At 37.6% G+C, this 60,948-nt stretch overlaps 3 protein-coding genes and 3 pseudogenes across 4 annotated transcripts; 5 read left to right on the forward strand and 1 right to left on the reverse strand.

Annotated features, from left to right (window-relative positions):
• Positions 1–7,476: 7,476 nt before the first annotated feature.
• LOC113737379 (cellulose synthase-like protein D5) lies at positions 7,477–10,246 on the reverse strand (annotated as a pseudogene).
• Positions 10,247–19,213: 8,967 nt separating this feature from the next.
• On the forward strand, positions 19,214–20,590 carry LOC113711627 (mediator of RNA polymerase II transcription subunit 4-like; annotated as a pseudogene).
• Positions 20,591–28,284: 7,694 nt separating this feature from the next.
• On the forward strand, positions 28,285–29,661 carry LOC140008504 (mediator of RNA polymerase II transcription subunit 4-like; annotated as a pseudogene).
• An 8,293-nt stretch (positions 29,662–37,954) lies between these two features.
• On the forward strand, positions 37,955–42,566 carry LOC113711509 (mediator of RNA polymerase II transcription subunit 4-like). The gene is made up of 2 exons (XM_027234723.2): positions 37,955–38,238; positions 41,161–42,566. The coding sequence occupies exon 2, from the start codon at positions 41,190–41,192 to the stop codon at positions 42,420–42,422; it is 1,233 nt and encodes a 410-aa protein (XP_027090524.1). The 5' UTR covers positions 37,955–38,238; positions 41,161–41,189; the 3' UTR covers positions 42,423–42,566.
• Positions 42,567–48,175: 5,609 nt separating this feature from the next.
• On the forward strand, positions 48,176–50,603 carry LOC113711713 (tyrosine--tRNA ligase, chloroplastic/mitochondrial-like). Its single transcript, XM_027234923.2, has 2 exons — positions 48,176–48,307; positions 48,823–50,603. The coding sequence occupies exon 2, from the start codon at positions 48,837–48,839 to the stop codon at positions 50,412–50,414; it is 1,578 nt and encodes a 525-aa protein (XP_027090724.1). The 5' UTR covers positions 48,176–48,307; positions 48,823–48,836; the 3' UTR covers positions 50,415–50,603.
• Positions 50,604–56,783: 6,180 nt separating this feature from the next.
• On the forward strand, positions 56,784–60,650 carry LOC113711793 (thioredoxin-like fold domain-containing protein MRL7L, chloroplastic). 2 transcript variants are annotated; one of them, XM_072053110.1, is made up of 6 exons: positions 56,784–57,041; positions 57,948–58,194; positions 58,315–58,832; positions 59,877–59,958; positions 60,037–60,148; positions 60,235–60,650. In XM_072053110.1, the coding sequence occupies exons 2-6, from the start codon at positions 58,027–58,029 to the stop codon at positions 60,327–60,329; spliced, it is 975 nt and encodes a 324-aa protein (XP_071909211.1). In that variant the 5' UTR covers positions 56,784–57,041; positions 57,948–58,026; the 3' UTR covers positions 60,330–60,650. The 2 variants fall into 2 exon arrangements, with proteins under 2 accessions (XP_071909211.1, XP_027090835.1); XM_027235034.2 differs by having other exon boundaries at positions 56,785–57,048.
• The last annotated feature ends 298 nt before the right edge of the window (positions 60,651–60,948 follow it).

Here is a 60,948-nt window from a genome sequence, read left to right on the forward strand (position 1 = left end):
CGTGCACTACCCCTTTGGATGGTACAAAATGTAAACGTGCAAGTCTCCTTGGATTAAATATTCGAGACACGAGGTGGCTTATTCCTAACATGGGATCCCCTAAATGGCATTCCCTTTCTAGGGTTTATGCATGATGCCATTTTATCAAAGCGCATAAATATGCAGTACACAAATGAAACGTGACCTAAAGGGAACCTCCTTTAGTATGCCGGGGTGAGCCTAAAATAAAATGTATTCATGCTGCAAATACGAAGCATTGAATTTAAACGTGTCATACCAAATAAAGTAGGCTCCTAGAGAGTACCATGCCAGGACTCTTATTTTCTAGGGCTTATGAATGCAATAAAGACAAAAACCAAGAAAAGTTAGTTCAATAAATACACATAACACATTGTAGCAATGCAATACAAAGAGATAAAGCAATAAGAGGGGTTGGATCCCTCCCCTCGTGAATAGTGTCCCTAATAGGGTAAGGCAGACTCTACCCTAGGTAAACTATCGTGGATGCATGAGGTTGGGTTTCACTAATGCATCTAGACTCGATAGGTTTTAGGTCCCCGAGCCTTCAGATTTGGAAATCAAGGGTCATCAATCCCAAGGTTCTTTGTCGGTGGCTCGAGCGATTCCCCAGACATTGCTACGCACACATCGTGTCACGGCTACATGTCATGAGTGAATCTATCAAAAATCCTCGACTTTCGACTAAAAGTTAAAGACTATCAACCCCAAGCTTAAAATGGAAGATTGAATGACCTCTCAGATCATGCTGCGCACATATCGTGTCGCGATCACACGTCCAAGTGGGTCACCTAATCCTAATAGGGTGGAGTGACGTGACAAGCCACTAAAAGAAAAATAAAGGAGGGATAAATAATAAAGCGTATGCACGTATGCTAGTGCTCCTTTTTGGAGGGGAGGGATCGAGAACCAATGCGAGGCTCTAGGGTAATGACCCCCCATCCCAATGCAATGCAAAACGCGGGATAAAATAAACTATCCATTCATCAAATCAAACGTAGGCGAATGGGTGAGGAAATGAGTTGATACGCGCGAAATGCAAAAATCCTAAAAAGAAAAAAATGCAATGCTAAACATCCAAATGTAATATATAAGAAGGTTAAAAGAAGAAAAGAATCGACTAAATCAAATGCTCAGACTCTCTAAGTCCCCAGTGGAGTCGCCAGCTGTCGCGCCCCATTTTTTGAAAACATAAATAAATGGTTTAAAAAGTGAATTTTGATTCAATTTTTGGTTGGAAAATGAATTTTTGAAAAAACATGGGTCTAAATGGGACATGAAAATGCGACGATTTGACCCAAAATATAATTTAAAAAGCGTTTATTGAATGAAAAATGAAGTCACCACTTGGTATAGAGTTAAGGTGTACCAAGTCACCTAAAATGAAATTTTAAAGAAAAAATGGAAAAACCCTTTTTAAATGACTGCAAATCCACGTAAATCAAAGAAAAAGATTCGAGAGTCACATTTGAAGAAAGGGAAGGCAAGGATAAAAATCCGAGGCACCCTTTCGATCTAACCAAGGCTAGTTGCGTGATTTAGTTAAGGATTTTCTTATTTTAACCAAAAGATTTATCACATATGGACGTGCTATATGAATGCAACCCTAGACCTAGGAGGGTATCGGGGGGTCAAAATTTCTCTTCAAAACTCAATTGATGCTAATCACATTAATTGTGATGCCCAATGCGGATTCTTTGGAGAGGTCACGAATAATGCAGAAAATATGAGACTCTAAGAAAAGAAATAAAAAATAATTATAGAAATATGCATGTCTTAAAGAAGTGCATCATGTCGGGTACGGGGGGCTAATGTTCGTGATTCAATTTTCCCTTTTAGTAGAAGGAATACGGGCGTGTTAAGGCTAGAAGAGCCAAACTCGTCCATATCCCATATCCAAGGGGGTATTCCCTAATCTAATCAAGCAAATGCACTACCCTAATCCTAATTTTAAAATAAAATGCAATTCTAATGTTATGTTTTCATACCAAAGGGGTAAGGAATATATATATAAGGGAAAATACGTAATAAGGGATATGAGTAGAAGGGAATACGGGATAAATGATGTACATATATAAGAAAGTGTCATGCAACATGGTAAAACCCTAAAAAGTAAAAACATGCATGAGATGAAGTGATTTTATCACACGACCATGATCTAACGCTCGAGGGGCTCCTAAGGGTCTAGCGTTGGACTAACCCATGTCTACAATTTCCCCATAGCATTGGACTAGTGAGAAAAGTCGGAACAAAGGACCACAACTAGCGTTGGACTAGTGTGGATTCGAGAAATTGACCACAACTAGCATTGGACTAGTGTGGTGACGTCACACATCGGTTACAATCAAATAAATCATGTGAAACCTAATAAAAGCATGTAAACACATAAATCACACATAACACATAACACATAAGCATGATATCTAGATGCAAGACCCTAAGAAAGCGGTAACACCTAGCACATAGACATGCAAAACACACATAAGGCAAATAAAGCAAATAAAGCCCTAACTATTACATTCGGGGGAAGCCTACTACAATCTAAGAGGGGAAACGGAATAAAATAAATAAAATAATAACTAACTATTACAACTTTGGCATTCAAGTGCCTTTCAAATGATCGAAATTGAAAATAACTATACAAAACTAAAACAAATAATGTGGATAAATAAATAAATAAATAAAATGAAAACATTCAAAAGGCATGCAATTAAGCACATAAATCACATAGACACATAGGGTCAAATAAAGTGAAAATAAGGGATAGAGTATACCTTCCTTGCAATGGTAATCAAATGAGGGAAAAATAGCTTCAAAACAATAAAAGGGTCAAGGCACCAATTAAATAGTAAAGTATAAACAAAATCACCAAATCCCTCCCAATTGCAACTTAAATGAAATCAAATAATGCATAATTTCCAAGAAAAGTAAATTATTGATCAAATTTCTAAAATAGAAAAACTACCAAGGACCCAATTGCAAATATTAACTAATCACTCAAGCCTAATTAACACATTTTGGGAAATTCACGGGTCCAAGAGCAAAGAAGGGGTCAAGTAATGGTTCAAATTGCAATTACTCTAGGACCTAATTGCAAGAAATCAGAACATGATTGGGCCTTTGTAGCATTAGATAGAAATTGGGGGGCCAAAGTGCAAATTTTTCATGCATGCATATGAAGCTTTCTTTATTTCTGCTGGTTTCTTTTATTTGCAACAGGTTGAGCTTCTCAACATGCAATCTCCCATCCTTCCTAACGCAACTAACATCTCCGCCAACCAAACATTCAGATTAAACAACAAGACAACCAAACTTTCTTTTCATCTTTAAACACAAAAATCCAGAGAGCAAGAGCATGCAAATCTAACCAACCAAACTTCTGAGAAAAAGAACGTGAAGCAGGATAACACACAGAGAATCATTTCAACATTCTGCAAATCTCAATGCTTCCCCCCTTACCCAAAGCTGAACCCAAAATAAGCAGAAGAAAAGAGCCTACATACACACGAAACTGGTATTGCCTATGAACACCAAATTCTGCAAACCCATCTTTCGGCCGAGCAAAATCTCAAACAGATCAAGAATAACGACAGCTACAAATAATGTCATTGTTGAGACCAACTGTTATGCTACACTTTGCTGCAAATAAATTGCAGCAAACGCATACAATGGCATCGCCATCCAACTACAAACAGACCCAACAGACAAAAACAAATCAAATCAGCGTCTTAATTCCCAAAGCAACCCATTTTGCTGACCTCGCTGCAACAAGCCAAAGCTTTGAGGTTGTTGCAGCAAATTTTATGTGCAAAAAACAGTTAAGCAACATTTAAGTTCAGCCAACAAAATCCTCAATCAACCTTCCTACTACACAATCGTAAAACCTTTCGATTTAAACACAAAAGGATCGAAGCATAGGAACTTGCCAATCTGGAAATTTGTTTTACAGCTTGTGTATTCATTTTCTCAATTGCGGGCTTTATTACCAAACACTCGCATGGTGCAAATCAATTCCAATCCAACCAAACATGCACACATTATACTTATTACTGCTAAGAAACCAACGCAAGCAAACAAAGAAAAATGAGACAGCAATGGACGAAGCATCAATGAAAAGATTTTTCCGAAACTGTGTGGTATCCTTCTGGGTTTCGTTCATCATATGCACAACAACCATGAACCTTAAGCAAGAACCGATGATTCCACCTCATAGATAACCTAGATTTCTACCTCAAAAACCCTAATTCAAACTCATCAAATCTTCTGCTTCCCCCCCTCCGACCAGATTCACACAGAAATAAACATAAGGAGGATAACTTCAGTACGTCCCATATGAAGTGAGCTAAGAACAGACCCAGTGGAAGATGTTACCTTTTATCCCTTTCAAGGGAAAATCAAGGTCTGGGATGATGGAATAGGGGGGTCTTCGTTCAACCGGAGAGTCTAATCTTCCCGGCTCGCAAGCTGTCCTTCTTTGGCTTCCTCAGCAGAATACTTGCTCCCTGGTTTTTCTTCTTTTTTTTTCTAGCTCATCGTCTTTCAATCTACTATGTTTCTTCCTTTCTTAGTTGCTTGCCCTCTATTCTTGCTTTTCCTTCTATCTCCAGTCCACCCCCAGATTTTTATCCGCCGCCTCTCTTGCTATTTCTTCCCTCGGGTTCTCTCATACCCTAGCTCACCTCCAGCCGTCCCCTCTGTTTTCTTTTTTCTCTCCCTCTGCCTTCTGTTTCTCAGCCATTAATCTTTTCCTCTCCCCCTTTTTTCTCTCCAGCCCCAGACCCCTTTGGCCGTCCACTTAGCTTTCCTTTTATATCCTCTCTTTATAGCTACCAAAACTTCTAAACCTACATCTAATGGTGCTGCTGAAATCATCTTTCCTTGATGGTTTATGAACCCTTAGATGAGTTTTGTCCATGATGATCTTAGTGTAGGGATTAAAGCCAAGTGGTTAGGGAGAAAGTGATCCAATGGCGATGAAAAAAAACGGTGGGAAAAAGAAAATAGGATTGTGTTGCATTTCCTTGTATTTTCGCTTCATGTTTCTGCTCAAAAACGAAATATGGAGATAGAGCTCGGATCACATGAAGCTCACGCAAGCGTGAGCTTGGTCTGACACCTCTTCTCTCTTTTTTAATTTTTAATGCTAAAAATGCCTAACGAGAAAAAGGATTAAATAAAAACAAATAAAGATAAATAAATTAATATCTAGAATGCCAAAATGAAAAAATAAAATCATGAGATTAATAAGGTAAAATAAATGACAATTAACAATAAATAAATAAATAAATAAAATAAAATAAATAAAAATTTGGTGTCTACAAGGAGAATTCGAAAAACTCCATTTCCTTAAGATTCGGAAATTTCAGTTTTGATACGAGATCTTTGAAAAATCACATCTCACTCTTTACAAGTCCAAAATTGGAAAACTTAGTACTGTTGGAAATCTCTTAGGAAGTACTAAAAGTTCCTAGTAGCCATCTTTCCAGGATTCTAAATGGAAGGTATCCGAAAATTAGCTCAAAGTTGCTGTTTTGGGGCATTGAAGACAGGTTTAAGTTGGTTTTTGGTCAACTTTGAAAATTTGGCAAAATTCACTTGATTTGAACTAACCTCTCGAATTTGGAAATTTGTTAGGGTTGCAATCCACGTTTAAAACAAAATAAACGGAACGAGAATCAGAGTTTTGAGCACCAAGATACAATAGCTCAAAGTTGGTGAAAAATCGAAACTGTTAAGCCAATTTTCCAGATTTAAGTTCCAAACTTTGGGACTTTAGTTAGGTATCGAAATGGACTCGGAAGAGTGCCAAATTAGGTATGAATATACTACCATATAAGGGCCACTCCTTTGCCAAATTTCATAGAAAAATATGTTCGTAAATTGGTTAACGAGACCGTTGAAATCACAAGAAATTCTAAGGCTAAGCTGCCTTTGAACTTCCGTTTTGCCGTTTCCAAGCATTTGGTCAAGAAACATCTCAAACCTGGTCCATTCCAGTAGGTAATGTCTAAAATATGTCCAAGGTACATTTGATAGGTGATATACACTAAGAAGTTTCGGATAACAAGTTCCAAATCATTGTTAGTTTCAAATCTGTCCAAATGCATGGTATTTCTTCACAATACCAGATTCCAATTTTGGTCATAAATCACTCAATTCAACTCGAAATTGAGCATGGTTGGTGGCGTTGGAAAACACATTCATAGAGATACAATTTTTTAGAAGAAACTATTTTCAAAATCTGTCCACAACTAGCCCACATTTAAGCATCAAGTTGTAGTTCATGTTCTGCCTTCCAGTGAACCAACGAAACAGTGCAGCCAAGTTCAAATAGTTGGTGTGGTTCACTCAGGTGGAATCAGAACGTGCATTTTATACCGTTGGAAAGTTGGGAATATTTAGTTTCCAGTGCCGCAAATGGAACTCGATTTCGACATCGGGACAAAGAGTTATAGTCTAAACAAAATCACTGCCAAAGTAATACGGGACACAATTCCAGTTTTGGCAAATTTTCTAAATCTCAACATGCACTCACCCAAATCACGTAAAATTTTGAGAAAACTTTTTACACAACATATATTACACATTTGCATCAGAAAGAAGTCAATTGGACTTCAAGAAAGTACACTAAAATGCACGAAAATGGCAGGGCAGAATCGGCACCTTCACATGCAACCCTTCATTTGACTTCCTTTTCACTTTTATCACTTAACTCTACTAAATTAACACTTAATCAACACAATTAACATCCAATCTTATCAAATCAGATCATCAAAGTCATTGTGGGATTTCATAGAGCCCACTCACCAATTTTCTAACAATTTAAAGCTGCCCATGAGAATCCAAGAGCTCATGAGTGTAATCTATCTTCCATAAATCAAGAATTAAGTGGTTGATCATTATTACTTTCTTAGAGAGCCAAGATAGAAATTTTGGTCACTTTGAGCTGGAGAAAAACTGTGAGAGGCAGCTCTTTTCCTAGCTTATCTTGATCACCAAGTGATTTGAGTGTTGTGTGTAAAATTTGGAGGTAATTTGAGCAAGGAATTGAGGAGAAAAAGTGGAGGAATTTTCTGGTCTTGTTCTTCCTTTGTTGCTCGGCTGTTTGAGTGTATGTGAGGAAGGAAATTCTGATGTTATTAGCTTCTAAGGTAGGCTTAAAACTGGTGGCTCAAATTTGCTCAAAGTTGTCCACTAAAATAATGCACGTGCGCGTGCGTTTCGTGCTCGATTCCTCTCGAGTTTATTGCACTAGTGCACTAAACCTCTAATGCACTTACATTCATATTATTATTATTCACTCTTAATAGTCCCAAAATAATGGTCTAAAGCTCCTCAATTACTCGCGCGCGTAAAAACGCATATGTCTAATTTAAGCGCGAGATAGTGAAATTTATAAGAAGTTCTTATAACAGTAATATAACTAACTAACCTTTGAACACTTATACATAAAAATACCTATTTTAGGACTAATGTACAAGTCTCCAATTTTCCAAGTTTATTGTATTCTCGAATCGATTTCCTCCTGAGGAGCGTTTTTATTTTCTTTGTTCCAAACCATCCATGATGTTCCGTCGCTCTAGGTGGACTAAAACCATACAGAGCAATTCTCCTGAAAATACAGCCTGTTCCGACATACATTGGACCTTGTAATCCATCAAAAGCCCTCATACTCACATCAAAAAATACGGTGTTGTGGTTTGCATACCGATCATTTGGATCAATCCCCTCGAATCGTTGAGGGAATTGTACGTAACAAATTCTGTCACCACCTCGGTCTAGCATAAAACACATTCCCTCCCTCAATGCCAAGAGTTATAGATATAGTGGTCACAGTCCAAATTAAGAATGAAAGGGCCGTTGGACATAATTGCCCTGGCACGGACTAGAGCATTCATGGCTCTAGCTTTCTTGTTGTGTTCAAAACCACGCCGCTTCTCACGAGAGACATAAACCAGCATTGGCAGCCGGATATCAACTTCTGCTGTATCAATCAAGTTGTCCTTATCAGCTTCAGTCCCAAAAACTGGCTCTGAATTAGGCGGCATCAACATCATCTGAAAGAGCGAAACAAGATATTAGCAATGAAGAATCACATCAGACTAAAGGAGGAAAATTGCACCAAAGCCAAGAAGTAAAAATGCAATTTACCTGAATAATGCCCTCATGATCACCTTTTGAATGACCTTCCTCTCCCGATGTCCAAGTTCCGGGCCAATGAGAGCCATTGAACATCCAAGTAGCCTTTGGGGCCTTAACGGCTTCTGAAAGATTGTCCCCAAGTTCAAGCTGTTTCTTCCTAGCCCTTAAGCTCTGCTTGAGCATTGTATGCATTCGATCTTCTCCTTATTGACTCCGGCAAGGCATTTATCCTGACTTTGAATTCATCATACTCTCTTTTCACTCTTCTCCTGTCCCTCACAAAATCAATTTTCACTTTGTTCTTGAGAGGATCACTCTTCTGACTAAAGTATGCCTCCGGATTGCGAGGTACAATGTTGTGTTTCCTACAGAAGGGAACCCAAGATTTTGAAAAGCTTGCAGCCTCGGCAAGAGCCTCAAATGTCACCAGAGAACTTCCATCATCAGATAGATAACATGTCACCTTCTCCATCGGATAATCAACTGCAAGTATAGAAAGAATAGTGTTTGCAGTAACTAGAGGTGGCTCTTTGTCTGGATCAGCTGTAGAGACAAATACATCAATCCCTGGAAGGTCAGATAATGTTTTGGGATTGTTGAGGTTTGGATCGGATGATTCAAATCTCTGCTTCAGAACCGACAGGTCGGTCACCCTTTTCACAGGGCAAAGCTTAGGTAGCTGATCAAGAAGCCAAGACAGTGCAAACCAAAATTCACAGACAACAGACATTATCCATAACCACATTGCTTCATGATTAGGATGTGACACCCTCCATGTAAGGAAACAGGCAAGTGCAGCAAGACGAAGAGCCATCAGTAATCTACACAGCCAAGCCAACATAAGCTTGCGTCAATTTGAATTTTTCGGTAACAATGTCCTACTAACTATATATATATGCACAAGTGGAGGAATAAAAGGAATTTGCATTTCTTAAACTATTCAAGGTCCTAGAGCGTAGCAAAGATGAAAAAGTCAGAGCAACAGTGGACTGAATCTCATACGACATAAATTAGTCAATGATCAATCGCAGATTAGAGAAACATATCCTTGTCCGATAACATGCTAGTAAATTCTTCAAAGTAAGATCTTTTTCATCATGGAAAAACCAAAAAATGTATAACAATTGAGCAGAACAAGTAAACAAGAACTAGAAAACAAAACTCTGGTTGGTTTTGGTTCTGACCTGTAGGGACTGATTATTGCAGTAGAAATTCCAACTTTCCTAGTTAAGGGCTTGTTTCTCCGGTCCGTGAAATCGGGAGGATTTTGATGTCGCTCAGTTCCCATTCCAGACACGTATCCATCTCTAGGCCAAACTGCATTTCCATACCCATAAGTTCCTTTGGTCTCAAACAGCCATTGTGCATGATCAAAATCATGGTTTGGATTCTTGAAAGACTGAACCAAAGAGTAATTCTCTCCCACTCTGATTCGCGGTTGGGACCGTGGCTCATCCTGAATTTCGTCATCAATAACATCTCCCCTGTAAGGCTCTTTGCAACCGGGGCATCTTCCGGCTCCATTTTCAACGCAATCAAAGAAGCAATCCCTGTAAATCCTGAAACCACACTCGCACTGCATTTTGGAATTCCTATCAAGAGCTTTCTCATCACAGCCCTCGATTTCACATACCAGATTTGATTTTGTCTTCACATTTGGTAGCTCAACTTCCTCGGAGCTTTTCCTGACGTGAGCTCGAGTCACCGAATTGTGTCCTCCGGTAAAAATGGTATCTTTGATGAAGCCTGCACTAGGAATTCCCCTGCTTTTGCTTCTGTCTAGAGGGCTGTTCTGAGATCCAGCGATTATCCGGTTATTAGGGGTGGGAGGAATGTGAACTGTGTAGGCGACAAACTCCTCGGTGCTGTCTTTGGAGAAAGAAAGATACCTCGCAGTAGTATTGGAAGAAGAAGCTTTGCCTCCACTGGAAGCCCTCAATCCTCTTCCACTCAGGGGTGAATTCGGATTGTTTGATAAGGAATGACGCCGGATTGGACTAGTCAAGGCGATTCCATGGCCCCCACCACCACCTGAGGTAGAGACCGTAATTGTCATAGGAGATGAGGATGGAGAATCAACACCCATTTTCACCAATTTTTTGTTCTCCTTTTCTTCGGGGAAAACGGGTATGACAAGAAGGAAACAGAAATCGGCAGCTGTATGAGAACAAAGATCAGAAATTCATGGTAAGCAGAGAAAGCTGATGGGTATTTTTGGGGGGCAAAAGAAGAAGAAGGAAGGTCTGAACTCTGGGTAGGGAAGCTATGGTATAAATTTGAAATTTTGTGGGGTTTAGACAGATATGGATTTCCATGTAACGGTCGACTGATTATGGTCGTTGGTTAGGAGAAATCGGACGGCGCTTCTTTGGACTTAATAAAATGCCCGTTTGTGACGCTGAGATGTCCGAAAGTTTTGAAGAAAGTTAAAAAAAAAAAAAAAAAAAAAAAAGGTCCTCTGCCCTGCCCACAATGCAAGGATCAAAATGGGCCCGACTTGAATTTCAACGGCCGGTCCAGTTTTTTTTTTAGTATAGCAGTCTCATGATCGTAATAATTTACAAGAGCCTCCGTGAGCTTTGGCATATTCGAAACAAGCCCCTCTAGGGTGGGTTTTCTTGCATTCTGTTCAATAACAACTTATGCTTCCTTCATTTCACTTTGATAGTTTTGTTTTCCTTTTTCATCCATCCTAAATTATAGTTCATTTTTTTCAATTGAAGAATATAGTTAACTTTAATTTCTCTAAACTACCCTTATTTAATATAGGGTAAAAAAACAAAAAAGCCATTTTTGGTTAAGTGAACATACAGAATAACCCCCGTGATTTCAAAATACACAATCCGACACCTTGTAATTTGAACTAAATTGAAAAGGCAATGGAAATCGTCAAAACGAATGTATTTGAAGCACACACACTTGTGTTTTACAACTAGTGATACCTGATAACAGTTTTTTATGATTAATTTTCATTTAATATACCTATTCTACCCCTTACAGAAATGCCCCCTGTGGTTAATTCAACCTATAGAAAAAGCCCTCCATAGTTGTGAAACATATAAGTTGGATTTAATGGAAACTTTCAAAAAATATATTGAAAAGAGAGTAAAGCTTTTTGAGATAAATCAACCACCAGTCTTATGCTTTGGCGTATTTGAAACAAGCCCTTTGAGGGTGGGTTTTATACTATTTTCTTGCATTTCTTGCATTCTGTTCAGTAACTTGGACTCCTTTTATCACACTTTGATAGTTTTATTTTATTTATTTTTTATCCGTCTCAAATTATAATCTATTTTTTTAATTCAAAAATATAGTTAACTTGTAACTTCTCTAAAATACCCTTGGATTCATACCTTGACTAGTACATTTTTCCATAGATTGTTGTTGTAATTAAGATAAAGGTATAGTGATTAGTCATACTCCTAATATCAATGTAAGGGTATTTTAGAAAAATAATAGGCTAAATTTACTCTTCCAACAAGGTTAACTAGTAATTTTTCCTAAACTGTGTGAAAAAAAAATCAAAACTATCAAAATGAGATGGAAAGAGTAGAAGAATTGGAATAATGATTACGAGTTATAGAACCTTGACATTATATTGAAATAGAAATCCATAATTGTTGGTATTTTTGCTCGATCTGTATATGTATATAACTACTAGCCTATTGATACATATCAATTAACATGTGTATAATGATATGTATATTTCGAAAATCAAACAATTGAACTGAAAAAAAGTAATGTTGGATGACATTTTATGATACTGTTGTAACGACAGGACAAGAGAAAACATGGGAACAATTTGAGGGCAACTAAAATTCTGCGAGATCTAGATGTCTCCCTCAAGGTTTTTGACATTCCTACTATCCTCCCTCGAGGTTTTTAAAATATCAGAAATCTCCCCTATTAGGTTATTAAGGCCCATTCATTGCATTACTCATGGAGAAATGACTGAAAGAGTTTCCTATCTCCACCATTTTTATTAGCTTACAGTTTTATCTTCTAAGTCGATTTGTGGAATTCTCTGTTTTTAGACCTTAAAATGGGGAACTTCATCTTCATACATGTTTCGACTTCTTTCTTCTGATGCCATGTTCATCACTCCTGCTGCCTTTCCTGCTAAAGTCATGTAGAGGGTCGGTGATATTTTACTGATTCCAGCTGTTCTTTTGCTCTGTCAACCTTCCGATTTTCAACTCTCTACAATGATACATAGACAAGAGCATTAAGTTCTTCAGACACTTATCCCATAATTCACCAAATAATTCACTAGAATCTGCACCCACAAGGGCCTTATTATCATAATTAGCAATTTGTTGCTTGCAAAGCCTGAGCTCCATCTCAAGTGCACTAATCCGAGACTCAACAGGTACATCATATTGCTCAACCGTCTGCTTTTGCATACCTCGAACTACCTCTGGTTGCCAAACTTTCAATGCATCTGATGCTTGTCTGATGGTATGCAAGCATTCCAATAGCCAGTGCATGAGCCCATGGTTCGCCATATCGACCGAGTCGTAACTGGAACGGAGGGCCGAATCACGAATATTACCATATCCGCGACGACTCGCTCTGATTCGGCTGATATTGAATGATTCGAATCCGTGATACACGATATCGGCCAATATATCCGAGTCAACTCGGAGTCGATTCGGATATTTTTTTACATTATGTCTTTTTTGGTATTTTCTAATTTTATTAATTTTTTCAAAATTTTTGGAAACTTTCATGTGTTATAATATGCGTATCACCCGATATTCATCCGTTATGCCGCGACGGATGTGGAACAATCGATACCGCGACCGCGACCGCGACCCACGATGACGAACCATGCATGAGCCTAAAATGTTCCAATTTCAGAGAAAGCATTAAACTTTGAAGATTCTCCACCTTTGATGTCTAGAACAGAACAGACACATATGTCATTAGATTGAAGGGCACCAGCAATGAAAGAATTTTCGTAAGCAGTCATATGGAGATATGTTTTGCTACCAGGACACTTACTTGGTTGTAGCCATGGTTCAAAGACTCGGCCGAGTCGTCACTGGAACGGGGCTTTCCGATTCGATACTGGGACGAGATGACTTTGAAATAATGAATCGTCGAGAACTCGGCCGAGACGTCTCCGAGACGGATAGAAGCGGCCGAGTCGCGCCCAAATCATCTCGAGTCAGCTCGATATTTTATTATTTTTGCTAAATTTTTAATTATTTTTTTATCATAATTTTTTACAAATTTTAGAATATTAAATATTTCAAAATTTTGTGTCTCGCAGAGACCGTGACGGATAAGTCGAGACCGATGTGGAACGGTCCGGATCGCGACCGCAACCGCAACCATGACTTTGAACCATGGTTGTATCACATTCTGAACACTCACTGTAGAGGAGATGGCTATCTAGCCCTACTACACCTTCAACACCAATAACCATCAGAGGCAGCAGCAAACCATAAAAGCTGCTTCTAATATCCATGTTCCAGGTGCTTGTAATGTGTCCTACCCTGCTCTTGTCTAAAAATCTATCCGAAGTCTCAGATTGATCGCAAGTAATATAAAAGTCTGTCTGAATTCCCGGATTGATCACCAAGTAATATATAATTTGGCCATTGTTCCTTGGTCGTTTCAACTCTATTCAATGAATACGGAGTTAACTAGCTAAACTTAAAGAAGATTAAATTTTCAATACTGAAAGAGTCAGCTTTCGCTAATATCTGAAATGTCACCGTAGTTAACTAACAACCTTGAAGCAGTTTGGAAGCAGTTGCAATTCATTTGTTCTATCAGGCAAACAATAACACAATCGTTTTAGGTTGCTTTTCTTTTCTTTTACACCTTTGCAAGTCATCCCAAAAAACCCAATTGCTGGAGTTGAATAAAAGACCAACAACAAACTCAGCACAGGCTTTAAGATTCTCAATTTCTCAAGCCCGTATCAATCATGATTCATCTCAACTCTAATGTACGCCTGCCTGCCTGCAGATGCTAGGGACTGTAGAAAGTAGAAACTGATTAACCTTCGAGTTTATCCCTTTAATTATGACAGTCCATTTCAACTTGCATACGTATGTCCCTACTTTGTCTATTAAGTACTTTTATCATGTTTGAACTAGTGATAGACATGTCCATCCTGCTATTCGAAATCAAAACTAACATTTCCTACTACCAACCAATAAGAAGAGTCGCGTGATCAAGTATTTCTGGGCTCTTGAAGAGAGGAATATCCCATCGCATATGCCTCCCTTTAAATGAGTGTATGGAGGGCTGCAGTGAATTTGAACAACATTAACACAGCTTTCATTCAATATCACTCAAACTTGAAACTCTAGCATCTTGGTACCAGTACAGGCGTGAATGTGTTTGTTGATGGTCATCTGACCTTCATGTAGTCAAGACCATGATTCAAAGACTCGGTCGAGCCATCACCAGAACAGAACTCTTCGTTCCGATACAGAGGCGAAATGACTCCGAAATACATTAATCACCGAGAATTTGGCCGAAAAGTCACCGACACTGTGTCAACCTGAGTTCAGCATATTTTGTCTATATTATTTTGTTTCTTTTGCTAATTTTTTATTATTTTTGTTTAGCATATTTTTTTAATATTATTACAAACAACTTTTAGAATATTAAATGGTTCAAAACTTGTGTTTCGTCGAGACGGTAATCGATACATCGAGACCAATGATGTAAAACAGTCAGAACCGCGACCGCAACTGCAACCGTAACTTTGAACCATGGTCAAGACTCAAGACTGAGTTTTGTCCTTGGTCCTTGCCAGATTCTGGTTAGATGATCATCAACAAACATATTCAGAGCAACCTGCAAATCAGCTTGCTTTGACACTTAATCCAAATCAACAATTTGTTGGATCAGATTGCAGCACGATAATAAATTTCTCGTGATAACCTTATCTATCAGCTATTGCATGAATTTGTAATTCATCCATACCGTTTCTTTTTGCAGGCCTGCCATATTTTTCTCTAAGTTGGGATGTAACGCAAGCCCAACAAATCATGCTTGTTCAGATTCAAATGTGTACCTGCATACTTCCAGCTCTTGGTTAACATGCAGTATAACAAATCTTAAAGCTTCAATATCATTTTACTAGTGGATCACTCAATTACTTGCTAAATTTTAATTTCATGCGGTACCATCAAGCTCTTACTAAGTTTTCAGTGCATTTTTTGCATCTGGATCAATTGCTGCTCAGTCGTCCTTTCTTTCACCTTCTCTTGCACAATTGCTGCTGTTCCTTCTTCGAAACAAGTTTGGCCTAAAGATCAGGTATGGAATTAGTTTCCTATTCTTTCATTCTTGGGTTTTCCTTACATTGATTTTGTTCCATGGATTTTGCTTATGAATATGTTTTTTTTTTGTGGTCCGAGGGCGATTTGGCTGCAAATTTTGATTCACTGATACAATAATAAACTCATAACTCTAAGGGTCTGTTTGGTTGGACAGAAAACATTTTCCAAAGTTTCTACTGTTGAGATATGATTTCTGACGGCATCTCCAGAAATCACACCCTTTTCTTTTCACAGTCTGTAACTGAAAAAGACGATTGAAGACTATCCATAAAAGACCATCGGCAGCGACATCTCATCGGCAAACCAATCCCTTCTTCGCCGACTGCATCTCCAGCTCCGGCGGAGACCCACTTTCAGAGCTAAGCTACTCCTCCAATAAGGTTATTCTTCTTTTAAAAATCAGCTACAATTATTATCTCTCTCTCTCTCTCATTTTTTTCCTTTAAAAGCAGCCAATATCAAGGCTCATCCCCACTCTGGGGGCGATATCTCATCCCTGTTCCTGCAACAGCATCTCCAACAGGGGTGAAGACTCCTTAACTATTTCTAGAGGTATGATGATCTCTAATTAGTTTTTTTTCCGCCTTTTTCCTTTGAAAAATTGTCTAGAATTTCTGGTGTAGGTTCTTTAAGTTGGATTGGAATGAATTTTTGTGGGTTGCTTTTGTTTTAGTTTGCTCTTACCTGATTAGGGTTACATTTGATTTGATTGATGCTAATGAATTAATTTGGCTGCTGAATTTTGGGCAATTTATGATTCTTGGAATCTGATTATTAATCTTGGTGCCCTTGTCTCGACCCTCTAACTTGCTCCGAATCCAGGTAGGGGACGGTAGTGCTTTTCTTACAATCTGGTGAGATCATTTGTAAAAGCTTTAGTGCATTCATTGAGTTTGTGAAGCCACGGGCTGATTCTTGCCATAGGTGCTTGATTGAAAAGGGGTTAATTAATAATATAAGTCAAAACTTTGAAACCAAAAAAAAAAAGATCTTGCCACCAAGTCTATCTCAGCAACCTTAAACTTTTCAGTTCCATTAACTTAATATAACCGTGGAAAAACATAACGCTTTGGATATATTCCCAAATCAGTGAATGTTTTGACATAGCAGCAAGCAAATCACCAAATGGCAATGACGACTCTGTCGTAAAATGATCACTGAGGTTTGTCATCTTGGCAAATACAGGAAACGACAAATAAGTACTCTACAGGTTGTTGGTGGCCATTTTCCATGGAAGTCTAGAATTGGGTGCAATGGGCACAATATACGGCCCTCAATAAATCCCCACCACAAGCCTTATTTGAAAAAGAATCTAAATGCTAGCCATAGATGTCATTGAGGTTCAGCTTCGTTGATCTTTCTATGACCAACCTTTTTGAAATTTGAATAGAATGTTTTCATGCTGCAGGACAAAGTTGAAGCAAACAGAAGTTGACTACCAGAATTTTGATAATGCCTGAATCACTTACTTTAAAAAAGAAAGTTTGTACTTGATTACACTAAAGTTTTACTGAATTATAATATACAGTAATTAAGGGGAATTATTAAAGTGTTACTTCAATATGCAAGTGAGGTATGTATAAACATTGATATATGAGATATTCATTGAATAATAAGTTGAGATTCATGCATCCTTGCCCTTTCAACTTACTTGGATTGCACTCTTTGAATGACTTCCTTCTAAAAGACTTCTCGTCCTTTTCTGAAAGTATTTGGCACTAAAAAAGACCTCAATGATTGTGCATTGCACTGCCATTGAACTTCAACAAATATATTGCCATCATGAATTCATACACTTACTAGTTCTTTATTTTTACATAAATAATATAGTCAAAAGCTACCTTCTTGGAATCTGATTATTAATTGCAGTGGCTTTTATCCATTGGGAACTTGCACTTGCAATTCTAACTATCTTTAAAGATTTGGGGTGGAGAGTTGCTTGACTTAGGCGTTCAGTTTGTTCATTTGGAGCAGAGTTTGTCCTTTCGGATATGGACTATCCAGGAAGTTGTAATTGAATATGTTTGTTGCTGTTGTTGATGGATTATCATTTTTTCCTCCTAAGCTTCTTGTGGATTTCAATTGTTGGCATTTGCTGGTGTTCTAGTATTGTATACTAGTTTGTTTAGAGCAATGTCCTTTAATGATTTTGCGAAGCTGCACAATGGACATGGGAACTTGGACTGTTTCATTACGCTTACATTCTTGTTTTTCGTTGTAATCAGTGATTATTGCTTGTAGTATGATCAGATGAACAAGATGTTGATTGTGACTATTTAAAGACACTAAGCAATTTTCTTTTGGTGGAAACTGACCCTTGGAGAGTGCTCTGTTTCTTCTGTCTAGAGCCATAGTTGTCAAAAGAAGACATAGTTGTTAGAATCAATGTTGCAGACCTGACTGCATAATGTTGGCAAGTTGTGTATTGATGTAAATTCCTAGGATAAAGGTTTCAGTTGTGATTATTTTCTAATTCAAAGGGTGTAGGTATTGGTAATGGTTGTACTGAGGTATTCTGCTTGGCTTGTTGATTAAGTTGATCATCTGCTTACAACAAAGAACAATTATTCTTTCTTCAATTTTGTGTCTTAAATGACTGCATGTTTTGTGGCATTCTGCTTGGCTTGTTGCTTAAGTTGGTCCTTAAAGAAGATGATAATTAATTTTAGTTACCTGATACCAAATATCAAGTTGGTTGATGACCTGGATGCACATTTTGTGGCAAAAATTATTTATGGATTCTAGTTTGTACAGCATAAAAAAAGGTTGATTCGGAGATAAAATTGCACAGCTTGCTAAGTTTTGGATTTAGGAGAAGACGGTGCAGCACTTGAAGAACTTAAGTTTTGTATACTTGGACCATGAAAGTCGCCTTCTAAATTTCTTGGATTAGTCTTTACATATCCAGAGATAAAGCTTTTGAGAATGGGAAAATATTTGCAACATTGCCAACAAACACTAAAAAAGGAAGTCAGAAAATATTTTCACTGACAAACCAAACACCAAAAAATTATGAAAAAAGGAATTTGGAAACTATTTTCACTAAATAACCGAACACCGGAAAATTATGGAGAAGGAAGTGATTTTCCAGGAAAATGACTTCGATGGAAAATATTTATTTTCCGTCCAACCAAACGGACTCTAAGCTATCTGATTTTTCCATGCTTTACATAACTCAAACTAAGAGAGATCAGTTGGCGATTTTGCTTGTAGACTGTAGCACCAGTTAAAATTACCTTGAACAACTACAGGTTGACATCTTATTTGTTTTCTTTGGTTTTTCTTCTTAAAATACACTATGGAAAGAGGAAACAATTGGGTTATAGAAATGGGAAAAAATCAAATGTTAGTAAATATGTTTCCTCAAGTTGATATTTAATGAGTTGCTATTACTCTGGATGTGGAATTGATGAACAAAGCAGCCAGGAGGCATAGATGCATAAAATTGTTGATGGATACAAGTCCTTTCAAGTTGCAATCTCTTCCCCTTTTGTCTTAGCTCTTCTATATGGCAAATTGTTGATCAAATCTACTGAAACAAGCATTCTTTTGCCTTGAACGATCTGGTTCTATCAGGATCAATCTATTTATCCTCTTTGTTTTTTTCCCCTCTAACAAAGCCAGTGTGGTGCCTTGTTCTATTTGGATTCTACTTGTGGTTAGATTGTGCTTAGTTGAATTCACTTCTAATTCTTTTTTCATTTTGGGATGATTTAGGTTTTGCTGAAGGTGAAACTAAGTGCAAAATGCTCTAGAATGTTCCACATCAGATTGTGCAATCTCCAGCTCGGCTAGGGTTACCAAATCCAAATTCACCTTCTCTTCAAAACACTACTCCGGCTAAGTTTGCCTCCCAAGCCCAACAATCTCATCCGCCAAATCAACAGTCAAATGCATCAAGCATTATTTCAACTTCTTCAACACTGCTTCGTCTCCTTCCCCCTCTGCCAAGAGCTCAGTCTATTCTTCTGCAAATGTCCTCACTTGCCTCAAGACTTTTTGATGTCTCACCTAATAGGTCGCATTGGATTAGCGCATTTCGAGGTTCCCTACCCTCCTTCTTGTCTTCCCAATCCCAACCTTTGACATCAACTGCACCAGATTCCTACCCTTCTTCCTCCAAAGAAATTCTCGCTCTTTTCACAAACCTTCAAACTCAGCTATTTGAAGCTGTTGCAGAGCTCCAAGAAATTCTTGATCTTCAAGATGGAAAACAGAAACTCTCGCACGAAATCAGGTCAAAAGATACTGCAATTCTTGCACTTGCAAGCAAGCTCAAAGAAGCTGAGCAGGTTCTTGACAACCTTGTGGATGATTACTCGGATTATCGCCGTTCAAAACGGTCCAAGTCAGAAGATGTTGCAGAAGATTCTTCAACCACCACTGTGGCATCTCAGCTGAAGCTTTCTGATATATTGTCATATGCCCATAGGATAAGCTACACTACTTTTGCACCACCAGAATTTGGTGCTGGACAGGCTCCTCTCCGTGGGGCACTCCCCCTGCTCCACAGGAGGAGCAAATGCGGGGCATCCCAACTGTACGCTTTTGCTGATCATGATGTTGGTTTACCAAAAACAGATGAGGATAAGAAGAAAACTATAGAGCCATTGATCGAAACTCCTGTTGGGCAACCAGCAGAGCCAAATCCATTGGCCAATCTTGCTGGAATGCAGGGTCTACTTCCACCTAATATTGCTGTGCCACCAGGATGGAAACCTGGAATGCCCGTGGAGTTGCCCAATGATCTACCTATTCTTCCTCCACCTGGTTGGAAGCCCGGTGATCCAATGGCACTGCCCCCATTGGATTCTCTTCCTATACATCCTGGAATTGAAGAGCAACAACCTCAGCATATCTCCCCTCCAATGCTTACAAAGACACCCGAGCCTATACAAGTTCGGCATGTGCAGCTTGACATTGACGATGATAGTAGTGATTATAGCAGTGATGTTGGTAGCTCTGACAGTGAAGATTAGTCCTAGACTCCAGTGCTTTTATGTCGATGTAAATTCTGAAATGCTACGTAGAGCATCTTTCAAAGAGGATTGAAGTTGCTATCTCTAGCCTGTACTTTCTGCTGATGAAATTGAAGTTTTACTAGAATTCTGCAATTCCTCAAAGATTGTCTAACTGTGTTTGCATACCTAGAATATTCTTTCAATTTGCTGAACATTTCTCGCAATCCGTTCTAGTACTGGTTTTGATTCTAAGGTGTTATTGGAAGCCTAGTTGAGTGAGCATGATCTTTTAAATTTGTGACAATATGGACCAGTACACTGATATTACACACTTATGTAATGTTTTTATGTAGATTCTGAGGCAATAGATTTTAATGTTTTACCTTTGACATACTTTTGTGATAGTTGATCATCTTCTGGACAGTCGTACATATATTGTGTCTTCCGCAAGATGAGGAACGAATGAAAGCAGAAAAGCTGTACCTTTTCCTCAGTCAATACATCTAAGTACTTCCTATTTGGGCTGATAGGTGGGAATTTACTTAGGTTACTCCAGACATCCTAACATAGGAATATTGTACTCAGGTTCGTAACACGCTGTATAAGGGTACCGATTTGTGTAGCTGTAAACATAAAAGCATTTTTCATCGCAGTCGCTCTAGAATCTTAATGCTTGATGATTGACAAACGTTTGTTAAATGAGATGTAAAGTTATCAATGAATATGTTGTAAAGAATTAAATCAACTGATGTAAGAAATGTTGAAGTAGCAGGTGTTGGCAAAAGAGAAAAAAAAATTGCTTGTTTTAAAGGGAAACTGAAGCATAATTCCCTGCAAAGATCACAGGACAAATAGGAAAACAAGTTGAGGAGGAAAAAAATTCACAAAATTTTCAGATACTTGTCAGCCCTTGTGAGGTCGCGGACATTATAGCAGAATCATCTAAGAAATGAAAATCCAAGTTACAGATTGATGCAGTACAGAAATTACAGTTTTGGCAATGGAAAAAAATTCAAGGGTTGGCTGCAATAGAAGTTTTCTTCTCTGCCATGACAAATTCATTAGATTTTAGTATAGGCATTGCTCTTCTGGTGTTGGTTGTTGCTTGTGCCCTGAATGCTCTGATGTTTCTGACAGCAAGGTTTATGAATGAATGAATCCCTATTATATGTTGTCATAGTCAAATCTTTACGTGACGTGAGAGAAGTACAAATCCTCTGATACATGCAATCCAATCCTCACTACTAATCTGACATCTAAGCTAATTTGACTGAAATAAGAATGTATTATTAATGATGATGAAGAAGATGATATGTACAATTTTACATGGCACCGAGCAGCAGCCTAAAGAAATCTAACTTAATAATCGCGAATATTACCACATCCGCAACGACTCGCTCTATTGAACGATTCGAATCCGTGATGCATGATATCGGCCGATACATCCGAGTTAACTTGGAGTCTATTTGGATATTTTTTTAAATTGTGTCCTTTTTGGTATTTTCTAATTTTATTAATTTTTTCAAAATTTTTGGAAACTTTCATGTGTTATAATGTGCGTATCACCCGATATTCATCCGTTATGCCGCGATGGATGTGGAACAATCGATACCGCGATGCTACCGCGACCCGCGATGGCGAGCCATGCATGAGCCTAAAATGTTCCAATTTCAGAGAAAGCATTAAACTTTGAAGATTCTCCACCTTTGATGTCTGGTACAGAACAGACACATATGTCTTTAGATTGAAGGGCACCAGCAATGAAAGAATTGTCGTAGGCAGTCATATGGAGATATGTTTTGCTAAGAGGACACTTACTTGGTTGTATCCATGGTTCAAAGACTCGGCCGAGTCGTCACTGGAACGGGGCTTCCCGATCCGATATTGGGACGAGATGACTCTGATATAATGAATCGTCGAGAAATCGGCCGAGACGGATGGAAACGGCCGAGTCGCGCCCGAATCATCCCGAGTCAGCTCGATATTTTATTATTTTTGCTAAATTTTTAATTATTTTTTTATCATAATTTTTTACAATTTTTAGAATATTAAATATTTCAAAAATTTGTGTCTCGCCGAGACCGTGACGGATAAGTCGAGACAGATGTGGAACGGTACGAACCGCGACCGCAACCGCAACCATGACTTTGAACCATGGTTGTATCACATTCTGAACACTCACTGCAGAGGAGATGACTCTCTAGCCCTACTACACTTTCAGCACCAATAACCATCAGAGGCAGCAACAAACCATAAAAGCTGCTTCTAATATCTATGTTCCAGGTGCTTGTAATGTGTCCTACCCTGCTCTTGTCTAAAAATCTATCCGAAGTCTCAGATTGATCGCAAGTAATATAAAAGTCTGTCTGAATTCCCGGATTGATCACCAAGTAATATATAATTTGGCCATTGTTCCTTGGTCGTTTCAACTCTATTCAATGAATACGGAGTTAACTAGCTAAACTTAAAGAAGATTAAATTTTCAATACTGAAAGAGTCAGCTTTCGCTAATATCTGAAATGTCACCGTAGTTAACTAACAACCTTGAAGCAGTTTGGAAGCAGTTGCAATTCATTTGTTCTATCAGGCAAACAATAACACAATCGTTTTAGGTTGCTTTTCTTTTCTTTTACACCTTTGCAAGTCATCCCAAAAAACCCAATTGCTGGAGTTGAATAAAAGACCAACAACAAACTCAGCACAGGCTTTAAGATTCTCAATTTCTCAAGCCCGTATCAATCATGATTCATCTCAACTCTAATGTACGCCTGCCTGCCTGCAGATGCTAGGGACTGTAGAAAGTAGAAACTGATTAACCTTCGAGTTTATCCCTTTAATTATGACAGTCCATTTCAACTTGCATACGTATGTCCCTACTTTGTCTATTAAGTACTTTTATCATGTTTGAACTAGTGATAGACATGTCCATCCTGCTATTCGAAATCAAAACTAACATTTCCTACTACCAACCAATAAGAAGAGTCGCGTGATCAAGTATTTCTGGGCTCTTGAAGAGAGGAATATCCCATCGCATATGCCTCCCTTTAAATGAGTGTATGGAGGGCTGCAGTGAATTTGAACAACATTAACACAGCTTTCATTCAATATCACTCAAACTTGAAACTCTAGCATCTTGGTACCAGTACAGGCGTGAATGTGTTTGTTGATGGTCATCTGACCTTCATGTAGTCAAGACCATGATTCAAAGACTCGGTCGAGCCATCACCAGAACAGAACTCTTCGTTCCGATACAGAGGCGAAATGACTCCGAAATACATTAATCACCGAGAATTTGGCCGAAAAGTCACCGACACTGTGTCAACCTGAGTTCAGCATATTTTGTCTATATTATTTTGTTTCTTTTGCTAATTTTTTATTATTTTTGTTTAGCATATTTTTTTAATATTATTACAAACAACTTTTAGAATATTAAATGGTTCAAAACTTGTGTTTCGTCGAGACGGTAATCGATACATCGAGACCAATGATGTAAAACAGTCAGAACCGCGACCGCAACTGCAACCGTAACTTTGAACCATGGTCAAGACTCAAGACTGAGTTTTGTCCTTGGTCCTTGCCAGATTCTGGTTAGATGATCATCAACAAACATATTCAGAGCAACCTGCAAATCAGCTTGCTTTGACACTTAATCCAAATCAACAATTTGTTGGATCAGATTGCAGCACGATAATAAATTTCTCGTGATAACCTTATCTATCAGCTATTGCATGAATTTGTAATTCATCCATACCGTTTCTTTTTGCAGGCCTGCCATATTTTTCTCTAAGTTGGGATGTAACGCAAGCCCAACAAATCATGCTTGTTCAGATTCAAATGTGTACCTGCATACTTCCAGCTCTTGGTTAACATGCAGTATAACAAATCTTAAAGCTTCAATATCATTTTACTAGTGGATCACTCAATTACTTGCTAAATTTTAATTTCATGCGGTACCATCAAGCTCTTACTAAGTTTTCAGTGCATTTTTTGCATCTGGATCAATTGCTGCTCAGTCGTCCTTTCTTTCACCTTCTCTTGCACAATTGCTGCTGTTCCTTCTTCGAAACAAGTTTGGCCTAAAGATCAGGTATGGAATTAGTTTCCTATTCTTTCATTCTTGGGTTTTCCTTACATTGATTTTGTTCCATGGATTTTGCTTATGAATATGTTTTTTTTTTGTGGTCCGAGGGCGATTTGGCTGCAAATTTTGATTCACTGATACAATAATAAACTCATAACTCTAAGGGTCTGTTTGGTTGGACAGAAAACATTTTCCAAAGTTTCTACTGTTGAGATATGATTTCTGACGGCATCTCCAGAAATCACACCCTTTTCTTTTCACAGTCTGTAACTGAAAAAGACGATTGAAGACTATCCATAAAAGACCATCGGCAGCGACATCTCATCGGCAAACCAATCCCTTCTTCGCCGACTGCATCTCCAGCTCCGGCGGAGACCCACTTTCAGAGCTAAGCTACTCCTCCAATAAGGTTATTCTTCTTTTAAAAATCAGCTACAATTATTATCTCTCTCTCTCTCTCATTTTTTTCCTTTAAAAGCAGCCAATATCAAGGCTCATCCCCACTCTGGGGGCGATATCTCATCCCTGTTCCTGCAACAGCATCTCCAACAGGGGTGAAGACTCCTTAACTATTTCTAGAGGTATGATGATCTCTAATTAGTTTTTTTTCCGCCTTTTTCCTTTGAAAAATTGTCTAGAATTTCTGGTGTAGGTTCTTTAAGTTGGATTGGAATGAATTTTTGTGGGTTGCTTTTGTTTTAGTTTGCTCTTACCTGATTAGGGTTACATTTGATTTGATTGATGCTAATGAATTAATTTGGCTGCTGAATTTTGGGCAATTTATGATTCTTGGAATCTGATTATTAATCTTGGTGCCCTTGTCTCGACCCTCTAACTTGCTCCGAATCCAGGTAGGGGACGGTAGTGCTTTTCTTACAATCTGGTGAGATCATTTGTAAAAGCTTTAGTGCATTCATTGAGTTTGTGAAGCCACGGGCTGATTCTTGCCATAGGTGCTTGATTGAAAAGGGGTTAATTAATAATATAAGTCAAAACTTTGAAACCAAAAAAAAAAAGATCTTGCCACCAAGTCTATCTCAGCAACCTTAAACTTTTCAGTTCCATTAACTTAATATAACCGTGGAAAAACATAACGCTTTGGATATATTCCCAAATCAGTGAATGTTTTGACATAGCAGCAAGCAAATCACCAAATGGCAATGACGACTCTGTCGTAAAATGATCACTGAGGTTTGTCATCTTGGCAAATACAGGAAACGACAAATAAGTACTCTACAGGTTGTTGGTGGCCATTTTCCATGGAAGTCTAGAATTGGGTGCAATGGGCACAATATACGGCCCTCAATAAATCCCCACCACAAGCCTTATTTGAAAAAGAATCTAAATGCTAGCCATAGATGTCATTGAGGTTCAGCTTCGTTGATCTTTCTATGACCAACCTTTTTGAAATTTGAATAGAATGTTTTCATGCTGCAGGACAAAGTTGAAGCAAACAGAAGTTGACTACCAGAATTTTGATAATGCCTGAATCACTTACTTTAAAAAAGAAAGTTTGTACTTGATTACACTAAAGTTTTACTGAATTATAATATACAGTAATTAAGGGGAATTATTAAAGTTTTACTTCAATATGCAAGTGAGGTATGTATAAACATTGATATATGAGATATTCATTGAATAATAAGTTGAGATTCATGCATCCTTGCCCTTTCAACTTACTTGGATTGCACTCTTTGAATGACTTCCTTCTAAAAGACTTCTCGTCCTTTTCTGAAAGTATTTGGCACTAAAAAAGACCTCAATGATTGTGCATTGCACTGCCATTGAACTTCAACAAATATATTGCCATCATGAATTCATACACTTACTAGTTCTTTATTTTTACATAAATAATATAGTCAAAAGCTACCTTCTTGGAATCTGATTATTAATTGCAGTGGCTTTTATCCATTGGGAACTTGCACTTGCAATTCTAACTATCTTTAAAGATTTGGGGTGGAGAGTTGCTTGACTTAGGCGTTCAGTTTGTTCATTTGGAGCAGAGTTTGTCCTTTCGGATATGGACTATCCAGGAAGTTGTAATTGAATATGTTTGTTGCTGTTGTTGATGGATTATCATTTTTTCCTCCTAAGCTTCTTGTGGATTTCAATTGTTGGCATTTGCTGGTGTTCTAGTATTGTATACTAGTTTGTTTAGAGCAATGTCCTTTAATGATTTTGCGAAGCTGCACAATGGACATGGGAACTTGGACTGTTTCATTACGCTTACATTCTTGTTTTTCGTTGTAATCAGTGATTATTGCTTGTAGTATGATCAGATGAACAAGATGTTGATTGTGACTATTTAAAGACACTAAGCAATTTTCTTTTGGTGGAAACTGACCCTTGGAGAGTGCTCTGTTTCTTCTGTCTAGAGCCATAGTTGTCAAAAGAAGACATAGTTGTTAGAATCAATGTTGCAGACCTGACTGCATAATGTTGGCAAGTTGTGTATTGATGTAAATTCCTAGGATAAAGGTTTCAGTTGTGATTATTTTCTAATTCAAAGGGTGTAGGTATTGGTAATGGTTGTACTGAGGTATTCTGCTTGGCTTGTTGATTAAGTTGATCATCTGCTTACAACAAAGAACAATTATTCTTTCTTCAATTTTGTGTCTTAAATGACTGCATGTTTTGTGGCATTCTGCTTGGCTTGTTGCTTAAGTTGGTCCTTAAAGAAGATGATAATTAATTTTAGTTACCTGATACCAAATATCAAGTTGGTTGATGACCTGGATGCACATTTTGTGGCAAAAATTATTTATGGATTCTAGTTTGTACAGCATAAAAAAAGGTTGATTCGGAGATAAAATTGCACAGCTTGCTAAGTTTTGGATTTAGGAGAAGACGGTGCAGCACTTGAAGAACTTAAGTTTTGTATACTTGGACCATGAAAGTCGCCTTCTAAATTTCTTGGATTAGTCTTTACATATCCAGAGATAAAGCTTTTGAGAATGGGAAAATATTTGCAACATTGCCAACAAACACTAAAAAAGGAAGTCAGAAAATATTTTCACTGACAAACCAAACACCAAAAAATTATGAAAAAAGGAATTTGGAAACTATTTTCACTAAATAACCGAACACCGGAAAATTATGGAGAAGGAAGTGATTTTCCAGGAAAATGACTTCGATGGAAAATATTTATTTTCCGTCCAACCAAACGGACTCTAAGCTATCTGATTTTTCCATGCTTTACATAACTCAAACTAAGAGAGATCAGTTGGCGATTTTGCTTGTAGACTGTAGCACCAGTTAAAATTACCTTGAACAACTACAGGTTGACATCTTATTTGTTTTCTTTGGTTTTTCTTCTTAAAATACACTATGGAAAGAGGAAACAATTGGGTTATAGAAATGGGAAAAAATCAAATGTTAGTAAATATGTTTCCTCAAGTTGATATTTAATGAGTTGCTATTACTCTGGATGTGGAATTGATGAACAAAGCAGCCAGGAGGCATAGATGCATAAAATTGTTGATGGATACAAGTCCTTTCAAGTTGCAATCTCTTCCCCTTTTGTCTTAGCTCTTCTATATGGCAAATTGTTGATCAAATCTACTGAAACAAGCATTCTTTTGCCTTGAACGATCTGGTTCTATCAGGATCAATCTATTTATCCTCTTTGTTTTTTTCCCCTCTAACAAAGCCAGTGTGGTGCCTTGTTCTATTTGGATTCTACTTGTGGTTAGATTGTGCTTAGTTGAATTCACTTCTAATTCTTTTTTCATTTTGGGATGATTTAGGTTTTGCTGAAGGTGAAACTAAGTGCAAAATGCTCTAGAATGTTCCACATCAGATTGTGCAATCTCCAGCTCGGCTAGGGTTACCAAATCCAAATTCACCTTCTCTTCAAAACACTACTCCGGCTAAGTTTGCCTCCCAAGCCCAACAATCTCATCCGCCAAATCAACAGTCAAATGCATCAAGCATTATTTCAACTTCTTCAACACTGCTTCGTCTCCTTCCCCCTCTGCCAAGAGCTCAGTCTATTCTTCTGCAAATGTCCTCACTTGCCTCAAGACTTTTTGATGTCTCACCTAATAGGTCGCATTGGATTAGCGCATTTCGAGGTTCCCTACCCTCCTTCTTGTCTTCCCAATCCCAACCTTTGACATCAACTGCACCAGATTCCTACCCTTCTTCCTCCAAAGAAATTCTCGCTCTTTTCACAAACCTTCAAACTCAGCTATTTGAAGCTGTTGCAGAGCTCCAAGAAATTCTTGATCTTCAAGATGGAAAACAGAAACTCTCGCACGAAATCAGGTCAAAAGATACTGCAATTCTTGCACTTGCAAGCAAGCTCAAAGAAGCTGAGCAGGTTCTTGACAACCTTGTGGATGATTACTCGGATTATCGCCGTTCAAAACGGTCCAAGTCAGAAGATGTTGCAGAAGATTCTTCAACCACCACTGTGGCATCTCAGCTGAAGCTTTCTGATATATTGTCATATGCCCATAGGATAAGCTACACTACTTTTGCACCACCAGAATTTGGTGCTGGACAGGCTCCTCTCCGTGGGGCACTCCCCCTGCTCCACAGGAGGAGCAAATGCGGGGCATCCCAACTGTACGCTTTTGCTGATCATGATGTTGGTTTACCAAAAACAGATGAGGATAAGAAGAAAACTATAGAGCCATTGATCGAAACTCCTGTTGGGCAACCAGCAGAGCCAAATCCATTGGCCAATCTTGCTGGAATGCAGGGTCTACTTCCACCTAATATTGCTGTGCCACCAGGATGGAAACCTGGAATGCCCGTGGAGTTGCCCAATGATCTACCTATTCTTCCTCCACCTGGTTGGAAGCCCGGTGATCCAATGGCACTGCCCCCATTGGATTCTCTTCCTATACATCCTGGAATTGAAGAGCAACAACCTCAGCATATCTCCCCTCCAATGCTTACAAAGACACCCGAGCCTATACAAGTTCGGCATGTGCAGCTTGACATTGACGATGATAGTAGTGATTATAGCAGTGATGTTGGTAGCTCTGACAGTGAAGATTAGTCCTAGACTCCAGTGCTTTTATGTCGATGTAAATTCTGAAATGCTACGTAGAGCATCTTTCAAAGAGGATTGAAGTTGCTATCTCTAGCCTGTACTTTCTGCTGATGAAATTGAAGTTTTACTAGAATTCTGCAATTCCTCAAAGATTGTCTAACTGTGTTTGCATACCTAGAATATTCTTTCAATTTGCTGAACATTTCTCGCAATCCGTTCTAGTACTGGTTTTGATTCTAAGGTGTTATTGGAAGCCTAGTTGAGTGAGCATGATCTTTTAAATTTGTGACAATATGGACCAGTACACTGATATTACACACTTATGTAATGTTTTTATGTAGATTCTGAGGCAATAGATTTTAATGTTTTACCTTTGACATACTTTTGTGATAGTTGATCATCTTCTGGACAGTCGTACATATATTGTGTCTTCCGCAAGATGAGGAACGAATGAAAGCAGAAAAGCTGTACCTTTTCCTCAGTCAATACATCTAAGTACTTCCTATTTGGGCTGATAGGTGGGAATTTACTTAGGTTACTCCAGACATCCTAACATAGGAATATTGTACTCAGGTTCGTAACACGCTGTATAAGGGTACCGATTTGTGTAGCTGTAAACATAAAAGCATTTTTCATCGCAGTCGCTCTAGAATCTTAATGCTTGATGATTGACAAACGTTTGTTAAATGAGATGTAAAGTTATCAATGAATATGTTGTAAAGAATTAAATCAACTGATGTAAGAAATGTTGAAGTAGCAGGTGTTGGCAAAAGAGAAAAAAAAATTGCTTGTTTTAAAGGGAAACTGAAGCATAATTCCCTGCAAAGATCACAGGACAAATAGGAAAACAAGTTGAGGAGGAAAAAAATTCACAAAATTTTCAGATACTTGTCAGCCCTTGTGAGGTCGCGGACATTATAGCAGAATCATCTAAGAAATGAAAATCCAAGTTACAGATTGATGCAGTACAGAAATTACAGTTTTGGCAATGGAAAAAAATTCAAGGGTTGGCTGCAATAGAAGTTTTCTTCTCTGCCATGACAAATTCATTAGATTTTAGTATAGGCATTGCTCTTCTGGTGTTGGTTGTTGCTTGTGCCCTGAATGCTCTGATGTTTCTGACAGCAAGGTTTATGAATGAATGAATCCCTATTATATGTTGTCATAGTCAAATCTTTACGTGACGTGAGAGAAGTACAAATCCTCTGATACATGCAATCCAATCCTCACTACTAATCTGACATCTAAGCTAATTTGACTGAAATAAGAATGTATTATTAATGATGATGAAGAAGATGATATGTACAATTTTACATGGCACCGAGCAGCAGCCTAAAGAAATCTAACTTAATAATCGCGAATATTACCACATCCGCAACGACTCGCTCTATTGAACGATTCGAATCCGTGATGCATGATATCGGCCGATACATCCGAGTTAACTTGGAGTCTATTTGGATATTTTTTTAAATTGTGTCCTTTTTGGTATTTTCTAATTTTATTAATTTTTTCAAAATTTTTGGAAACTTTCATGTGTTATAATGTGCGTATCACCCGATATTCATCCGTTATGCCGCGATGGATGTGGAACAATCGATACCGCGATGCTACCGCGACCCGCGATGGCGAGCCATGCATGAGCCTAAAATGTTCCAATTTCAGAGAAAGCATTAAACTTTGAAGATTCTCCACCTTTGATGTCTGGTACAGAACAGACACATATGTCTTTAGATTGAAGGGCACCAGCAATGAAAGAATTGTCGTAGGCAGTCATATGGAGATATGTTTTGCTAAGAGGACACTTACTTGGTTGTATCCATGGTTCAAAGACTCGGCCGAGTCGTCACTGGAACGGGGCTTCCCGATCCGATATTGGGACGAGATGACTCTGATATAATGAATCGTCGAGAAATCGGCCGAGACGGATGGAAACGGCCGAGTCGCGCCCGAATCATCCCGAGTCAGCTCGATATTTTATTATTTTTGCTAAATTTTTAATTATTTTTTTATCATAATTTTTTACAATTTTTAGAATATTAAATATTTCAAAAATTTGTGTCTCGCCGAGACCGTGACGGATAAGTCGAGACAGATGTGGAACGGTACGAACCGCGACCGCAACCGCAACCATGACTTTGAACCATGGTTGTATCACATTCTGAACACTCACTGCAGAGGAGATGACTCTCTAGCCCTACTACACTTTCAGCACCAATAACCATCAGAGGCAGCAACAAACCATAAAAGCTGCTTCTAATATCTATGTTCCAGGTGCTTGTAATGTGTCCTACCCTGCTCTTGTCTAAAATTCTATCCGAAGTCTCAGATTGATCGCAAGTAATATAAAAGTCTGTCTGAATTCCCGGATTGATCACCAAGTAATATATAATTTGGCCATTGTTCCTTGGTCGTTTCAACTCTATTCAATGAATACGGAGTTAACTAGCTAAACTTAAAGAAGATCAAATTTTCAATACTGAAAGAGTCAGCTTTCGCTAATATCTGAAATGTCACCGTAGTTAACTAACAACCTTGAAGCAGTTTGGAAGCAGTTGCAATTCATTTGTTCTATCAGGCAAACAATAACACAATCGTTTTAGGTTGCTTTTCTTTTCTTTTACACCTTTGCAAGTCATCCCAAAAAACCCAATTGCTGGAGTTGAATAAAAGACCAACAACAAACTCAGCACAGGCTTTAAGATTCTCAATTTCTCAAGCCCGTATCAATCATGATTCATCTCAACTCTAATGTACGCCTGCCTGCCTGTAGATGCTAGGGACTGTAGAAAGTAGAAACTGATTAACCTTCGAGTTTATCCCTTTAATTATGACAGTCCATTTCAACTTGCATACGTATGTCCCTACTTTGTCTATTAAGTACTTTTATCATGTTTGAACTGGTGATAGACATGTCCATCCTGCTATTTGAAATCAAAACTAACATTTCCTGCTACCAACCAATAAGAAGAGTCGCGTGATCAAGTATTTTTGGGCTCTTGAAGAGAGGAATATCCCATCGCATATGCCTCCTTTTAAATGAGTGTATGGAAGGTTCCAGTGAATTTGAACAACATTAACACAGCTTTCATTCAATATCACTCAAACTTGAAACTCTAGCATCTTGGTACCAGTACAGGCGTGAATGTGTTTGTTGATGGTTATCTGACCTTCATGTAGTCAAGACCATGGTTCAAAGACTCGGCCGAGCCATCACCAGAACGGAACTCTTCGTTCCGATACAGAGGCGAAATGACTCCGAAATACATTAATCACCGAGAATTTGGCCAAGAAGTCTCCGACACCGTGTCATCCTGAGTTCAGCATATTTTGTCTATATTATTTTGTTGCTTTTGCTAATTTTTTATTATTTTTGTTTAGCATATTTTTTTAATATTATTACAAACAACTTTTAGAATATTAAATGGTTCAAAATTTGTGTTTCGTCGACACGGTGATATATATATCGAGACCGATGATGTGAAACGGTCAGAATCGCGACCGCAACCACAACTTTGAACCATGGTCAAGACTCAAGATTGAGTTTTCTCCTTGGTCCTTGCCAGATTCTGGTTAGATGATCATCAACAAACATATTCAGAGAAACCTGCAAATCAGCTTGCTTTGACACTTAATCCAAATCAACAATTTGTTGGATCAGATTGCAGCATGATAATAAATTTCTCGTGATAACCTTATCTATCAGCTATTGCATGAATTTGTAATTCATCCATACCGTTTCTTTTTGCAGGCCTGCCATATTTTTCTCTAAGCTGGGATGTAATGCAAGCCCAACAAATCATGCTTGTTCAGATTCAGCTGTGTACTTGCATACTTCCTGCTCTTGGTTAACATGCAGTATAACAAATCTTAAGGCTTCAATATCATTTTACTAGTGGATCACTCTCAATTACTTGCTAAATTTTAATTTCATGTTGTACCATCAAGCTCTTACTAAGTTTTCAGTGCACTTTTTGCATCTGGATCAATTGCTGCTCAGTCGTCCCTTCTTTTACCTTCTCCTGCACAATTGCTGCTGTTCCTTCTTCGAAACAAGTTTGGCCTAAAGATCAGGTATGGAATTAGTTTCCTATTCTTTCATTCTTGGGTTTTCCTTACATTGATTTTGTTCCATGGATTTTGCTTATGAATATGTTTTTTTTTTGTGGTCCTAGTGCGATTTGGCTGCAAATTTTGATTCACTGATACAATAATAAACTCATAACTCTAAGGGTCTGTTCGATTGGACAGAAAACATTTTCCAAAGTTTCTACTGTTGAGATATGATTTCTGACGGCATCTCCAGAAATCACACCCTTTTCTTTTCACAGTCTGTAACTGAAAAAGATGATTGAAGACTATCCATAAAAGACCATCGGCAGCGACATCTCATCGGCAAACCAATCCCTTCTTCGCCGACAGCATCTCCAGCTTCGGCGGAGACCCACTTTCAGAGGTAAGCTACTCCTCCAATAAGGTTATTCTCCTTTTAAAAATCAGCTACAATTATCATCTCTCTCTCTCTCATTTTTTTTCTTTAAAAGCAGCCAATATCAAGGCTCATCCCCACTCTGGGGGCGATATCTCATCCCTGTTCCTGCAACAGCATTTCCAACAGGGGTGAAGACTCCTTAACTATTTCCAGAGGTATGATGATCTCTTATTAGTTTTTTTCCGCCATTTTCCTTTGAAAAATTGTCTAGAATTACTGGTGTAGGTTCTTGAAGTTGGATTGGAATGAATTTTTGTGGGTTGCTTTTGTTTTAGTTTGCTCTTACCTGATTAGGGTTACATTTGATTTGATTGATGCTAATGAATTAATTTGGCTGCTGAATTTTGGGCATTTTATGATTCTTGGAATCTGATTATTAATCTTGGTGCTCTTGTCTCGACTCTCTAACTTGCTCCGAATCCAGGTAGGGTAGGGTAGTGTTTTTCTTACAATCTGGTGAGACCATTTGTAAAAGTTTTAGTGCATTCATTGAGTTTGTGAAGCCACGGGCGGATTCTTGCCATAGGTGCTTGATTGAAAAAGGAGTTATTTAATAATATAAGTCAAAACTTTGAAACCAAAAAAAAAAAAAAAGATCCTTCCCCCAAGTCTATCGGAGCAGCCTTAAACTTTTCAGTTCCATTAACTTAATATAACCGTGGAAACACAGAATGCTTTGGATATATTCCCAAATCAGTGAATGTTTTGACATAGCAACAAGCGAATCACCCAATGGCAATGACGACTCTGTCGTAAAATGATCACTGAGGTTTGTCATCTTGGCAAATACAAGAAACCACAAATAAGTATTCTACTAAAGAAGATGCGGCCAGAAGTAAAACCGGACTTACACAGGACATAGTCCATAGACATCATCGGGGAACTGGGGACAAAATCACTAAAACAGAAAAAGGTACTTGCTGGGTTTATCTTGTTGGGTTGTTAAGCAATGCTAGCTTCTATAAGGGCTGCACAAATCTTTTATTTATAGCAGTACTTATCAGCGTTTAATTTCGGATAGACTCATGAATTCCTTTGGTCCTTTTCTCGAGCAACGAATATATTGATGGAGTTCTTGTTTGTTGGCAAATTTCAAAGTCTTCATTCCCTGTCAAGGTTAGACTTCGTAGTTCTCTAAAACGTCAAGATTATTTGGAAATGTTGCAGCATCTTTCCCTGTTTCTGATGATATCTCTATCTGCCCTAAATCATTTAATCTTATCATTTATCACATGTATTCTGCTTGCTTCATCACTTGACTTTATTTCCAAGTGCCAAGTTCCAACTTGTTGAATATCAAGAAAAAAACCTTATTCTGGTCCCATTTTGGCATTTTCAAGTTAGAAGCTTTTGTTTTTCTAAGGAGTAATACTTGTACACATTTAGCTGAGGTTATGTCCCTAATTTTAGAAGCATGTAAATCTAAAGTCACATTGTTTAGACATTTAAAATAATAAGCCTAGAACTTTTAGACCAGGACAAACAATGAGGGAGAGCACCTGTTCAAATTAATCTTACAATTTGGTTCCTCCCATGTTTAAGATATCTGTCAATTGAAACCCATGCTTGAGTTAGTGTTTCCCCAGATTAACATACTCTCTAGTAAAACGACAACATCAAATCTTAGCATTGTAAAGTTTTTTATTGGATGAGCACAATATAGCCAGGTGTACCAACAGTCGAATAAGCCTGTAATGTACCAACATTGATTACTCAAGGAACTTAAAAGATTCATGCATCCTTGCCTTGCCCAGTTTCTACAAGATGTTATAGCAACTCTTTAAAGATGGAGCTATGTAGCATTTGTTGATCTTTTAACATATTTAATGAAGTGCAAAGGATTGTAATTTCCTCAAGTTGGTCGTTTACTAGGATTTCCAAATAGTAATGGTTGACAAGGACAGACTAGTAGCAAAGAAGTAAATTTCATAACCTTTTTTTTAATCTCAATTTCAGATATAAAAATTACTCATTGGATGGATTTTGTGTAAAACCAGACTGGTCATTGCATTCTCAAACTTCAGTTGTATAGGAGTAACAGACTTGTGTACTTCCATCAATATGGCTTTTTCAGCACTTAAATTCGTAAATTGCCAAAAAGCTCAAATCTTCTGCTATCTATTTCTTTGTGTTGCATTAGCCTAAAACTTATGGATGATGGATTAGGAAAGGAAATAGACATTTAATTTTCATATCAAAGTTACAAGTTGTTGGTGGCCATTTTCCATGGAAGTCTAGAGTTGGGTGCAATGGGCACAATATACGGCCCTCAATAAATCCCCACCACAAGCCTTATTTGAAAAAGAATCTAAATGCTAGCCATAGATGTCATTAAGGTTCAGCTTCGTTGATCTTTCTATGACCAACCTTTTTGAAGTTTGAATAGAATGTTTTCATGCTGTAGGACAAAGTTGAAGCAAACAGAAGTTGACTACCAGAATTTTGATAATGCCTGAATCACTTGCTTTAAAAAAGAAAGTTTGTACTTGATTACACTAAAGTTTTACTGAATTATAATATACAGTAATTAAGGGGAATTATTAAAGTTTTACTTCAATATGCAAGTGAGGTATGTATAAACATCAATGGTTTCAAACTCGGCCGGACTGGCCGGTTCGACCGCGACCCGACCATGTGTCCGGTCCGGTTCATAGCCTATGGTGACTTGGTCCAAGAACCGGTCAAACTCGTAAAAACCGTTTAAATCGGAATGAACCGTGAACCGCGGTTTTTTAATTTTTGGCAAAATTGACTGAATTTTGACGAGTAAATTCCCAAAAAGAGGGATTTTTTAATCTAACTTCCCAAAGGGTGGCGATTTTTGAGTCTCTTCTCAAAGGGTGAAAAATGCATTCAAGGAATGCGTTTTTTCAAATAAAAACGTAATTTTCAAATACGTTATTTTAATTTTCATAAATTTATTTAAATAGAAAAAATTGGTTAAAAACGCATTAGTGGAATGCATTGTTTGATAGAAAACGCATTTCGCTAATGCGCTATTGTTTAAGAAACCCATTAGATGAATGCGGTTTTCGTTTATCAATATGTACCACTTTTTTCCATTTCTTTGATCTTGACTTGGGTTATGTAAGGTTTTTTTTTTAAAAAAAATATTATCTTATTATTTTATGGAAGTTATTATTAATTTAGCTCACTAACACAAGTCAAGATAAAAAAAAAAATTTATTTCATAGTTGTTATTAATTTATCTGGTATAGATTTCATTTCAAGTTTGCAAAGGCTTAAAGGTTTTTGAACTTTGGATTTTACATATGCATGCACATATTTTGTATCTTAAATGTTGGTAATTTGTCTTAAAAATCGTAACAATTTTTCTAAAGAAAATTTTACGATTCATAAAAAGTTAATCCTAAATATTTAGTGTAAAAATATGATGGCCCAAAATGAGTTAGAATAATCACATATCTTGAAAACTTTAATCAAAGGGAAAATTGCGAAACTCCTCTCATTTTTCCTCATTTTCAACTATTTATATCACATGTTAAGCAAAAACTTGCATATTCAAATATGTCATAAGGGGATATAATGTCACATCTAATTTTATATACTATGTTTACTTGGTTTTCAATCCAAATTTTCTTATACAATAAGAATTCTTATAACAAGACAAGTACCGGGGATTAGAATAGATTCCTAGATATGCTAAAAACTCATTTAGCAATCAGTTTTTTTTTATTAATAAACGCATTTCCAAAATGGGTTTTAGGCCAAAAAATGCATTCATTAAATGAGACTTTTTAAAACAGCGCATCCCACTAATGCATTTTTTAACTAATTTTTTCTATTTAAATAAATTTATGAAAATTAAAATAACGTATTTAAAAATTACGTTTTTATTTGAAAATCATTCGGGGAGAGACTAAAAAATTACCGCCCTTTAGGAAGTTAGATTAAAAAATCCCTCTTTTTGGGAATTTACTCGAATTTTGACCGATTTATCTAAACCTAATCTCCGGTTCACTCTTCAATCTTCATTCAGTCTTCTTCTTCGCTGCGCCGCTTCGCCGCTTCGGTCTTCCCACTTCCCCTGCAATTGCCAAAATTGCCTGCCGTCCCTAATCCCTTATCCAAACTCCAATCTTTGATCCAGTGCTATTTCCACACTTGCTCATCGATCAATACCCAATTTCTTCCCGTTAGATTTTCCTCCAGGAATTTGGGCGATAACCAGTTCACTGACCTACCTCACTGTCAAAGAATAGCGGCTTAAATTTAGTGTAAGCTTGCTCAAACTTTAATCTCATCCTCGTTTTGGTTCCATTATATAGAGTTTTCTGTTAGATGGATAAACTGCTTGGTTATAAAAGTTTAGAAACTTTTAGAGGTAAGTTTAGAGGTAAGCAACTTACCTCTGGATTGCTGCTTGTCACTGGTAAGTTTAGAAATCTTGCATTTCTTTACGTGATTTTGTTTTTGGTTTTTAGTCTTAATTTAAAAAAATTTGTGGGGTTCTGAGTCCTTGGTGGTGTTTAATGAATTGCCGTAAAAAAGATTTGAAAGTAATTTTAATTGTTTCCTTTGTGTTAAAATTTCAAGTTTCTTGCTGATGATATAATGCAGCGATTGAGTTGTAAACTTGTGGGATTCTGTGGAAATAATTGCATCTCTAATTTGATGCCTTTTCTAAGGTCAAATGGTTTTTGATAAACAATTTGATGGTTGTCTGATGAGTATTAGGTTACATTATATGGAATTCGTATGGTTAAATTTGGGCAGTTGTAGCATATCTTCTTAGGTCCAACAGCTACTGATTGGCTTAGAATGGAGGTGCTACTGACAAAATGTTGGAAGGATGAAGATAAAACAATGGTTTTAACTTAATTAATGTAGATGAGATTTTACTTAACCTAATGTAGATGAGTCTGTTTTGTCTTCTGTTGGACGTGAGCTGAGTATATGGTTTCAAAGGGCTTCCATATTGACGTGCTAATCCAAAGTCACAGATCTTCAACTCACCACAATTATTTAAAAGTATATTTGATGTCTTTAAATCTCTGTGCAAAACCCAGTTATCATGAAGATACTTAACACCCTCAAGAAGCTGAAGCATGAGGCACTTAACTTCACTCTCCCTAAACGGTTGTTTCATTGTCTCCATTAACCACTTCAGATCTTTGGTGACAGTTTCAGTTCCCAAATACAAATAGTCTTAAGCATCATTGATTCTACTAAAATTATTGCATTGCATCAAAATTTATATCTTATATTGCATTGCATCATTGGTGACAGTTTCAGTTTTTTTGTTAATTCTAATATTTAGACAATTGGACATATAAGTTGGATAACTATGATATTGCTCTTATTTTAATTGTGGTTTATCATTTATATCTTATTTTGTGCATAGGTGTGTGTGTGTGTCTATATATATATATATATATATATATATATATATATATATACATATATATATTTATTTATTTATTTATTGAACCGGGGTTGAGCCGGTCCGACCGGTTGAACCTCGACCCTTTCATTTCACCGGTTCGATTAACAGTCCGGGTTTTAAAACATTGATAAACATTGATATATGAGATATTCATTGAATAATAAGTTGAGATTCATGCATCCTTGCCCTTTCAACTTACTTGGATTGCACTCTTTGAATGACTTCCTTCTAAAAGACTTCTCGTCCTTTTCTAAAAGTATTTGGCCCTAAAAAAGACCTCAATGATAGTGCATTGCACTACCATTGAACTTCAACAAATATATTGCCATCACGAATTCATACACTTACTAGTTCTTTATTTTTACAGAAATAATATAGTCAAAAGCTACCTTCTTGGAATCTGATTATTAATTTCAGTGGCTTTTATCCATTGGGAACTTGCACTTGCAATTCTGACTATCTTTAAAGATTTGGGGGTGGAGAGTTGCTTGACTGCTTTTATCCATTGGGAACTTGCACTTGCAATTCTGACTATCTTTAAAGATTTGTGGTGGAGAGTTGCTTGACTTAGGCTTTCAGTTTGTTCATTTGGAGCAGAGTTTGTTCTTTCGGATATGGACTATCCAGGAAGTTGTAATTGAATATGTTTGTTGCTGTTGTTGATGGATTATCATTTTTTCCTCCTAAGCTTCTTGTCGATTTCAATTGTTGGCATTTGCTGGTGTTCTAGTGTTGTATACTAGTTTGTTTAGAGCAATGTCCTTTAATGATTTTGTGAAGCTGCACAATGGACATGGGAACTTGGACTGTTTCATTATGCTTACATTCTTGTTTTTTGTTGTAATCAGTGGTTATTGCTTGTAGTATGATCAGATGAACAAGATGTTGATTGTGACTATTTAAAGACACTAAGCAATTTTCTTTTGGTGGAAACTGACCCTTGGAGAGTGCTCTGTTTCTTCTGTCTAGAGCCATAGTTGTCAAAAGAAGACATAGTTGTTAGAATCAATGTTGCAGACCTGACTGCATAATGTTGGCAAGTTGTGTATTGATGTAAATTCCTAGGATAAAGGTTTCAGTTGTGATTATTTTCTGATTCAAAGGGTGTAGGTATTGGTAATGGTTGTACTGAGGTATTCTGCTTGGCTTGTTGCTTAAGTTGATCATCTGCTTACATCAAAGATGAATTATTCTTTCTTCAATTTTGTGTCTTAAATGACTGCATGTTTTGTGGTATTCTGCTTGGCTTGTTGCTTAAGTTGGTCCTTAAAGAAGATGATAATTAATTTTAGTTACCTGATACCAAATATCAAGTTGGTTGATGACCTGGATGCACATTTTGTGGCAAAAATTATTTATGGATTCTAGTTTATACAGCATAAATAAAGGTTGATTTGGAGAGAATATTGCACAGCTTGCTAAGTTTTGGGTTTTGGAGAAGACGGTGCAGCACTTGAAGAACTTAAGTTTTGTATAAAATTGTTGATGGATACAAGTCCTTTCAAGTTGCATTCTCTTCCCCTTTTGTCTTAGCTCTTCTATATGGCAAATTGTTGATCAAATCAACTGAAACAAGCATTCTTTTGCCTTGAACGATCTGGTTCTATCAGGATCAATCTATTTATCCTCTTTGTTTTTTTCCCCTCTAACAAAGCGCCAGTGTGGTGCCTTGTTCTATTTGGATTCTACTTGTGGTTAGATTGTGCTTAATTGAATTCACTTGTAAATCTTTTTTCTTTTTGGGATGATTTAGGTTTTGCTGAAGGTGAAACTAAGTGCAAAATGCTCCAGAATGTTCCACATCAGATTGTGCAATCTCCAGCTAGGCTAGGGTTACCAAATCCAAATTCACCTTCTCTTCAAAACACTACTCCGGCTAAGTTTGCCTCCCAAGCCCAGCAATCTCATCCACCCAATCAACAGCCATATGCATCAAGCATTATTCCAACTTCTTCAACACTTCTTCCTCTCCTTCCCCCTCTGCCAAGAGCTCAGTCTATTCTTCTGCAAATGTCCTCACTTGCCTCAAGACTTTTTGATGTCTCACCTAATAGGTCGCATTGGATTAGCGCATTTCGAGGTTCCCTACCCTCCTTCTTGTCTTCCCAATCCCAACCTTTGACATCAACTGCACCAGATTCCTACCCTTCTTCCTCCAAAGAAATTCTCGCTCTTTTCACAAACCTTCAAACTCAGCTATTTGAAGCTGTTGCAGAGCTCCAAGAAATTCTTGATCTTCAAGATGGAAAACAGAAACTCTCGCACGAAATCAGGTCAAAAGATGCTGCAATTCTTGCACTTGCAAGCAAGCTCAAAGAAGCTGAGCAGGTTCTTGACAACCTTGTGGATGATTACTCGGATTATCGCCGTTCAAAACGGTCCAAGTCAGAAGATGTTGCAGAAGATTCTTCAACCACCACTGTGGCATCTCAGCTGAAGCTTTCTGATATATTGTCATATGCCCATAGGATAAGCTACACTACTTTTGCACCACCAGAATTTGGTGCTGGACAGGCTCCTCTCCGTGGGGCACTCCCACCTGCTCCACAGGAGGAGCAAATGCGGGCATCCCAACTGTACGCTTTTGCTGATCATGATGTTGGTTTACCAAAAACAGATGAGGATAAGAAGAAAACTATAGAGCCATTGATCGAAACTCCTGTTGGGCAACCAGCAGAGCCAAATCCACTGGCCAATCTTGCTGGAATGCAGGGTCTACTTCCACCTAATATTGCTATGCCATCAGGATGGAAACCTGGAATGCCCGTGGAGTTGCCCAGTGATCTACCTATTCTTCCTCCACCTGGTTGGAAACCTGGTGATCCAGTGGCACTGCCCCCATTGGATTCTCTTCCTATACCTCCTAGAATTGAAGAGCAACAACCTCAGCATATCCCCCCTCCAATGCTTACAAAGGCACCCGAGCCTATACAAGTTCGGCATGTGCAGCTTGACATTGACGATGACAGTAGTGATTATAGCAGTGATGTTGGTAGCTCTGACAGTGAAGATTAGTCCTAGACTCCAGTGCTTTTATGTCGATGTAAATTCTGAAATGCTACGTAGAACATCTTTCAAAGAGGATTGAAGTTGCTATCTCTAGCCTGTACTTTCTGCTGATGAAATTGAAGTTTTATTAGAATTCTGCAATTCCTCGAAGGCTGTCTAACCTTTCAATTTGCTGAACATTTCTCGCAATCCGTTCTAGTACTGGTTTTGATTCTAAGGTGTTATTGGAAGCCTGGTTGAGTGAGCATGATCTTTTAAATTGACATTACACTGACATTACACACTTATGTAATGTTTTTATGTAGATTCTGATGCAATAGATTTTTATGTTTTACCTTTGACGTACTTTTGTGATAATTGATCATCTTCTGGACGGTCGTACATATATTGTGTCTTCCGCAAGATGAGGAACGAATGAAAGCAGAAAAGCTGCACCTTTTCCTCAGTCAATACATCTAAGTACTCCCAGAAAATCAGCTGAATCAGTGCCTTCATAAAAAAGCATTTCAGTCTTCGCAGCATCAAGAGGAAATTGGGATTGTCACAGGGAATTGGGGTTGCGGTGCTTTTGGTGGAGATCCTCAACTTAAAGCTATTATTCAGTGGCTTGCTGCTTCTCAGGTGATGCCTTCTACGGGCTTCATTTTCAGCTTCTTTATGTGGTGCAATGCACCAAGTGTGATTAACTGATTCCATATTGGACATTATGACATTTTGCTAGTCTGGAAAGATTTATTTACTGTGTTCTGTTTTCTGTTCTAATTCTTCTTTCTCAGTCTTATATTCCTAGTAAATATTAGATATCCATGTTAATTGTCAGGTGAACCATTTCTATATGTTATTTGATAATACTGAGAAAGTTGCTGAGCTATTTTGAGCTAATGTATTGCCTTGCGGAAAAAATGGATCTGTCATGATGTTGTGTTTAGTCCAAATTTATTCTGAGATTGCTTCTTGATATATGCTGCTCTTTACTTACGTCTTCGTTTCTGTCATCATGATTGAATTCTTGAAAGAATTGCAAACATGTGACTTACTAAATCCTTTCTACTGCTGTTGTAATGGAATCTGGTTTAGGAATGGATGCTTGGCCCGTATCCTATTTGTGTAATACCATAATTATTTGACATACAATATGGACATTCTTTCTCTTTCCGAAGACATCAGTTCATAGATTTCGTGCATTTTGTTATCAACTGGTTTTATTTAGTCTTCTCCTTTCAGTTCTTCTATGATTTTTCTGATATTGTCCTATGTTCCAGGCATTAAGACCTTTCATCTTGTACCACACATTTGGTTTGGAGACATTGGAGGTGCTAGATCAGGTACTTAACTTCTGCCAGCTGTAAATGATGTTTAACGTATTGATTTGAATGTATATGAGATTTTTTCTCTTTTTTTTTTATTGTTTTTCTGCTGAATAATGGATTTCTGTTTTAGGAGCACCAAAATAAGTAAAGGACAAGTGGTCTTGGTTACTTTGTCAGCTTTAAGTATGTGGCCTTAAAAAAGGATGATCTTTGGAGTATTTCTTTGTATTCAGACACTTACCCCCTCCATCATAATTTGTTCTTCACTTCTGGGTCCCAATTCCTATTGCACTTACCTGCACAATTCTCATGTATATCCACATGCACTTGTAGTCAGCTTCTTCAAGGCCAAGCTATAAAAAGTACACGATTGACCACTATTTGTGCATTGTTATTTCGAAAGGGGTTTCCTAAAAGTGAAGAACAAACTGTATTCTAGTCCTGCAATCTTCTTTTAGAGATGTGATCAAATGGTCAAATTGTGACTAAGTGTGGTGTCTCCTCCAAGCATTTTCTTAATGCTAATCTTAAAAGGCAAACTATCCTTTGGTTGGTTACCTTTGCCAAGGTTTAGTTTGCCCCTTTGACTCAAATTCATTTGGTCCATTTATTAACTATAGCTCAAAGATGGTTGCCATTATCTTTTGGAGTTCTTCTGTTAAATTTATTATCATTTCTTGAACAAGGAACTTCCCTTGTTTTTAAGGTTGTGGCAGACTAAGTTCAAATTCAAAAAGTAACAAATCGGTGGTGAAGGAGCACGGTTGAAACTTTACCAAATTTAGTGCTCGATGATGTGGCTGTTGCATTTCAAATACTGAAATAATTTCTTGTCAATTGTTTATGCTGCTGGATACTGTGTCTCCTGCACTTTGCGAATTATAGGTCTAACACGCGGCCTATTATTCATTAGATTCTTAGATCTGACTGATTGAACTTTGGACCACCTTTCATTATTTTATGGATGGACACTTTCTTTTCATGCCCATTGGTTGTTGACAATTTCTCTTTTAGGTGACTCGCTGGATTATATCCCATGAGTGGACTGTTGGAGAACTTTGGAATATGATGGTTGAGTACGGATCCAAGAGATTAAAAGGTGAAGCCAGAGTTGGCTTTTTCAGTTGGCTCCTTCCCTTGGTAGATTCCAATGATGCATGAGCTGTTGGGCATCACCTCAATCTTCATGAGATTTACTGAGCATTGACCAAAATTTCTTCTTTGGTGGGCACTTTCTTGGCTTGGTGCGGCTCATATTTGATTCACTATGGAAGACTAGCATAGTGTAAATGCTTTCACTGTTAGTTGCACTGTGGAAATATAGAATACTCGGCATAATTTTTCCCTATAGGGGTGCGTGGTCTGTGTATCTGAGGGACATTTTATTGTTCGTTAGTGACAAAAAAGAAGTGCATCTGGAGTTGCTCTGCGCCAATGGTTGATTTTGTCTGACCCAAGATCTCCTTTGCAATTCACCTGTAAGGGAGAATGGATGAGCTCAAGGGCAGGTAAAATGAAGGCATTCTAGCTATTCATTGAACAAGAAAATGACAGGAGAGGGGGGGTTGCATGCACGGAGATGGAGGGTATTTACTATCTGCTGCCCACTGCCCCGGATTTGAAACTGCTGTGGAAGCATATGCGATCAAACTCTGGCTTGCGACAGCAACTCTGCTGCTATCAGAATTTGTTGGTTAGAAAGCTTTGTCCATAACCAACCTAGTTATGAGGATCTAACCCGCATTCATGTAATACCTTTCTTTCTTGTTTAGTGAACGGAGGCTCGTAGAATTCGCTGAAAGATAGGATCAGCTGTTTGGTACGTCTCCTTTTGTACCTATAATTAAGTCTATACACGTTAGGATGAGGTTCAAAAGTTACCATTCATACAAGGACCATTAATTTGACATATCTTTTACTTCCACAAAATAAAATAGGGGAAAAAAATTCTCATTACTGAAAATTGGTCTACACAAACTAGGGCTGTTCACGAATTGGATTGCGAGCGCCTCGAATACGAGCTCGACTCGAGCTCGGTCAATATCAAGCTCGAGTCGAGCTTGAGCTCAAAAACATTAAGATCGTTGGCTCGCGAGTTCGATTATATGTATGTATCTTTTATTTTTTATTTTAATAGTAAAATTACATATATATTCTTAATATTTTATTATTTGTTAAGAAAAATTATTATTTTATTTATTTTTAAAATAAAATAATTATTTTTTATTTTTTAAAAATAAAATAATTATTTTTTATTTTTTAAAAATAAAATAATTATTTTTATTTTTTAACCTCGAGCTCGACTCAAATTTGAGTTCGTTGAGCTCGAGCTCGAGCTCGAGTTCCAGTTTTGTAAAATTAACTAGAGGTTCGGTTCGATTAGATCAAAACTCAATTCGACTCGATTCGTTTGCACCCTTAACACAAACACAAGCATTGGGTAGAGCGGGATTAATTTAATGCATGTCTAGACTTGTAAGAGGGTGGTGGATAAACTTGCCCTGATAATGACTTTAGGGGATTAATTCTTTCTTTGTGCTTGATGTTTCATGATGAACATCAATTTTTTTGTTTGGGGTGGTTTTGAGAGTTCGAGTTTGAAAATATTTTTTACCGTTCCAATGATTAGCTTATTGTAATTTTCCCATTCCAGGGATTATTTTACCTACTTATATCCTTTTTTTTTCTTTTTCAATGCTCTTAGTAGGCCAGATGCTCTCGTGCTAACTATCCCATAATTTGAAATTAAAAAAAAAATCTAATTTGGCATCTAAAAGAGGATCCAATATTAGGCATCTTTTTTCCAATTTATGCACTTGATAAATAAAAGGAACCAAATATAAAAAGATTTTAGTTGAGCTAAATTTTCTTATAATTGTGGTGACAGCAAGAATCTTAAGGTATGAAAAAAAAATGTTTTGTTAAATTTTGGAAGTTGTTATTTTTTGTATGAATAATGGATATATTTTAGGGTTAATTACATTTACCTCCCCTGAGGTTTGACCATATTACCAATCAATCCCTGTAATTTGTCCAAATAACGGTCTCACCCTTTGAATGATCAAACATTTAACAAAAACCCCCTTAATGCCGAAAATGCCCTTATTGAGGCCATATTGCATTAAAAAAAGAATATATTTTTATTTATTAACCTTCAAGTAATCCAAAAAAATAGAAAAAGTTTTTGCTTATTATTTTATAAAAATCACATCTTTACTTCCATAAATAGTTTTGAATCAATAATTATTTTAAATCTTAAAAATGAATATTAAAAATTATATAAATTGAAAGAAAAATAAAAAAGAAGCAATTATTTTAAATCCTCAAGTATGGTTCGAATTTGTGGTTCAAGGCATGTTGCGGAGAGCACAAGGCATGTTTTCCTCAATTTGAACCATACTCTAGGAATTAAAATAATTTCTTCTTTTTTTATTTTTCTTTCAATTTATCTAATTTTTAATATTCATTTTTAAGATTTAAAATAATTATTGATTCAAAACTATTTATGGAAGCAAAGATATGGTTTTTATAAAATAATAAGCAAAAACTTTTTTCTATTTTTTTGGATTGCTTCAGGGTTAATAAAATAAAAATATGTTCTTTTTTTAATGCAACATGGCCTCAATAAGGGTATTTTCGCCATTAAGGGGGTTTTTGTTAAATGTTTGATCATTCAAAGGGTGAGACCGTTATTTGGACAAATTACAAGGATTGATTGGTAATATGGTCAAACCTCAGGGGAGGTAAATGTAATTAACCCTATATTTTATTGACCCTGTATAGTAATGGCCCCATAAGTAAATTAACAAGTTAGATCAAATATTTAATGTAACTAGTATAATAATTGAGGGGCAATTTTGGCATAAAAAAATCTTCTCACATCTGAAATTATTTTCTTATTGTTGCTTTTTTGAATTGGATTAAATTGTTACAAGAAAATTAGTTTTAAGGGAGGTTAGTAATATTTTTAGAACCTCAGGGGAGGGGCAGTGAAACTATTAGAAACCTCCCCTGTTATCCCTATTATTGTATCATCCTTGCTCCGGAAACCTGCCTTTCCACTGCTAGTGCTGGAGTAGAAAACAGTCGCAGGATACCAAGTTTTCGGGTTAATTTCACTTTATCCCCCCAAACTTTGGACGATTACTCACTTTAGTCCCTAAACTTCAAAATGGGACACTTAAGTCACTAAAACTTATAAATTTGGACACTTAACTCCCTAAACTTATAAAATCGGACACTTAAATCCCTAAACTCTTATAAAATGGGACACTTCGACCACCATGGCATTCAGGATTTTGTTAACAATTTTCCTTAATTGGGAGGTATTTATAAGTTTAGGGATTTACTTGTCCTATTCTAAAGTTTAGGGACTAAAGTGAATAACCGTCCAAAGTTTGGGGGGACAAAGTGGAATTAACCCCCAAGTTTGCTGTCTTTTGTAGTCCGTAAGAACTAAGAAAGAATTGAGGAGACCGGTTTCCATCGGCAAAGCAAAGAACTTCAGCACTCCACCTCTCTATCTCTCCTTCTCTGGATTCAAGCTTTTCACAGTACCAAAACAAAATACTATTGTAAGTGGTAAGAAGCCCGCATTCAAATCCCTTTCTTGGTTACCACTAAACTTTTGTACCTTCTATGTGAGTCCTTCTGGAGTTAGTAGTAGTACAAATATATGCAAGTCCTCCCTGCTGCATGTTGCCTTTTTCGTTTTTTTTTTCCCCAAATCAAAGTTTGAATCTTTCTCTGTGATTTCAATTGAAAAGTGGACAGCATCTTTTCCACTGGGGAGTGAGGGGTTGTGGGAGTTTTCCTATGGAGATAACCTTGAGACATCTTCTCATGTAATTGTAATTTAAAGCTTCTCTATTGTTATCTATTTGTCCTTTTCTTTTCTTTTAATCCTTGGAGAATTGCACATTTCCATTTTTCTGCTACAAAGGAAGGGGTTGCTCTATGGGGCTTTGTTTGTTAATTCCACATTTTGAGGCTCTTGGGTTGGCTGTTGAAATAAGTAGTCTGTATTTAGCTGGTATCCCATTTTTCAGCACTCCACTGCTGTTGGCGTTTGCTAAATTCTGATTTTTTTTCAAAAGGATCTTTTAGTTTCATGCCCTTTTATATATATCTAGCAGCAGAAGAGATGTCTGTGGCGGCTTCGGCTGCTGCTGCTGCTGTTGGGGCTGGGGCGGTCGCCTTGTTCAGACTAAACAGGTTGCCTTCTTCCCCCTCCACCTCCTCCTGCTCTTGTCTTCTTCTCAAAGGACTCCGAGCTTTTGCACCATTTCCATACCGATACCACTTCGCTTCTTATTCTACTTCTTCTTTGCTTTCACAAGAAGCAGCAGCTGTTGCTTCCCAACTTCCACGCTCACACGCCGCCAATACCTCCTCCAATGTGGTGGAAATTCTTGAACAGAGAGGCCTGCTGGAATCTCTCACCAGCGATAGTCTCAGGTCGGTCTGCTCCTCCTCTGCCCCTAACCAAGCACCTCTTCGAGTCTACTGTGGTTTTGACCCCACCGCTGATAGCCTCCACCTCGGCAATCTCCTTGGCATTATTGTCCTCTCTTGGTTCCTCCGCTGCGGTCATCGTGCTGTCGCTCTCATTGGGGGAGCCACCGGCCGCGTAGGCGACCCTTCTGGCAAGAGTTCCGAAAGGCCTGAGCTTGACCTTGAAACCCTCCATAAGAACATTTCTGGGATTTCCGCCACCATTTGCCACATTCTTAGCAGGGCTGCTCCTATCCCTGATTCTGTTTCTATCCTGAATAATTATGAGTGGTGGAAAGATGTTAGGCTGCTGGATTTCCTCAAGGATGTTGGGAGGTATGCGAGGGTGGGCACCATGATGTCCAAGGAAAGCGTCCGCAAGAGGCTTGAATCTGATCAGGGCATGAGCTACACTGAGTTCACCTACCAGATCCTGCAGGGCTACGACTTTGTCCATCTCTTTCGCCAAGAAGGAGTCTCTGTTCAGATCGGTGGCAGCGATCAATGGGGCAACATCACTGCCGGGACTGACCTTATCCGCAGAATTCTTCGCGTTGAAGGGGCAGCCCATGGACTCACATTCCCTCTCCTCCTCAAGAGTGATGGTACTAAATTTGGAAAATCAGAGGATGGTGCCATTTGGCTTTCCCCTTCCAAGTTGACCCCTTATAACTTTTACCAGTATTTCTTTTCAGTTCCTGATGATGATGTTGTTAGGTTCCTCAAGATACTTACTTTCTTGAGCTTGGAGGAGATTGCACGGCTGGAAAGGGACATGGATACCCCCGGCTATGTTCCCAACACTGCCCAGCGTAGGCTGGCTGAGGAGGTTACTCGCTTTGTACATGGCCAAGAGGGTCTGGACGAGGCTCTCAAGGCCACTGAGGCTCTGAGGCCTGGGGCAGCTACCAAGTTGGATGCTAAAACCATTGAGGGGATTGGAGAGGATGTTCCTTCTTGTTCGCTGCCTTACGATCAGGTCCTGAGTCTGTCTCTGTTGGATCTCTCCGTTTCAAGTGGATTGCTTGAGAGTAAATCAACAGCACGGCGTCTACTCAAGCAAGGAGGGCTTTATCTGAACAACGGTAGGGTTGACAGTGAGGCGAAAAAGATTGAGGCAAATGATATTATAGACGGAAAAGTTATCCTTTTATCTGCTGGAAAGAAGAATAAGATGGTTGTAAGAGTTTCTTGATTGCCTTTGCCTTGGATTATTTTTCATTTATTTTACATCGCAGAACGTTCATCATTGCAAGTTTTGGATTTGTCTAGATTAAACATATGGACTTAGATTTTGGTGGAGTTAATGCTATTTGGAATATCTTTTGTTCCTCTTTTCCGTGATTATTGTATTCTATTATAGATATTACTTATCATTTCAGCAGCTTCACTCTGATCTGAATTTTTTCACTATTAATCATTTATAGTGGAAGTACCTTTCGAAGGCATTCTCAACTACTGAGATCGCTTAAGTCTCTTGTTTTTGAAATTCTCATTTTGTTTGTTATCTCAAGAAAATAGATATAGAATCAACATAGTCTGTAATTATGCACTAAGCATAGCTCAAGATGAGGAATGGGATAATCCTCAGTGTTAGGTACATTTTTGTAAAGCGAAATTTGGGCCGTTGCCCAACAATTGTACACTTTTACCTGATCAATATATATATATATCTTATCGTTTCTGGAAAAAAAAATTATACTTCATAATGTATAATATATCATCTATTGTTAATAAAATTTGCAACTTTCTGGACTTCTTGGTTCACTACACTAAATTGTTTAATTCAGTGGAGACTGATGTCGATCACAGAATACCTCTTTTCTACAGCAAATATTCTCAAAGATAATAAGAGATGGAACGAAGCATGTGCTGGGTAAAGGAGTTAAAATCTATAGCCATGCCTTGCAGTTCTTCAGAAGGGGTGACTTGATAATTCAACTTATACAAACCTAAACTTTCCCAAGCTGCGGAGAAATTTTTAATTTGTTTTGGGCTACATTAGCTTTTGTTGTCAAAGGGAAGTTTTGATTTTGAAAGCTATTGAGAATTTGGGGGTTGTGGGAAGGTATGGAACTGCTGTAAATCCCCTTTACCTACCAATTTGCCCCGCATAGCAATGGCTTTGGCTTGTCTTGTTGGTTTGTCTGTTTAAATGACATAAAACAAATAGAAGTTTTCATTCTTGATGGTACAATATGTGTCATGTAATGGTAAACATTCAATATTCTCCACTCCCTTTAAGGACAAAAGATTGGTGCCCTATTTTGGCAGCATCATTTGGTGGGAACAGAGAAGCAAGTTTCTTTTAGTTATTATCTGAATTTATGCTCCCGGATGATTGTTGAAATGATGTGAGTCAGCTGATTCTCAGTTGAAGGATAAAAATTTGTTATGAATATTAGTTGCTAGTTCTTCAATGGTAAAGGTTCGAATGCTAAATTAACATGCTTCAAAAAAGTTCTTATAATTCCTCTGAAGACATATTTCCTAGTATTGATAGCAAGAAACAAAAAAGCTTAATGGTCTGAAATGTTACTACAAATCTTTCCCGATATGTCTACTATGTCTGGACTTAAGACACCTCAAGCCCCCCCCCCCCCCCTCCTCCCCAAAAAAAAAAAAAAGAAAGTGTGAGGTGGTTTGACTAGGTCTTCCAACGATGGCTGATTTGCTCTTGAATTTGCGGTCCCTTTTGGAGACCAACTATCAGCAGCAGCAGCAGCAGCTGCTTAAGAGTATGCCTACTGTTGCCTCTGCTTGTTAGACACTCTCAAGTAAGAATGTCAACTCTTTATGGAGTACTATTAATACTTACTACTATTAATTATTTGTACCTAGTACTAGTTTATAAGCACTTATAGACGGTTTAATCAATTATGTGTGAGAATACAGCTACTCCATTTGATTACATACTGTTCTTTGACAATGCATTGATTCATGAAAACTTCTTTTGTTCTGCTCCTGCTTTACCATTTACATCTGTTTGTTTGTTTTATACGACAACAGGAGTTGATTTCTGCACTGTTTTACAAAACTTGCATGCAGCAACACACTTAAAAGGGTAAAATTAGTACTGGTCAAGGTAAAACTTATCCTGGCAATTGCCAAACTATGGAAAATTGTTGGTACCAAATTGCAAATCGTACCCATGCTCATTGCTTAGTTGTCCTACTTCGACTATAGGAGAAATGCAAGTTTAGTTCTCAATATTTAGCATGTGTGCTAAATTGGTCCTTAATATTTCAACTAAAAATGAGACCCACTATCGGCGCCAGCAGCAGCAGCCCCTTGATAGTAATACAACTTGCCTCCGCTTGTTGGACTCCCAGCAGCCTGGCCTTGTGCTTCTCTCTCAAGTAAGAATAAGAAGCAAATTCCTTCACTCTTTACGGACTTCTTTTTATGCTTGTTTCTATTGGCCGTTTGTTCCTACGATTAGTATAGCACCAAATGTTGCTACTTTAACCAATTAAATGCCAGAATGCGTTTATTCTGTTCAATTTTGGATTGATTGTTCTTTCTCTAGGCATTTTGATTCATGGAAACTTCTTTTCTTCTGCTCCTACTTTACAATTTGCATTTCTGGTTAACATTGATGGTTGTTGTGCTTGTTTTATTTCACAACAGGAGTTGATTGCTGCTCTGCTTTCTTGCGCTTTCTTTTCTTTATTTCCTGCTGCTAATAGAGGTGCCACATATCTCCCAGCGATCAACTTTCATCATTTATTTGCGTATGTTATCATTCCATCAATCAGCATCATCATCAATTGTGCATACCCCTTCATTATTAACTACTCTGCTATTCTTGCACTCTTGCTTGTCCTTGCAAACTGACACCTTTTCCCTGCCATATTACCAGCAATGTTCTATGGGCCCTTTTTGTTCATATCAAGGACCAACCGGCTTGGGCAACCTTATTGAAAACTGATGATTTTTTTTTTTCTTTGAAACTGATGGTCACAAGGTTCCTATGGGTCTGAAGTTTCTTTGGGCTGTTTTGTTAACTGTGTCAAGACTTAGTCTTTCTTCAATTTAGCTTTTCTATGACAACATTTTCCTGGTGTAAAGCTGGCCTTTGAGTTTGTAATTAAGCGTGTAGATCAGAAAGCATGAAGGAGAATACACTTAGTGTACCGCATGTGTGTGCTTAATTTAACATAACAAGGAAGGATTATAATGCATAAGAAGTTGACGACCTACTACTACTTACAGTTTCATGTCTCCATCTCTTATTTTGATCTGTGCACTTCAGTCATCGTGGTCGGATCACAGTCAAACCTTGAAAGTGTAGGATAGTGGCAACTTAAAGAGAGAGAGAGAGAGAGAGAGAGAGGGGGGGTTGGATCTACAATCTCGAAGCTTGTGGAAGAGAAGCTATAAACTTTGGGAGTGATTATGCATATTGTAACTTCATCAATCAAATCTAATGAGTGCTGTTGATTCTTATCTGAATTTTCAGTTCAGTCGGCAAGTGGATATATCTGATACTAATGTTGTTTCAGGTCTCTATACGGGTGTTATGAGGAGTACCAGGAAAGCAAAATAAAGTACATTGATTTGAATGTATATGAGATTTTTTCTCTTTTTTTATTGTTTTTCTGCTGAATAATGGATTTCTGTTTTTGGAACACAAAAATAAGTGAAGGACAAGTGGTCTTGGTTACTTTGTCAGCTTTGAGTATGTGGCCTTAAAAAAGGATGATCGTTGGAGTATTTCTTTGTATTCAGACACTTGCTCCCTCCATCATAATTTGTTCTTCACTTCTGGGTCCCAATTCCTATTGCACTTACCTGCACAATTCTCATGTATATCCACATGCACTTGTAGTCAGCTTCTTCAAGGCCAAACTAGAAAAAGTACACGATTGACTGCTATTTGTGCAGTGTTATTTCAAAAGGGGTTTCCTAAAAGTGAAGAACAAACTGTATTCTAGTCCTGCTATCTTCTTTTAGAGATGTGATCAAATGGTCGAATTGTGACTAAGTGTGGTGTCTCCTCCAAGCATTTTCTTAATGCTAATCTAAAAAGGCAAACTATCCTTTGGTTGGTTACCTTTGCCAAGGTTTAGTTTGCCCCTTTGACTCAAATTCATTTGGTCCATTTATTAACTATAGCTCAAAGATGGTTGCCATTATCTTTTGGAGTTCTTCTGTTAAATTTATTGTCATTTTTTGAACACGGAACTTCCCTTGTTTTTAAGGTTGTGGCAGACTAAGTTCAAAGATAAAACGTAACAAATCGGTGGTGAAGGAGCACGGTTGAAACTTTACCAAATTTAGTGCCCGACGATGTGGCTGCACTTCGCGAATTATAGGTCTAACACGCGGCCTATTATTCATTAGATTCTTAGATCTGACTGATTGAACTTTGGACCACCTTTCCTTATTTTATGGATGGACACTTTCTTTTCATGCCCATTGGTTGTTGACAATTTCTGGAGATGCTCTGCACCAATTGTTGATTTTGTCTGACCCAAGATCTCCTTTGCAATTCACCTGTAAGGGAGAATGGATGAGCTCAAGGGCAGGTAAAATGGAGGCATTCTAGCTATTCATTGAACAAGAAAATGACAGGAGAGGGGGGGTTGCATGCTGGAGGGTATTTACTGTCTACTGCCCACTGCCCCGGATTTGAAACTGCTGTGGAAGCATATGTGATCAAACACTGGCTTGCGACGGCAACTTTGCTGCTACCAGAATTTGGTTAGAAAGCTTTGTCTATAACCAGCCTAGTTATGAGGATCCAACCCACATTCATGTATTCCTCTCTTGCTTGTTTTGTGAACGGAGGCTCGTTGAATTCGCTGAAAGATGGGATCGGATGTTTGGTCTAAAATTGTTTTGTCCGCTTCCATGAGTATGGCTCTTTTCGTCAAGTTGATTTCTCAATCTTTGTGCCTATAATTAAGTCTATATGCGTAGTATTAGGTTCAAAAGTTACCGTTCATACAAGGACCATTAATTTGTCATATCTTTTACTTCCACAAAATAGGGAAAATTTTGTCTCGTTACTGAAAATTGGTCTACACAAGCATTGGGTAGAGCGGGATTAATTTATTGCCCGTCTAGACTTGCAAGGGTGGTGGATATGCTTGCCCCGATGATGACTTCAGGGATTAATTCTTTTCTTTGTGCTTGATGTTTCATGATGGGGTTAAAACGAGGGAAAAAAATTCCCCTCATCCCGCCCTATTACTTCCCCCGGGATGAGCGCGGGTACGCGCCCCTGTTGCCATCCCTAGATATTATTATATGGGATTAAATATAGAAAATTCTCATGAACTTTTATAGCTGTTGCACAATATACTCCAAAGTATGTTTATAGGCACTTTGCACCCTAAGAAAACTATCGTTCACAGATTTCATGACCATACAAAGCGCGTGTCTTGCAAGCTCTGTCCATTGAAATTTCTTGATATAATTGTCATCCTTTCAAACAAATATAAATGGCTATCTCCAGCTATCGTTACTTGTTCATTCTACTCATTTATTATCATTTTCATCATAGTTTTTCCCCTTTTATTTCCTCTTTTTCACAAATGCTGCACAATTTCTACATTGAGCATAGTCCTAATAATTGCAGCTCAAGCGATGCATATGAAGCAACAAACTTCAACTCAAGATGCAGGTGTGGAAGAATGGCACCTCTATGCACTTCATGGACTATTCACAATTCAAGAAGAAAATTAATTGGAATAACTAATGTAGTATTTTTTGGGATGTGATCTATGCAAAAAAAAAAAAAAAAAAAAAAAAAAAGATGGTTCGAAAGATAAAAAGTTGATTGCAAATTGTATTTGTGATGCAAGTAAAATATTATTCGAAATAATTTTGTTATCCAAAAAGAAAACAAAAAGTACGAAAATTTTATCTTCTCAAATGAGTAAAAAATTTCTAAAAAAAAGTCATTAACCAATAATATACTACTACTAATATTTTCTTTTTTATTTTAATCTTATTATTTGTCACTTTACTATTAATAATTAGATTTATTATGGGCTCATTTGTTTTTGATGTATCTAAATAATTTGAATACTATACAAAATATGCTTTGCACATAACTAACATATATTTGCAATTATTATTACTAGTAATAACTGAACATAAAAAAGAGATGAAAAGAGAATAAGTTGAAGTTCATTAAAAATAATAGATAAATAATGATAGTAAAAAATTGAAATAACTAGTCACACAAGACAGAAAAGAATAAGAAAAATGTAAAATGGAACAAGGTAAAGAGTAAAGAAAAAAGTACCAAAAATAATTGATATATAAATAATATTCCAAACAATAGTTTTTTTTTACATACATCATATTCCAAAATTATTTAGATACTTTATGGACCATCACATCCCACTCTATGCAACACAATGGCCAATCGGACATGAAGGATGCTTTTATCTGTTCAATTATTATTTGAGAATACAGTTATCATTTCAGTGATAAAGTGAACGATACATAAAAATTAGTTACTTTTCAGTGGATTTTGGATGCAAATTACCTATAAACATACTTTGAAGTGTGTCGTGCAAGTGCAACAGCTATAAAAGTTCACACGGGCGGTTTCTGAAATTATCCCTATTATTGTATCATCCCTTGCTCCAGAAATTCGCCATGCCACTGCTAGAGTAGAAAACATTAGCAGGATACCAAGTTTGCTATCTTTTGTAGTCCGTAATACTAAATACCAGCAAGAAGAACTAAGAAAGAATTGAGGAGACCGGTTTCCATCCGCAAAGCAAAGAACTTCAGCACTCCACCTCTGTATCTCTCCTTCTCTGGATTCAAGCTTTTCACAGTACCAAAACAAAATACTATTGTAAGTGGTAAGAAGCCCGCCTTCAAATCCCTTTCTTGGTTACTACTAAACTTTTGTACCTTCTATGCCATCGGGAGTTAGTAGTAGTACAAATATATGCGAGTCCTCCCTGCTGCATGTTGCCTTTTTTCGTTTTTTTTTTCCCCAAATCAAAGTTTGAATCTTTCTCTGTGATTTCAATTGAAAAGTGGACAGCATCTTTTCCACTGGGGAGTGAGGGGTTGTGGGAGTTTTCCTATGGAGATAACGTTGAGACATCTTCTCATGTAATTGTAATTTAAAGCTTCTCTATTGTTATCTATTTGTCCTTTTCTTTTCTTTTAATCATTGGAAAATTGCACATTTCCATTTTTCTGCTACAAAGGAAGGGGTTGCTCTATGGGGCTTTGTTTGTTAATTCCACATTCTGAGGCTGCTGGGTTGGCTGTTGAATGAGTAGTGTGTATTTAGCTCGAATCTCATTTTTCAGCACTCCACTGCTGTTGGTGTTTGCTAAATTCTGATTTTTTTTTTCCGAAGGATCTTTTAGTGTCCTGCCCTTTCATATATCATACTTTCTTTATCTCATGCTTCTGCCCTGATGGTTGAGAAGAACGCGATCGCACAAAGTCAAGTACAGACGAAAAGTTTCGTGAAATATATTCTTATTTTCGTTTTTTTTCCTGGAAGACTGGAAAGAAGGAATTGCTAACTGTGTTTCCGTGGAATAAAGATAAGATAGCCTGTTTAACCATTGACATTTGCCATTGTAATTTAGGAGTAAAGCTTCTACCTTTACGTGGATATTGAGATTGGATTTGTTTTGGGTTCTTTTCTGCATTTGTATTGCACACGCGTCTTTTCTTGTCTATTGAGGCCACTATTGCTGCTACTCAAGTTGAAAAAGTTTTCACTGTTATTTTGCAGCACTGGTTGCAATTAGAGGACCTTGCAGTAAAGGTTGTTCTTCAGCTACTAAGATAAAAGGCAGTCGTGGTTACAACAAATGGATGCATTGAGGCTGCAGTCTTGGTTCTCACCTATTAAAATAAAAGGCAGAAAAGATTCTTCTTCATGCTATGGTGATCTCTCTATGAGGAGAAAGAAACAGAACCAAACTGTTATATCATCAACCTGGATGTCTATGAACAGCCTATCCAGATCGCCTTCATGGGTACGTGCATCTGATTCTCATTTCCCTTCCGTGTCTAATGTCTATTTCTACTTCATAATATTCATTTGTGTGTCAATTCATATCATTGTGGAGGTCTTAGTGGTAGGGGTTTTTGATCAGGTTCATGGGTTCAGAGAATATAGGTTAAAGACTACTAAAGCAGTGGGTGTATCAGAGGCGGAGGATGGGAGGGAGAAAGGAAGCAAAAAATCTGGTGAAAATTCTATACCTGATGATGCCTTTGATATGGATGATGAAGAGAGGCAGGCATGGAGGAAAAAAATTAGGGAAGTGATCAGTACGAACCCTGCCATTGATGAAGAGGTAGATCCTGATGAATGTAGAAAAAAGATGCAAAAGCTTTTGGCGGATTATCCTCTTGTTGTTGAGGAAGATGACCCCGATTGGCCAGAAGATGCTGATGGTTGGGGTTTCAGCTTAGGTCAATTCTTCAACAAGATTACCATTAAAAATGTCAAGAAGGATGATGATGACAACTATGATAGTGAAAATGAAATTGTGTGGCAAGATGATGATTATATCCGTCCAATTAAGGACATAACATCTGCAGAATGGGAAGAGGCAGTGTTCAAGGACATCAGTCCTTTAGTTGTTCTTGTACATAACCGTTATAAAAGGTTTGTTTGCTTTACTTTGTTTTTGTCATTGGCACTCTTTTAGTGCAAGTTAATTGGTTTTAATGTCCATGTTTTTCTTTTTAAAATGTTGCTGGGATTAGTTACCTCAAATTGCCTGTCTTTTAATATGATGCTTAGTGTTGTAGATTAGTGCTGATGCCTGACTATTTGCTGTGCCTGAATCATTTTGGGATAATTTCTGGCTATCAATTTCTTAGCTAGGTGATCTCTTTGAGTTCTTATTCTTCTGCTGTGATATGTCCCTCCCTGGGTTAAACATTTAGGAACGTTTGTCCAGAAATGCTATTGATATTGCATATGCATAGCCTTTGTTGAGTTACTTTGACCTTTATAGCAGGCTATTGCCAGCTAAGTGTTTGTCGATTGATCTTAAGGTCGCAGTATTATGTGACTATGTCTTATCAGTTTTTGAACTCTGGCTTGCTTATATATTCTACCTTGCATCGAATAACTTGCAAACATAGAACTGAGGTCCTGGTAATATGCCAACAAGAATTTACTGATTGCAATTGGCATTATTTGATTTGATTCACCTACATAGGCATGCTTGGTTGCTTGACTTGGCAAAGTTACTGAACAGCAAAATTTTGAAAGAATTGATATGATCCTCTACCTCCCCTCTTGTGCTCTTCCCCTTGCTTGTTGATCCTAATTTTCTGGGTTTTGGATAACTTTGTGGCATTTGTCTACATATATATTTGCAGAGCTGTTATCTGGAAAAATATAGTAATATGAAAATGCAGATGGAAGGCTTTTGCTGACACCCTTTGCAGCTACTTTTTCTGAGCTGGGTTATATTGAGCAAAATAGTCATTGACAAAACATTTTTTGGAGCATTTTGCTAACACGTTTTACAATGCCCATTATAGTTTGCCGACCATCTTTTCATCCACGAGAAAGTGCTGATTTTTCAGAAAAAATCCTCAAGAATGCAATCCAAAGGAAAGAATTTTAAAAGATCTATAATTGGTTGCTTCTGTAAGGACTTCTTCATTATTCCTCATAGCTTTATGATCTATGCAGACCAAAGGAAAATGAAAAGATTAGGAATGAATTGGAGAACGCTGTGCATATCATATGGAACTGCAGGCTACCATCTCCAAGAGTAAGTGAAGGCTTTGAGTTATTAGGTTATTTGGTAGTTTACCATGTTCGGCATATTGATACGTGTATTTCAAAATAGTGTGTAGCAATTGATGGTGTTAACGAGCTTGGTTTGGTCTCTGCTCTACAAGTCTCTGTTTTCCCAGAGCTCATATTTATTAAAGCAGGGAAAATCTTACATCGCGAGAAAGGTAAAGTTCATGTGTTAAGAAGTTCATGATTGCCTTCAAAAGAAACTATCATTGTGATTTAACTTTATTTCCTTTTGCTTCTTCAGCAATTCGAACGGCAGATGAGTTGCCAAGAATGATGGCATTCTTTTACTTTGGAGCAGCAATGCCACCCTGTCTTAGTGGCATTAAGAACTGTTGAAGATATGTGATCTGATATTATGGAAAGATTTGATATTGTAAATATTAGGAAAGATATGATTATAGTATCATGTATTAATTAGGTATCATATGATTATAGTATCATATATTAATTAGGTAGTAGATTGATTTAGATTAGCATGATTTTAGGATTCAAATTAGGTTACACTTGTGTATATATATATGTATATTGTGTAGTCCAAAGATATGTAGAAGAGTATTTTCTCTCCCTTTGTCTTAGTTTTCATGGTATCAGAGCCCTACCATCAAGGTTAGGGTCTCTGTCCGCTGCCAGAAAATTCATTAGTCATCATTCGGTTCATCTGGTTCTGTGTAGGACATATCTGTGTTCTATTCTTCACTCTTGTTTTAAAGAGTTCAGATCTGTCCTCTTTTGTTTGTTTCTGTTAATTCTAAACCCATGGCAGAAACGAAATCTGTCGTTACGTCTGATGTGGTTCCTGTGATGTCCAAGATCACGGACCACAAACTCAATAATTCTAACTATCTTGATTGGAGCAAAACAGTTCGTCTTTATCTGCGAAGCATTGATAAAGACAATCATCTGACTGATGATCCTCCAAAAGATGGTTCAAGACAAACATGGCTAAGGGAAGATG

Source organism: Coffea arabica, chromosome 1e (assembly GCF_036785885.1).
Source record: "Coffea arabica cultivar ET-39 chromosome 1e, Coffea Arabica ET-39 HiFi, whole genome shotgun sequence".
NCBI classification, from domain to species: Eukaryota; Viridiplantae; Streptophyta; class Magnoliopsida; order Gentianales; family Rubiaceae; genus Coffea; species Coffea arabica.

Excerpts from the sequence above, each read along its gene's own strand:
- LOC113711509 (XM_027234723.2), top strand. The coding sequence starts at position 41,190 with ATGCTCCAGAATGTTCCACATCAGATTGTGCAATCTCCAGCTAGGCTA.
- LOC113711713 (XM_027234923.2), top strand. The coding sequence starts at position 48,837 with ATGCCCTTTTATATATATCTAGCAGCAGAAGAGATGTCTGTGGCGGCT.
- LOC113711793 (XM_072053110.1), top strand. The coding sequence starts at position 58,027 with ATGGATGCATTGAGGCTGCAGTCTTGGTTCTCACCTATTAAAATAAAA. Across the intron at positions 59,959-60,036 it reads GCAGGCTACCATCTCCAAGA|TGTGTAGCAATTGATGGTGT; the intron begins GTAAGTGAAGGC and ends ATTTCAAAATAG. Across the intron at positions 60,149-60,234 it reads AATCTTACATCGCGAGAAAG|CAATTCGAACGGCAGATGAG; the intron begins GTAAAGTTCATG and ends TTGCTTCTTCAG.